Genomic DNA, 58,766 nt, shown 5'->3' with positions numbered 1-58,766 from the left:
ATAATACTGTATGTTAATTATACTTGAACTAAAAATTTTTTTAATTAAAAATACACAATTTCCATAAAAAAATAATAAAATAAAATCTCATTTTTTTGACCAAGCTCCCCTCCTGCATGACTGCAGGAGACCCAGTTCCCTCCCAAGGTTTTCCAGAGACATGGACCTGGACCCGCCCCCCCCAGGCTGCTTGCTTCTGACGGACTCCCTCCAGTGGTCCCTGAGCCTCTTGTCTCTGCAGCAGTCTCTCTCTTGGGTACTACAGTCTTGTGCTCTGGCTCCTTCATCCCCCGTCTCAAGACAAGGCTCGAGAATAACAAAAGGTGATTGTGAGCATTAGGCAGACACTGGGGAGCAGTTTATCTCTACTCCTGGTGTCTCAGGGGACTCCCTTCTGTGCCGGTCTCCCCTCAGCCTCTGGCCTGCTGCCATAGAGGAGGGCTTCATTGTTTCACTCAATTGGCATCCCTGACTGACATGTTTTCCACTCCTTATCTCCCACTCCCAGCCAGCAAAACCAGATCCCTTTACCATCACAATACTCTCTGCAGAGCTAATCCAGTGTTTCCTGAAGTTGGCCTTTCAATCAGTAAGCAAAACACCCGGATTGTGCACAGCCCCTGCTGGCTCTGTGTCAGGACTACTGGGCCCCTACCCTGAAGGAACCCGGCACGGTCAAGTTCTCTGACTTTCCCTGTGACATGCCCAGTGAACCAACACCACCACTGACCCCACTCGCCCAACCCCCCAAAGGGAAAAGGAACAAAAACACTAAAAAAAGCACACAAACAAGAAATCCACGTGTAACATCTCAGAAACATTTGCATTCACATGACTTTCCCTTAGGGTTTCCTGGAACAGCAGGTATGTGCCTTATAGTTACAAGATTGAAAAGGTTCACCCGAATGGTTCCACCCAAAGCAGAGATTTCAGTTTTGACCCTAGAAGGCAGAAACTGCTCCAGGTTTGTAAACAGTGCTTTAAGAAACCCTCCTCCCCTCACACCACCCCACCCCTGCAAAGTGTAGGGTGTGCGTTCCAGAGCTCGCGGCTTTATGGGCAGCTGGGAGGTAAGAGAAGACCGCTGTCCAGCAGGTGGTCTCCACCCCATGCTCCACTGTGACTTGCGTCCTTCTAACCAACTCAACTTCTCACTGCTGTCCCTGAGCACTGCTCGTGGGTTCAGGCCAAGGTGGGGAGAGCTAAGGTGTGGCACGTGGTAGATGCTCAAAAATGTTTGTTGGATGAATGAATGAACATAAACCCTGATTACGTGCCTGAGGCCCTCGGCCCCACTGGGTGCAAACCCAAAGAAGCCACAGAAGTGTCTTTCTGTCCCAAACCTAAGCAAGAGATGGATGAGCCTTTAGTTTAGAAGTTACTAAACACTCTCTGGCGTGGGGGAGTTGTCTGTAAATCAAACAACATCCGGTTTACTGGATTAATGATTACTATGGTCTGGGAGGTCAGTCATTCTTCAGAATCAAAAGGTTCACTAATACCTGAGCGACTTAATTCAAAACTAAAAGGAATATACTTTATAAAAGATACATTCCTGGTGGTTGGGTTCTACTTCAAAGGAAGTCTCAACCTAGACAATAATGAAGAAGGAGCAGAAGGGAGCGGTATCGGGAGCTCAGCAGATTCTGGGGGGTGGGGGGAGGTGATTGGAGGGACTCAGGGTAATAACGGCTTTACCCTCATCATGATTCGCAGAAATGAGGGCATACGCTCTACCTACCAACACCCAGATCTGCCAAGCAAAGCAGAGAGAGAGGCCGTTGGGAAGGGCAGATGGAAGACAGAGACATACACCCAGACGCCAGCGTCTAGGGAACAGGAGAATGTAGTCAAGTTTGGATTGCTAAGAAAAGAATGGAAGGGAGGGGGTTAGGGAATGGAAGAGTTTCACTGAGGGTCTACTTTGTTCAAACAGGAGAAAGGCTCCTGGGCGATCCTAACAGATCTCATGTGAAATGCTCTGGGGGCTCCATCTTGCTCTCGTCCACATCGATCACAGTTCCTAGCCATTCCGAGAGTCCCTCTCTAGCCTTCCCGGATGGCTTCAGCTCTCAGTGGGCACCAACAGTCCCTGGTCATAATTCTGGATCTGCTGTCATGCCAACAGCGGTCAACACACAAAAAATCGCTCCTTCCTCTCCCTCATGCACACAGAAGTCCACCGAGGAAATTATTTTAAATATTCATCTGAAATCAGTGAAAATAACAGTTTCAGATTTCCTGGTAATTCTAAAGTAGAAAAGCAAAGCAAATGTTGATTATACTTTAAAGCAAGGGGGTGTTAAACAACAAAGAATAAGGCTGGTGTATGATTTTGGATTAAGCACAGATGGCCCCGAATAGCAAGCCACTGAGCTTCCTTCCACTCCACGCCCCCCCCCCCACCCCGCTCAACCCCACACAGCGCTGCAGGTCAGGAAGAGCAGGATTCTCGTGAATGCAAAAAGCTGGAGACTTTCTAGTTCAAGAACAAGGACTTCTGAAAAAGAGCTCCCGGGTCCTGGGAATGTTCAAGCAGGGGTTTCCTGGCTGGTGTAGGTGGTATCCAAACATCGCAGACCCGAGTCAGCTTGAGAAACAAGCAAGGCCCTTCCCGCAGGGAGGGAGATGAGACAAGCCTATGAAACGCCCAGCACGTTGCCCGGAGCCTAATGGATGCATAATAATAAATATTAGGTTCGTCTCACCCCGCGAGTCCACAGATCTAGGATCACATATATTGGATGTATTTCTGGAGGGGTAATTGGATACATTCTAGATTCTTCCAGAAGAACACAGTTTTCTCGAGCGGGGTTATGGAGAGAGAAGGCAAGGGGGGCAAGGAGGCACGTGTCCTTGCGGATGGCAGGAGTACTTCCTCTGCTTGGAGTCCCGAGCGCCTTCAGGCAGTTACGGGCTTGGGCCTTATGCTCTCCACCATGGCTGAGATGACCGCTCCCGCAGCCTTTGCCCCTTCCATCAGGGCGTGCTCTACCTGCAAAGCAGACCAGTTCACAGGACACTCAGGGGCCATCCCAGGCTTGTGCCCTGCCCTGCCCCTACTGCCCCACTCCCTTTCAGCACCCGGCCTGCCTGGAGGAGGAAGCCACCTGCGCTAGCCTCTATTTCCAAAGATCCTAGGGTTGCAAGAGACCTAGAGAATTCAGGATGGCTCGAGATGACAGTCAGAGGCAGACGCACTCCCTGTCCCCACTGGGGGCATCCACGGTTCCTGGCCTTCTTCCCTCAGAGCCATTCAGCCCAGGGTCTGCCTCTAGGGTAGGGCTCAGAGGCAAGGGATCTCGGAGTGGCTCAGCCACCGAGGCCCTCATCCTGCAATCAGGGAACCTGAGAACCAGGGACGGGAACTCACTTGGACAAAGTCACGGTGGGAATTAGTGTCTGAGTGTGGCTCTCACTCCATAGAAGGCCCCTTATCATCCATTTGGTCCCTGGGGTCTTCTTGTCATGCACAAATGCTCTTGGGATAGGAGATTCCTTACACTGGAGCCCCCAAGCCCCCCCCCCCACCACCCCCTGCACTGGAGAGAGGCCTCCAGAGAATGGAGTACAGGCTGGGGGAGGACAGAATACAAAGGAGGAAGGTGCAGAAAGTGGAGGGGGACAGGGTGTGGGTGACCTGCTCACGCTCACTCCGCAATAGTAGAGAGACCAGCACTGGGATTTGAGCCCAGTACCCTGAGGGAACATAAGAACCACAGAAAAAAAGGCAGAAAAATGATGTTCCTCCTTTAATTCCTCATTTCTCAGTCTATTAAAAAGGGGATAATAAATACATCCTCTGCTCCTCTCATGGGGTTTTAGTAAGGATCAAATAGGAATGAGGGCTGCTCAATTTGTCCAGATATTTCGAGCTATTTTTCAAAGCTCTTGAACACACGGACTGTGCCTCACTGGCTTTATCCCTGCCCTGTGTGGTGGCGGGGGCGGGGGGTGGTCACAAACCCAAAGGCAACGTGCACGGGCCAGGCCCGTAAGGTGGGCAAAGCTGGTAGGTGGCATGTCGACCCCCACAAGTCCCATCTAGAGAGGCAGTCACTACTCGGCCCTACAGGGTGTCAGCAAGCAGGAACACGGGCCTGAAGGCCTGATCAATTAGTTGTTCTAGAAAGGTTGTGATTTCAGATCTTTTTATATAAAACTTCGATGTTTTTAAATGTTGGCCAATAGTACAAATTAAAAAAAGAAAAAACAAACCACTACTCATCCAAGCAAAACATGTCTGTGGGCCAGATGTAGCTGAAAACCTCACTTCATCCCCGTTTTGTAGAAGAACAAACAGTCTCAGAAATAAAATGGTCTGGCCAAGGAGACCCCCCAGTGTCCTAGCTCTACAGCCCAGAGCCTTTGCGCTCCTCCACGGGTTAACAGAGGGGAAACCACCTCCTGAACCGTAAAGTCCTGTAGAAGTAGAGCCCACCAGTACAACAAAGAGCACGAAACCACTGACCACCGTTCTGATCACTGATGAGACGACAAGCCCCAGCAAGAAGCCACCGTCCGAGCAAAAGACGTCATACCTGCTGGCTCCGGGGCACACCGTATCTGAGGTCATTGACAAAGTGCTCACAGTTCCTTTCGATCAGGCTGTACTGCACTATCTTGTTGATCATCTTTTTTGTACGCCGGATGATCTGGTCCACGGGCAGGGGCAGGTACGTCCCATCCAGCTTGTTGTTGATCTTCCAGGAGCAGCCATGCAGCACGTCCTCCAGGCGGCTATACTTCACGACGGCGCGGTTGCTGAAGACGGAAGTGATGCTGCCCACCTCAAATTCCTCACCTAGAGACCAAGATGAACAGAAGCTGGAAAGCTGCGAGGGACAGCAAGGGACGGAGCACTGGCTCATTCTAAGCTGTGGGTCAAGGTGCTTCCCTCCGAGGCCTCGGCTTTGGCATCTGTCAAATCCAAGGCCAAGGACCAGGAGTTGGATGAAATGAGCTGCCCCCCAGTGAGACACCTGTCGCCTGAATATCAGCCTGCCTATCAACCTTTTTTCTTTCCTTTTTTTTTTTTTAAATGACAGATGATGTTGAGCATCTTTTCATGTGCTTATTGGCCACGGAGAAAAGTCTATTCAAATCCTTTGCCCATTTTAAAAATTGGGTTATTTGTCTCTGTATTATTGAATTGTAAGAATTCTTTACATATTCTGGGTAATAGAACCGTGTCAGATATATGTTTGCAAATACTTTGTGCATTATGCAACTTGTCTTTTCACTTTATTTTTTTTTTCTTTTTAAGATTTTCTTTTTTTATTTGAGAGAGAGAACACAAGCAGGGAGGAGGGGCAGCAAGAGAGGGCGCAGACTGCCTGCTGAGCACAGGGAACCCGATGCGGGGCTTGATCCCAGGACCCTGAGATCATTCATGACCCAAGCTGAAGGCAGATGCTTTAACTATCCGAGCCACCCAAGTGAGTGTGGCTGCTTGGGACCCACTTTCCCAGGAAGATTTCTGCCCTGCACCGCACTCCCCACTGTCAGCAGTCTCTTCCTCATAAAACTCTAGAACTGCCTTACAGCGCAGCCCCAGACTCCATTCTGTACTGTAGTGACCTGACCAAGTACTAGGATTTGAGTCTTGCTTTCCTAACCAGACTTCAATAATCTTCACAAACGTGTGCTAAGCACCCTTAGGTGTGAGCGTCCGCTCCTGGCTGTGGGGCTGGCATGGGGTTCTGTGACCTGCCTCCCTCTGCAGTCTCAGCTGGGCACAGGGGAGGCCAAGCAGACTGGGCTCTGGGTGCCTCCCACCCAGCTTCCGCCCAGAGACACGCTGCCTTTCTCTCTACTCAAATATTTGAGATTTGAAAACAGGGTTCCATAGATCTGAAAGAAGAACCATTTGAAAGGTGCCATATTATCATATTCAGTCCCTAGAGGAGACAGCTGCTCAGAGACGGTCAAGAACCGCCCAACGCCAGGGCGGCCCGGTGGTAATTTAAAACCAAGGCCATTTTCCTGCTCCGACCATAAGGATAGGCAAATGTGTGTGCTCTCCCCCTCCGAAAGTTGACCGAGAACAAGAAGTGTCCCTTGTCCTCTTCATACGTATTTGAGGAATATCTCCTAATGTTACAAAAGCTGGGAGCAGGCCATTCAGCTTTCAGGAACAGAATTCGTTTTTAGAGGAAGATCTGATGGGGAAGGTGGGGACATATCAGTTAGCGACCGCTTTGGTTGTATGAGAGGGAGGCTCCTGGACTTAGTCTGGAAAGGGGATGTGGAGGTGATGTGGAGTGCCTTTTACTTTCTCCGTGTGTAAATGGGGCAGGGAGAGGGGCTCTGCTGCAGGTGAGAGGCGGGGCCCAAGGATGAGATGGAGGGGGCGGGGGTGAGGGCCGTGAACACGGTGTGGTCACAGGCCTTTGGTCCCAGCACCTTTCTGCAGTTTCATCCTGAGTGGGCAGAACTCACACTGGATACAAAATTCAAAAGGCATCAGGGCATGTGCAATGGTGTCCCCCAGTCTCCCCTTCTCCCAGCACCTCCGGGTCCCTTTGCCCAAGAGGACCACTGTGACTGAGTGTGTCTCCCATTCTATCTTCTACCATCACCACGTCCTGTCATCAAATCTCCACTAATTTTAGTGGAGACTAAATTTTAATTAGTCACCAGGGCGCCTGGGTGGCTCAGTCATTAAGCATCTGCCTTCGGCTCAGGTCATGATCCCAGGGGCCTGGGATCAAGCCCCACATCGGGCTCCCTGCTCAGCGGGAAGCTTGCTTCTCCCTCTCCCACTACCCCTGCTTGTGTTCCCTCTCTCGCTGTGTCTCTCTCTGTCAAATAAATAAATAAATAAAACTTAAAAAAAATTTTAATTAGTCACCAGTTGAATCTCCGCCTTGTGTTAGGCAACCTTGAGACACTTGAGAAAGGAAGGCTGCGTGTCCACGCTGAGGCGGGAGCAGCCTGGGACAGGCAGAAAGAGCAGGGAGACGAGCCAGGGTGGACGTGCCCAAGCCATCAGGAAGCCAGAAGCAGCATTTGGGGGCCATCAGAACATGCAGGCATCTGCATCCCTCCTGGGGAAGCCTCAGAAATATGAGAAAGGATACCGAGGCTCAGCGAACACGGGGGACCCCTTGTGCATTGCATCTCCCTTAGGGCTGGACACTCGGTGGTGTTTGGTAGACAGAGATCAAGCTCCATCACCTAGTCCACTAAGGGCCAGGAATGCGTCGAGTGTTTTATTGCTAAGGAAGGGCAGCAGCCGAGGAACACAATAACTAAATGCACTTCTTCTTACTCTGCTAACTTCAGTATCAATATCGACATGTCAAAGAGTATCCACCCTTACTCGGGGCAGCCAGATGCACCACGCAATCATCTTCCACATAGATGGCCCAGTGCTCATAGCCAATTCGAAAAATCTCAATCAGGTCTCCGGGTCTGGGTCTTGGTTTGCCCTGTAATGGGAGAAATAAGATAAAATAAAGAAACGGCACATGCCCAAGGAACTCCGGAGGCACGGTGGGGGGGATTAGCTACAGCTCGGCCTAAAGACACTGGGTTTCATCACTTTGTAGAAATCCAGGCTACCAGAAGCTCCCTTCCCATACAAGACCAAAGGACCCGCCCCCCACTCCTGCTGTCAATCGTTATTAAAGCCACAGAGGCTAACTGAGCTAACTATCAACGTGTTGCCACTGGGCTCCAAATGCTTATCACAGATAAGCTCTGTGATAGGTGCGGGAACTCTTTTAAGCTTTTCTCCTTGAAAATGAGCATATTGTTAAGCATTGCAAGAGGAAAGTGTTCTCCCGCAGTTTCTGGCTTGGGACAGGGGTGGGGCGGGTCTAGTGTGGGTGTGAGGAATTCTGGTGGAGCTCTGCCTGAGCCAGAACCCTCCAACAATAACCTTTCTGAGCCCTTTGTCAGAGAAATCAGTGCCCAAACATCGCCCGTACCTGCTGATGTCTCGATTCCCTCTGCGCGTCTCCCACATGGACCACCTGTGGTCTAGAGGGTGCCCCCCTCCTTTGCATGCTCAAACCACCTGCTGACAGCCAGCCCCCCACCCCCTACGCTCCAAAAGGTTGTACTTGCCAGGAGTTACAATGCCACCCCAGCCTGGCCAAACCAAATTTCTCTGCTCTCCTCTCTAACGAGGTCTGAACCCCTTCCAAGTCTGTCTTTCCCTGAGTAATCTCCCTCAGCCCTGGGAGGCCAAATTGAGGTTTTTCATTTCTTATAGTTACTCTTACATAGTTTAACAATTCTTTATAGTAAACTTCCCCCTGTTTAATCTACTGGGTAGTTTCTATCTTTGGATTAGACCCAGGATGCTGATACTCTATCTCTTCAAAGAGGCCTGGGGAAGAGACTGTGTGGGTGTATGTATGCCCGTATGTGCACAATAACTTAAAAATTTATTAAGAGGGTAGATCTCATATTAAGTGCTCTTACCACAATAAAAAACAAGAGAAAGTAAGAAAAGAAAACCTAGAGCTGGGCAATCAGAGCCTGGGGAGACCGAGGGAGCCATGGAGTCGATCACACCGCCCCACTCACCCATCAGCTTTACAACGGCTTTGTCACTTATGCAACAATTTGCCAGTTTTAGTCTAATTTCCTCAAGGCTGCATCTCATCTCTCAGTTCCCAGCTCTATTTCCCTAGCGGAGGACAGCAATTTGCCTGGCAAAAATTCATAGGAGAACCATGAGAGACTATGGACTCTGAGAAACAAACTGAGGGTTCTAGAGGGGAGGAGGGTGGGGGGATGGGTTAGCCTGGTGATGGGTATTAAAGAGGGCACGTTCTGCATGGAGCACTAGGTGTTATACACAAACAATGAATCATGGAACACTACATCAAAAACTAATAATGTAATGTATGGCGATTAACATAACAAAATAAAATAAAATAAATTTCACAGAAGTAAAAGGGGGCTTTTAACCTGTTTCTTTTCTGAGATACAATTTACAAAATTTGTTTAACCATCACCACCATCCATTGGACTTCATCAAAATTTAAAAATTTTGTTCTTCAAAAGATGTTAAGAGAATGAAAACAAAAGCCACAGACTGAGAGATAATACTGCAAAGCATATATCTGATGAAGGGCTTGCACACAGAATTTCTGAAGAAACCAAGGGAAAAAATGCGCAAAAAGATTTGGACACTTCACCAAAGAAGATATATATGGAAGATGTTCAGCATTGTTAGTCATTAGGGAAATGCAAATTAAAACCACAATGAGATCCCTACAGACCTATGAGGATATCTACAATTTAAGAGACTAACCATACCAAATGCTGATGAGGATGTGGAGAAACTGGAACTTTCACACACCGCTGTTGGGAATGTAAAATGGCACAACCAGTTTGGAAAACATTATCTTTATGTCTTACGTAACTCTTTAAACTATGTAAGAGTTTTATGAAATGCAAATTAACGTATAGTGACAAGAAGCAGATCAGGTGCTGCCTGGGGATGGAGGTGAGGAGAGGCGGGTTTAAAAATACAACTACCATATGGGGGCGCCTGGGTGGCTCAGTCAGTTAAGTATCTGCCTTTGGTTCAGGTCATGATCTCAGGGTCCTGAGACTGAGCTCTGTGCTCTGAACTCTGTGCTCAGCAGGGGAGACTGCTTGAGATCCATTCTCTCCCTCAGCCCCTTCCCCCCTCAAATAAATAAATAAAATCTTAAAAAAAAATACATCTACCATATGATCCAGCCATTTCATTCCTAGGTATTCACCCAAAAGAAAAGACAACATATGTCCACACAAACACTTGCACACAAATGTTCACAGCAGTTTTATTTGTAATAGCCAAAAACTGGGAACAGCCCAAATGCCCATCAGCAGGTGAATGGATAAACAATGGTGTATCCATACAATGGAATACTACCTAGTAACAAAAAGGAATGAACTATTAATCACATGCAACAATATTGATATAACTTTAAATAATTACATGAAATTATGTGAAAGGAGACAGACAAAAAGAGCACATACAATATGATTCCATTTACATAAATCTCTAGAAAATGCAAATTAACATATAGTGACAAGAATCAGATCAGATGCTTCCTGGGGATGTGGGTGAGGAGAGGCGAGATTTACAAAGGGAAACAACGTTTTGGGAGTTACGGAGATGTTCATTATCTTGATTGTGGTGATGGTCTTGTGGGTGCACACATAGCATACCAAATATATCCAACTGTATATTCTAAATATGCGCACTTTATCGTATGTCAGTTAAAGCTATGTAGTTATACCTCAGTAAAGCTCAGGAGAGTTCAACAAAGCTGTTCTAAAAATTTTTTTAAGGCACAACATCCCAAATCAGGATGCACTTCAACCTGCCACACAGTCTAAATTAAGTAAAACACAGTCTGTAGAAAAGTCGCAGGCGCCATAAAGATATGCGCTAAGAACTCTTGTGATACCCACCTCAGTGGCTTGCTTTGTTAATTTCCCTGAGCTCTCAGGCTTTGGGGTTGAATTCGACTCTGCTCTTTTCTGGTTGGGTGTGGTCTCCAAGTTAACTATGGGCTTCTCCCTAAAAGAATTTTGTGAACACAGAGTTAACAAATAACACTATTCCACAATTATTGGAAATTCTGTATTACTTCAGATTTGTGATTTTCAGACCTCTTTCAATTTTGAGACCCTAGGAAACATCCTCCCCAAAGCTTGTTTCTGTGATCATGCTGTTAGCTGCCATGCAAAATAATTGCCGTTAAAATGACTGTTAAACTGCTAATGATAGCAATGAGTAGCTTTCAGGATTTTTTTTTTTTATTGCTGATCAGCTTTCTTACATGTTTATCAAAATGACACTTGCATATAACTTTAAAAAAATGGTAACGGTACATAATGGCTTCTAATGAAATGCAACAGGCCTCTACTCCCTCCCTTCTCTCTGCCCACCCTCCTGGGAGAAGCAAGCCCCTTGAACTCTTGAGCTGTTTCTTCCAACAACTAGCTCCATATTTCTGGGAAATCTCATTAAGCCTCAATACTGTAACTGCAAGTATCATGAAAGAAATCAGTATATTTTGTCCCTTGAACCAAAACGTTGTTAAGAGAGGGCTGAAACCAAAGGCAGGAATATGCCTTGGGATAGTATAGTGAAATATATTGGGGTCAAAAAGGCCTGGGTTTGGGGCGCCTGGCTGGCTTAGTCAGCAGAGTGGTGGAGTGTGAGACTCTTGATCTCGGGGTTATGAGTTCAAGCCTCACGTTGGATGTGGAGATTACTTTCAAAAAAATAAAATCTTAAAAAAAAAAAAGACCTGGGTTTGAGTCCTGGCTCTGATCCTTCCTGTCCAAACTTGAGCTAGTAAATGAATGTGTCTGAACATCAGTTTGATTATCTATAAAATAGAGATGAGAGTATTTGTCTCGCAGAGTTGTCAGGAGGGTTAAAGGAGAAAGCATACATACACACCTGGTACATTACCAACCAAAAAAAAAGGCATTTTCTTTGCCTTTCCTCCATGTTTTACCTCTTCTCCAAAGTATAGTGTATGGGGCTGGAGTATAGCTCTTTGGGGAACGTTCAGACCCTCAAAATTTTAAAAAGAAGCAAACTGGGGGCGCCTGGGTGCCTCAGTCATTAAGTGTCTGCCTTAGGCTCAGGTCATGATCCCAGGGTCCTAGGATCGAGCCCCGCGTCGGGCTCCCTGCTCCGCGGGAAGCCTGCTTCGCCCTCTCCCTCCCCCTTCTTGTGTTCCCTCTCTCGCTGTGTCTCTCTGTCAAATAAATAAATAAAATCTTTAAAATAAAAAAAAAGAAGCAAACTGTGTTTTTAATGAAAGTGAATTGAGGAAATTTGCAAGATCACATCATTCATTAGTGAGACCAAGTAGTCATGTGGTAAGCGCCAGTTCTCAGGGTTCTGGAGGTCCTTGTGGCTAGAAATTGATGCCGGGCAGGCCCGGTCAGCGGCCCAAGGCCTGGTGGTAATCTATTATCGGCAGCACACCAGCCTTCCCTTCACTGGTTGGGGCGGGGTAGGCTGGTTCCTATGGAAACCACCTCTGGATTTGCTTTACAGAACTGCCATCAAAGTCGGTTCTTCAAAGGCTTCCCCACCCTAAGACCCAGTCCTTCCATACAAAGACTCTTACCCCTCCTGGACTCTTCTGCTCAGCTCTGAAGTTCCCTGCTGCCGCTCCTTGGCAGAGAGCTGGACCAACGCTTGAGATGATTTTTCTAGTGGGGGGTGGGGAGGAGGATGCTATTTAAACCACAACTGCCTCCTACAGGGAATGAAATCTGTGAAGGGAGAGTTGGAGCAAACACCTTGACATCTATGTGAAGGTGGGCTCAGAGCTCCAGTTGAGAACCGTGCCTGGCCTGGTCGGCCCTCAATCAGTTTTTGGGTAAATGAAGGGGATTGTGGGACTAGATGCTGGAGAGGCCCCAGTTCCCCTGGGAAGGAGAGACTCAGGAATTCCCAGGGATAAAATCGAGAGGATGAAGTGAGATCCCAGAAATCCAGAAATCCGGGGGCTAAACCTGACAACAGAAGCTTCTGAGGACCTAGAGTCCTAGAGCCATTGTCAACTCTGTTGGGGAGCTGCCACCTCCGCTTCCATTTCCACCCGAAATAGGGTCGGAGGGTAGATACCCGAGAGAGGCACTGGACGCCTGGCTCGCTTTGATTGAATTACCAACAAAAGATCATTCCCAAGTATGCGCTCACTCCGGTTAACGGGCATTTTGCTCGATCAACACAGAGCTACGAGGAGCCTTGAAGGTATCTCTGGTGCCTTCTCTGGGGGTCCGACGGCCCGCTGGGACCTGAGAACTCCCCTAGTAGGGCCTCCGGGCTCGGTGCAGAGGAGCCCGGTTCCTGCGGCCGGGCGGACGCGGCACAGCTGACCTGCCGGGGGCTGCTCACCGGTCCCCAAGCCGCGTACCTGTGGCTCGCGGGGCGGGTTTGGGGCGCGGCCCGGGGAAGCGAGAGAGGTGGCGCCTGCTCTCTTCGTGGGCGGCGGGGCTCAGGCCCATCCCGTTTCTGCGGCTGGGGGAGCCCGGGGCGGGGGTGGAGGGCGCTGGCGCAGCGCGGTGAGGCCCTGCAGAGGGCGGAGGGCCGCCAAGCGGGGGAACCCGGGGCGCGGAGCAAACGGCGGGGGCGCGCGGGCGCTGTGCGCACGGCGGAGGGAACCGAGAAGGCGCTCAGGGCGGCGCTTAGAGGCCCAGGAAAGGCGGCGGCCGAGGTCATCCCGGGAGTGGAAGGCAACGCTGAACAGTAGGCACGGAGGCCGGAGGCGCGGTCCGACGTGGCTGCAGAAGCCAGACGGAGCCGATCGAGGAGCGACAAACACATTGATGCCAGATTAGGAGGGCCTGGGGAGCCACGCTCAGGAGTTAAGATCTTGAGGGATTCAAAGTTTTTATTTGAATTATTTATGACCTAAATTATATATTTTGTAACTAATTATATATGACACGTAATATATGCAAAAGAACACATGGAGGGGCGCCTGGGTGGCTCAGTCGGTTAGGCGTGGGACTCTTGATAACAGCTCAGGTCTTGATATCAGGGTCGTGAGTTCTAGCCCAGGGATGGCTCCACGCTGGGTACTGAGGCTCCTTAAAAAAACAAAAACACATAGAATACATGTATTGCGAAACATAGTAAAATTACTGCCCATGAATACACCAGTCTACTTAAGAACGGGAACATACCTAGCACAGATGCTCCTACCTGTGTTTTCCTACCTTATCCCATCCTCCTGCTGCCCTCTGCCAGAGGTAACCTTTCCCACTCTTGTGTCTATTATGCCCTCGCTGCTTTTTTTTTTTTTTTAAGATTTTTATTTATTTGAGAGAGAGAGAGAGAGAGCATAAGCGGAGGCAGGGGCAAAGGGAGAGGGAGAAGCAGACTCCGTGCTGAGTGGAGAGCCCTTCCCCGGGCTTATCCTAGGATCCTGGGATCATGACCTGAGCTGAAGGCAGATGCTTAAACTGACTGAGCCACCCAGGTGCTCCCATGCCCTTGCTTTTTAAGATAGCTTTTTAAAGTCCCTTCTTGGTACTCCTCATACATCGTTTTTGCAGATTTGAAGCTTTATAAAAACGGGATGCTGTATGTTATCTTCTGCAACTTGCTTCTTTCAAAGCTGTTTCCATCATACATACATATTACTGTATAAATCTGTAATTCATTTCCCCTGCTGGAAAATATTCCATTCTGTGAATATACTACAATTTATCAACCTGGTGATAAAGCCACATGGTTTTTTCCTAATTTGGAATTAGAAGCTATTGAAGAGAACCCAAATTGTGCCCTGATGGATGTACACAAAAGATTCTACAGAATTTAGTACCTGGGAAGGTGTGCAAATATTCAACCTTACAACAGAATACTAAAACATTTTCCCAAGTGATGGTGCCCATTTCACTTCTACCAGCAATGTGTAAGAATTCTTGTGGATTTATGTCTTCACCAACACTTAGTACTGTCATACTTGTTTTTTCCAGGTAAATGGATATAAAATAGTATTTTACTAAGAAGTCTTACTGGAAGTTTTAATTTATATTTCACTGATTACTAAGATTGAAATCTTTACATATATGTATCAGCCATTTAGATTTCCTCTTGTAAAAAGTGCCTATTCGTGTCTTTTGCCCAATTTTCTTTGGAGTTGTCTTCTTATTAACATGTGGAAGCCGTGTATGTATTCTTGATGCTCATCTTTGTCGGTTCTATTTGTTTACACATATTTTCTTCCAGTTAATGGCTTGTCTTTTCACTTTTTGAGGTCTCCAGATAAAGAGAAGTTATTAACTTTAATGAAGTAGAGTTTATCAGTCCTCTCTTTTGTGATTAGCACTCTGTGTCTTGCCATGAAGTTCTTTCTTGCTCCGAAGTCAGAAAAATATTCTCGTATATTTTCTTGTAAAAGTTTTAAAATTTTGTCTTTTTCATTTAATCTACTTGGAATTGATTTTTCCCCATATGAATAATCCCCATATGATTTCTCTCAGTCTCGTTTATTCACTGTTTCTTCTTCCCCCAGGAATAAGCAAGACCATCTGTGTTATGTGTCAGACTCTAGTGCATGAGCAAGAATATCGTTGGCTGTCTTCTACTCCACTGGTAAATATGTCTGTCTTTGTGTTACTATCATGTGATCTTAATTACTATATCTTGATGGTAAATCTTGATATATGGAATTCTTGAGACTTCCCCCCTTTATTCTTCCACAGGAGTTTCTTGGCTATTCTTGGGCTTTTGCCCTGCCATAAATATTAGCTTGCTAAATTGCTCAAAATACTCTGTAGACATCTTGTTTGAAATTACATTGAGTCAAGATATCAATTTGGCAATTTTGACATCTTTACAAAATGGAGTCTTCCCATTGATTACATATTATCTCTGTTTATGAGGTCTTCTTTAACAACTTTCAGTGAAGTTTTATATTATTCTTCATAAAGATCTGATCTTTGGTATATTACATTTCTCCCTCTACTCATTTGGAAGTTTATACTCTATTCTCTTATTTATTGCCCTTGAAATTTTAACATGCATGCTCAAAGTCTAAAAGTAATATCTTAAACACCCCTCTGCAGCAATGCGAGGACATAAGAACACTCACCCCTGTCTTCCTCTCCCATATTATTTTAGTGTTGCCCTTTTTCAAAGCCTGAATTCACATTATTACCATTCATATATTACACAGACATATGTTTTATTTTGCCTGCTGGCCACTACCTTTGCTCATCACTCCTTGCATTGCAGACCTTCCCTCTGAGGTCATCTTTCTTCTTCCTAAAACATAGCCCTTTGGAGCTCCTATCTCGAAGATCTTTGGTGATTCACTCCTGGCTCTCGTGGTCCGCAGATGAGGACCCTAGACACCCTTGTGGCATCATGTGAAGGAGCTAAGGTGGAGGAACAAGAGCTGGGGGGCTGTTCGGACAACCAGGCTGGGCTGGAGACTGGGAGAGGAAGGACTCCTACCTGTGGAAGGGCCCAAAGGGAGACCCGGGGGCCTCTCTGAAGGGATCCTCAGAGAGTGACAGAGAGTACTTGAGTAAAAGAACTTTGCCTGCACACCCTCTCTACTGAGACCACATGAGCAGAGGCCCCAGCACTAGGACTAGAATGGCATAGAGCTGGAGAGAGTCCATTAACTGCCCATGGCTTACCCAGGGTCTGTCAACTCTGGTCTTCCTCCTTGCCCCCAGCTGCAGTAGTGCCGAGTGTGCTCCTCCACGCTCCCAGGCCCTTAGGCCATGCATCTCATCCCAGGTAAATTAGAGATTAAGATCAAAGCTGAGCACTGAGTTGTGGTTTTGATTTGGTTGATTTTCTTGGTGGGTATTTATTTATTTATTTATTTGGGGGGGTTGTTTGGTTTTGTTTTTATTATGGAAATATTCACACACAAATAAAAGTAGAGGAAAGATAATAATGGATCCCCATTTACCTTTCACCCAATCTCTCCAGGCTTCAATACATGGCCAATCTTGCTTCATCTAGAATCCCACCCACTTCCTCTACACTTGGAATATTTTGGAGCACATGCCAGATGGCGGATTATTTCATCAGTAAATATTTCAGTAAATATCTCTAAAAGATAAGGCGACTTTTCAAAATGAAGATGACCATGATACCTTTAGCACATTTAAAAACATTTTAGCAGTTCCATAATGTCATCAAATAGCCAATCAATGTCTACATCTCCCTGATTTTGCTTATATGTCTCCTAAGTGGTTTTTGCTTGGACCGAAATCCAAACGAAGTCCACAAGTTACAACCAGTTGATGTGCCTCTTAATTTACTTGAAAGATCCATTAAAGTAGGAGTCAGCACCTACCCACTAACTACCACCCATTGCCTGTTTGTGTGTGGCCTGAGAGCTAAGACTGGTTTTATACATTGAACACAATGGTTTCAAAAATAAGATTATTTGTGTCATGTGAAAATTATATGATATTCAGCTTTCAGCATTCATGTTTGATTTATTTTTATTTATTTTTTTAGGGTTTTATTTATTTATTTGACAGAGAGATAGAGAGAGCCAGAGAGTATAAGCAGAGGGAGTGGCAGAGGGAGAAGCAGGCTCCCAGCTGAGCAGGGAGCCAAACATAGGGCTTGATCCCAGGACCCTGGGATCCTGGAAGCATGACCTGAGCCGAAAGCAGTAGCTTAACCAAAACTGAGCCACCCAGGTGCTCCCCATGTTTGATTTAAACATAACCATACCCAGGGCACCTGGCTGGCTCAGTTAGTTGAGTGTCCGACTCTTGATTTCGGCTCAGGTCATGATCTCAGGGTTGTGAGATGGAGCCCCACACCCAGTTCAGAGTCTCCTTAAGATTCTCTCTCTCCCTCTCCCTCTGCCCCTCCCCTGCTCTCTCTCTCAAAGAATAAAAATAAATAAATAACCATATGTTTTATTTTCAGATTATGTATGGCAACTTCCCCCTACAAGGGCAGGGTTGCGTAGTCGCTGTGGCATCTGAAACTTTATAGCCATCCAAGCTTAACATATTTACCCACTGGCTCTTTACAGAAAATGTTTGCCAACCTCTAATCCTATAGGTTTCTCCTCCACCTCTTTTCTTCCTCATAACTTTTTAATTGAAGAAACAGGGGCACTGGCTCGGGCAGCACACATACCAAAGTTGGAATGATACAGAAACAATTAGCATGGCCTCTGCACAAGAATGACATGCAAATTTGTGAAGCGGTCCATATTTAAAGGAAAAAAAAAAAAGAACCAGGGCTATTGGTCTTGTAAAGTCTCCCGACGGTCTGAATTTTGCTGCTGTTGTTCAATATGATCATTCATGCCCTATAGTCCTACACACGGGTACCCAAGTACAGAGACTCAATCAAATCAGATTGGGCGGCTTTTTCTTCAGGAGGATTTCATTAGTGGTGATGTGTTCTTCTATCAGGAAGTAAATATGTCCATTTCTGTTTCTTTCTGCGGTGTCGCCAACATTGATGACCAGGGCTAAACTGTTATTGAGTTTCGGTGACCGAAAATGATTGGAAAGTGCCAGGAACCCAGCAGGAAAGAGAGAGTCAACCTACATGGTCACGAGATGTGGGCGGGGAAAAAAAAATCAAGCTACGTCAAGTTTTTGGCTGAGATTTTTCCATAAACTTCTGTTCCATGGGGGAGGGAAGAAGGTTCCTAGGATAAACATCAAAGGAATGAGAAGTGTTGTGTTAGCCTCCTGAGGTTATGGGTGATGCCTGCTCTTCCCCCATTTTACAATATTTCCGTCCAGATGGTTTGATCTCTGTGGGGCGGGGTGGAAGATAAATAGAAAGCTGCTGGCTTTGTCCTATGGGTTTTCTCCTCCAAATATATGTCTTCTCTCTCCAATGAAACTGGGAGCTCCTTGAGAGCAAGAGTGATTGCCCCTCCCTGTAATGACCACAGCGCACAAAAACTCCCTCACAGGGCAGAAGAGCACCCAAATAAGTTGAAACTGTCTTCTCCAGAGTGTATTAACATGCTTTCAGGCAACAACACCTTCATTCCTTCAACAGATGCTGATTGAAAGACAATTATAAGAGAAGATTATAAACAATTATATGCCAACAAATTGGGCAATCTGGAAGACAGTGATAAATTTCTAGAAACATACAAACTAACAAATGCTGACTGAACATCCCCTGTCCATGCCAATTCCTGCACCCTCCCCCTCCTCCAAAATGGTCCTGACTGGAATTAGCTCCCCTCTCCTCCAGGTTATACCCATGGCTTCTCTGTTTTTCCCTTAGTGCCCCAGACTCTTCCCAATCCTTCGGTTCAAGATGCTGGAGGCTTTTTTTTTTTTCTTTTTTTGGCCCCTTTTCCTCATCTTTCTTATCCAACCAGATGTCCAGTTCTGTCAATCCTTCCTGTCCAAGATTTCTGCTCATTATCCTACCCTCTGTTCCAAGATGGTGCAAAACTGGTTCCAAGAGAAAGAGGATCCATGAGACTCTCCAGTGACCTAGAAGGGAACCAGAGAGAAGAAGGGGGTGAGATGTAGACCCAAGTAGGTGAATCTGGGCATTAGTCTCTCCCTAGGCCCAGAGTTACACCCATTCAGGAGCAGGGGCAGGGAAAGAAGTTTCTGGATCAAAGAATGGGGGAGAGTGGGGCACCCTGACATCCCTGACCACAGTTTATGATTCCCAGCTACTAATTGGTTACTCATTGATAAATAGCTACATTTGCCTCAGTGATGATCTTCGGCCAGTGGGAAGAGCATGGGCTTAGTGTGAGCTTGGGCCAGGACTCCACGCCTGCTGGGGGAGACAGAAGGAGCTGCTGGCCCGATGGGAGCCAGAAACCACAGCTCCTTACAGTCATTCATTCTTTAAATACATTTTGAGCACTTGCTCGGTATCAGGCATTGCTTGGTGCTGAGGGTGTAAGTATAAATTTGCCTGCCTGGAATTTATATTCAGGAAGTAGGGGGAGGGGGAGACAACATTAGACAATTCCTCAATATATAATGACCAATTATGATTAGTGCTCAGAGGGACAAGCCCAGGTCTAGGGAGCTGGGGTGGGGTGGGGGCACCATCCTGGGGCAGGGGGATGCCCCCTTCCTGTCAGTATCAGGGTCATCACCAGCCCTTTCCCCTTTCCCACACGTTCCCCTCCCTCTGGCTCAAGAAGAGGGATTTGCCCTCTCCCACCCCTGGATGGACCCACAGACACTAAGGCCCTCTCTTATTCTGTAGCCTCCCATATTCTACAAGCTCTGGAGGTGCTTTAAGCCCAGCCAGGTCCCTCCCAGCTGTCAAAACCCAGGGAAAGGAGAAATGAAACGCACCACCTTATTCCTTCTGCTGCCTCCACTGTGGGCCCTCGGCAGCCCCCACTCCTGACCCCTGCAACGGTCTTGGGGTTCCAGGGTGAGACCAGTTATAGCGATTCCTCTGAATTGTGCTCTGCCCCCAAAATCAGATGTGGAAATCCTCACCCCCAGTAACTAGACTGAGACTGTATTTGGACATAAGGCCTTTTTTAAAAGGGTAATTTAGGTAAAATGAGTTCCTAAGGGTTGAATTCCTGATGACTGGTCTACTTAGAAGAGATTAGGACACAAACACACAGATCAAGGGGCAAAGCTCTGCAAGCCTCAGGGGAAAAAAAAAATCCTTGCGGACACCTTGATCGTGGGCTTCTAGCTTCCATAACCATGAGAAAATGAACATCTGTGTTTAAGCAGCCCAGTCTGTGCTATTTTGCTATGCCACCCTCCTTCCCCGGTTCAGAGGGGAGACTGAGGCCGGGGGGGGGGGGGGAGTGAGGGAGAGCACATTTGCCTCAGGCCAAAAGATGGGCGCTGTGAGGCTGTGACCAGGACCCAGGCCTGCCTCCCGGGGGCAGGGCCCCCTTCTTGCCCAAAGGAATTCTCCAGCTTGGTTTCTCCTCCACATTGTGTATCTAGATTATTCTGTATGAACACACATCTGATCAAATTTCCCCACACAAAGAACCTGCCACAGCCCAGCTCCTCCTACCCAGGAAGATCTGAGCAAATTTCCTGGCTCCACACCCCAAGCCCTGCCAGTTAAGGCCTAGTCAGTGAGTGCTTCTCAAACATCCACATGCATCAGAATCACCTGGGGAGTATGCAAAAATGCAGATTCCTGGACCCTGCCACCAGAGAGATTCCTCTTCCGTAGGAGGGGGGAGTGGGTGGGGGCGGCAGAAGGACGCATTTCTAACAAGCTGCCAGACCGCACTGATGCCATACTAGAGATGCTCCGGCTCAGCTGCCTTTCCCCAGAGCCACCCCTGCACCTGCCCCACCGTCAGAGCAGCCTTACTCTTCCCTCAGCTCCCCAGGCCCTGGAGCCTTTGCCCAGCCTGGCGTGCTGCCAGGAACTCCCTGCCGCCAAGTCCGACAGGGTGCTTGGATCCTGGGACCTCCCAAATCAGGATAAAGTTGAGGGGTTGTGCTGCCTTTTAAAGGGAAGGCTTTATTGGAATTCGAACCAGGACGGGAGCAACTCTAGTCCAAAGAATCCTGGGGGATCGTGATTAAAAGGCAGATACCTGGGCCCACCCCCAGACACAGACATCCCGTGGAGACACTCTTCTGGAGTCACCCTCTCAATACAGAGATGAGCAAAGGGAGTCACAGAGAGGGCAAGTGACTTGGCCCAGGGCACACAGCACGTTAGTGCAGAAGCTGAGCAAGAACCCAGGCCTCCTTTGGTGTGGAGTGTACTGCCCTGCTCGCTGCACCTCGCTGCTTCTTCTGAGCCTCCAGGGGGCGCTCCTCTCCTCCTGCCCCTTTCTCACCAGCCTCCACCTTCTTTCTGGTGACCGCAGCTGGGCCCTGGCATTTGTAGCTAAAGCTGAAATGGAGCCCCAGGGAACTATAAATCGTGCAAAAGGGAGAAAAGTGGGGGAACGGGCAGGGAAACGAGGGGAAGAGATGAAAACCTCTGGGGGGGGGGAGGGGAGTCCGGCATGAGAAGCCACTCAGTGATGGCCAAGAAGCTGGGGCGGGGCTTTTCCTGGGACCTGCCCACATGTGCCACCACTCCAGCCTCTGACTGGGGAGGGCTCCAATGGGAGCCAGGGAAACCACAAACCCTCTGCCCTCTCTCTGTAACAGCTCGGTGCTTCGGATCCCAGTGCAGGTGGGGTCAGGGCGCTGGTTAGCTAGGTGCTTAGTTCAAGCTTCTTGCTCCTGGACTAGGATTTCTGCTGACAGCCCCAATCCAGCTGGTGGGACTGGATCTGGGGTGTGGACCAGGGTTGGACCGCTGCCCAGACCTGCCCTCTCGGGCCTGCTGCAAGGGGCACCGGGACCCTGCTGGGCGCAGGTGAGGCTAACAGCTGGGAGAGCTGCCCTCGCACCTCAGTTCCTGGCTGGGAAAGGCAAGTCCGGCCAGTGGGGGCAGGGTCAGGGCTCCTGGAATCTGGATCTGCAGGCTGAATTGGAGGCGCTCCACCCCCATGTCACCTGGAGAAAAACTGGACCCACTTCCTGACCCCTTCATCTTGCAGCCGCCAATCTTCCACCCGGTGAGCAGCTACTCTGGTCTGGAATCTCCAGGTCTTGGTCCCTCCCACCCCCCAGACTCCAGCTGGACCCAGGCTCCCAGGTAGTGGGTGGAGAGGCCTTCGGTCTTGGGCCCTGTTCCCCCAGCACCTGCTCATGAGCTCTGGAAGGCCCTCCTGAGCTTAGCAAAGTGGCTGACCAGCTAATTCCCACTTGGGTGAGAATGATGGGGTTCACAGGGTCCTTACATTTTAAAAGTAATAGAAACTGAAGTCAGTGCTGTGCTCCTACTGTGTGATGGGGGGCTAGGCTAGGAGGATCTGGGGCTACTGAGTAGTATTGTTGTGGGGGCACTGAGTACCTAGGGTAGACCCATCCCCAGCCTGGAAGAGTCAGGTTGTACCTCAAACTCGGGACTGGGTGTCCCCCGTCCCCTCCTGCTCATTGCTCACGCAGATTTTCTGAAGTCTGGCCTTGGGCTTTACAGAAGGCTGAATGCCCAGGACACTCTGCCCTCCCATTAATGAATGCTAATTATCACTTTCTCTTGATTTGGCCCCCTCCCCCTGGGAGAGGTGCATCAGCTCAGTAATTATTACAGGCCAGGCTTGGAGCCTGGGAAGTGGGAGGGACTGAGGTGCTGAGTCTGGCTAAGCTGTGGGCCCTCTGACAGCCGGGAGCTCCAGCACCTCCCCGGGGGCCTGAGTAACGGGGTGAAGCTGCTGCCCAGGTTACAACCCCTCCTTGCTTTGCAGGCTGCCGAGCTCCTACCTGGAGGGCAGCACTGTTGGGGCTCAGCTGCTTCTAGATGGTTCGGAGAATATGTGAAAGCCAGTCTTGTGTTATGCTGACGTGTACCTGGGACGTGTTCACATTCGTTCTGCAAACACCTATCCAGAGCCCACGCTGTGCCAGGCCAGGCGCGGAGCACAGAAGGGAAAGACAGGGCTTCAGCTCTGAGTGGCCTGAGCCTCCAGCAGAAGTAGCCAGCCCCGTGGTCTCCCTGTAAGCCCACCAACGGCCAAGCTAGCCATATGAGGGAAGTGTTCTGGGAACACAAGGAAGGGAAGGAAAAACTCAGTCACCGTAGTGGACAGTGCTTGGAGAAGGTGTCAGAGAACCTTGAAAGTCAAGTTGGATCTCACAGGGCCAAGGGAGAGCAGAGGAAGCAGCCCTGAAAAGGCAGGGAGTTGTAAACGTGTGTGTTGTGTGTTAGGAATTCCACACAGCTTCTAAGTGGGGAAAGGTGAGCCTGGGCAGGTAGGCTGGGCCATTGTTGGGTATCTCTCTGGGCATCCATATAGGGTCCCAACTTGTCCAGCCTTTCTGCCCGCCCCCCAGTTCCTGGGCTTGAGCCAGTAAACAGTCCTCAGGACCTCGATACCTGGCTTCTGGAGGCCAGGGCAAAGTCTCACTGAGGACACTCTTGTGCTCAAGGAGCTGGGGAGAGGGGCAGGGCTGGTGCTGCAAGGGGGCGATGGAGCTGAACTTGGCTTCCCCAGGGCAACGTGGCTTTGACATGTGAGGGTCCAGGAAAGGGGAGAAGGTGGAAGAGAACACTAATTTTTCCCCCATAAGGACGTTTTCTGTTTGGAGCGGGAGAGTGGAATTTTCTTCTTCTTCTCTCCCCACCCACCCACCTGACACGGGGCTCCCTCGTAAGACCCATTCTCCAGCTCCATGTGGCTAGCTTTCTCCCCTTGTTCAGGTGATTCCTTATGTCACGACAATTTTCGGGGGCCTGCGTGCAGGCAAGATGGTCATGCTACAGGGAGTGGTCCCTCTAGAGGCACGCAGGTAAGGGGGTGCTCCACAGGGCTGCTGGGGCTCAACCCCAGAGGCATCGAGCTGGAGGCTCCTCTCTGCCCTCGGGGTCTCGGGGTTTCCGACCAGGGGTGCCCCTTCGAGAGCACCTCTCACCAGGTTCCAGGTGGACTTTCAGTGCGGCTGCAGCCTGCATCCCCGGCCAGATATCGCCATCCACTTCAACCCTCGCTTCCACACCACCAAGCCCCACGTCATCTGCAACACCCTGCACTTGGAGCGCTGGCAAACCGAGGCCCGGTGGCCCCACCTGCCCCTGCAGAGAGGAGCCTGCTTCCTCATCCTCTTTCTCTTTGGAAACGAGGAAATGAAGGTGAAGGGAAGGGATGGGCAGCAGTGTCTAGAACCTGCATCCTTCCCCTCTTCCTTCCTTCTGCCGAGTTCCCCACGTCACCGTGAGGAGGGGCATCACTGGGAGGACTTGAGACCCGAGAGGACCGAGCAGCTGCCGAGCCCTGTTCCAAGCTGCCTTGGGCCCACGTGGCCTGGGACCCATGGCAACAAGAAAGCTCCCTTGTGCCTGGCCCTGGGGCGGGTACCACTGCCACATTGCTAGCAAGCTCTTCAAGAGTGCCTGCAGTACGATGGGCTCTTTTCTAGCCCCTAAGTGCCCGTAGATCCTCGTGAGGTGGGTACTCATATCCACCCCATCTCAGGGTGGTGGAGGGCGCAGGGACCCCGAACTCCACTTCAAGGCTTTCTCCACAGATAGGAACTCCTGCCAGAAAGATGCCAGGACTCTGAGCTCTGCGGGGGGAAGGGGAGCCAATGGGAACCAGCAGTGGAGGGAGGGCCCTGTGGTGGAGGAGTCGTCCGGCCTCCTGAAACCCCATTTCCTCACCTGGGGCTGGGGCTGCTGAGGGATGACGAAGGGAAGTGCTATGTCAGGGGCGGAGGGCCAGTGAAGGGGGCCTTGGTTCCTAGGCCAGCTGTGCAACCTTGGGAAGGTCACGGAAGCTCCCCGCGCCGTGGGCACGTCGTCTGTCAAATGTGCCCATCTCTCAGAGTGGGTGTGAAGGTAAACGAGGGACATTCTGGGTAAGAGCGCCCAGTGAGGCCAGGCACGTTAGCGCGGACTCAGTGCGCATCAGGTGCTGCTGAGCTGTCCATCTGTCTGTCTCTCCAGGTGAGTGTGAACGGACAACACTTTCTCCATTACCGCTACCGGCTCCCACTGTCCCGTGTGGACACCCTGGGCATATTTGGTGACATCCTGGTGGAGGCCGTTGGATTCCTGAACGTCAACGTGAGTTCCCTGAGTGACAATGGCCCCTGACTTCCCCTGGTGTCTGGACGGGCCCAGGACCCCCCCCCCGCCCCTGCCCCCACTGCCCCAGGCAGGCCCTGTCACACCTGTCATAACCAAGGTGGAGGGGATCCATCAGGTGTGAGATATGAGTGGGGTTGAGAAGGTGCCCCCAGAAGGGGACCCAAGAGCAATGGCCAGGAGGTGATCCACTTGGACCCTTGGAGCCATGGGGCCCAAGGAGCAGCTAGCTCTGTCCATCGCCCCTGAGGGGCTTATGAAAAATGCAGATTTCTAGGACCTGCCGCCAGACATTCTGACTCAGTAAGTCTGAGGTGGGGCCTAGGAATCAGCATGTTCAAATGCCGGGTTTGAGAACCACCCACAAGGCCTACAGGGAGAATGAGGAGCTACCAAAGCCAACCTCTGCCTACTCCTGGGCCCAGGCAGGGTAGGCAGGAGCCCAGCAAATGACTCGCAGAGCCTGCAGGGGGCCTGAATCCCCCGTGTTGCCTTTTCTCTTTCCTGACAGCCATTTGCGGAGGGCAGCAGCGAGTATCCGGTTGGATACGTGAGTCTCTGGGGAGCAAGCTTGGCCCTGGTGGTTCCGGCCACCCTAGCTGAGCCACCGGTGCTCCCAGCTCCCTCAGCTTGACCTGCCACTCGCCGGGCTGCTGTCCAAGTTGACAAAAGCCAGCTGCCCTCACTGTGCAGTTGCCATGGATACTGGCACCCCGCCACCACCCCACCCCCCGCCGCCATGGCTAGCAAGCCTGGATTCACCTCTCCCATCCCCAGCGGGGGCCCGCTTGGGAAGATGGACGGGGTGGGCTGGCTGCCCAGGGTGGGCAGAGCCCCAGGACTCCTATCAGAAGATCCCGCTAAGTTGGAGCTTTCTGTCCTCAGCAACCGGGCGAGGCAGCTGGGGTCGGCCTGCTGGACAGAGAGGGAGATGAGGCCCAAGGCCACACAATAAGTGAATGACGGACCCTCTGTCCAGTTCTTCTCCATTCTTCCAGACCTAGTGTCCCTCTGAATCCAAGAGAGCCCCCCCCCCGGGGCTCTAATCATTCACCTGTGTTGTCTTTGAGAGAGACAAACCCCAGATACCCCCAATTCTTCATAATAATACTGAGAAGCTCTTTCGCTGAGTGAACCCCGCATGGTTTCCATGTCTCCTTTCTCTTTCTTTCTCCCCTCGACAGCCTTTCCTGCTGAAGAGCCCCAGCCTGGTGAGTGACCTCCCTCCTGAGTCACCTGGTGGAGGTGTCGTCCCCGGGGGGCAACCCCACCTGGTGGGAAATGCCCTCAGCATCAAGGTTCCCCCTTCCCTTATAGAAACCTCCAGCTTCGTTTTACCTTTCCTCCATTTATTCTGCAAACAATTATTTGATAACTCTTCTGTGGCAGGCCCAGTGCCAGCTCTAGGATAGAGGGACCAGCCAGTCCCGGCCCCCCAGTTGCTCACAGGCTGGTGGGGAGACAGACCAATGAACAGGCCATTACAGTTCAGGATGCAGCAATGGGGGACATATCTGGTGCTCACGGCCCCGGGAAGGGCAGGTGGCCACTGAGCTCAGCCCTGAAAGGCCAAGGAGAACCGAGGCCTGTAGTAGATGTTTAATAAATGAGCAGACCTGAGTGTCCTCCTGGCTGCAGGCCTAGAGGCAGACTTACCTGCCCTCAGGGCTCCCCTTCTTAGTCATTTCCCATCTTCCTACAGGAGGTGCCCTGCTCGCGTGCCCTTCCCCAGGGTCTCTGGCCCGGCCAGGTCATCGTACTGCGGGGGCTGGTCTTGCCCGAGCCAAAGGAGTAAGTGTCCAGATGGAAGGGAGGGAGAAGCATCTCAGAGTCAAGCATGAGTTCTACAAGTACCCCTCTTTCATCTCCAACATCACTGCCCCATCGTAGAGCTTGTGGTTGGGAGGGTGCTCCCGTGCTCAGTCCCAACCACTGAGCACTGCACGGTGCTCAGTGCTCAGGCTCCCCTTGTGGCCCCGACAGCCCCAATTCTGGGAGTACCTTCCCTGCCTGTCCACCTGGTCAGGCCAACTAGCCTCTCATCACAGGTGCCGCTGGGCCCTCCAGAAAGGTCCTTTAAGGGCTCAGGCTGAGATCCAGAGAGAGAATTCGACCTCCCAGGGTGACAGAGGGCAGTGCCTAAACCACTGCCCCAAAGAGGAGGCCCAGTGCTGGGCAGTGGGAGCTTGGAGCCGCACACCAACTACACGGATGCTGCCTAGCCTCTCCCACAGGGGGCTCTCCTGCTCCACTCCCCAAACCTGCGGGCTCCAAGCCACTTTCGCTTTCTTTTTCCTTTTTTCCTCTCTTCCCCCGCCTTCCTTCTTTCCCACCTCCTTTCCTTCCTGCTGGAATTGCATTGGATTTCATGACTTTTCTGGGCCACATCACCTGGGTTTGACTTCTGCTGAGGACACTTACTACCTGTGTGCCCCTTCAAGGCAGTTACTTTTTTCCTTTCTGTGCCTCAGTTTCCTCGTGTGTAAAAAGAGGTAGTAATAGTGTCAGCTTCACGGGTGGTATGCATGCTTTGAATTGGGTCAAGCGCGTAGAGAGCGCTCTACAAATGTGGTGGTCATCAAAATGATCTCCGTGGAGGGGCGGGAGGGAAGGTAAGTGCCCTGTTCTCCCTGTCTGTTTCGGTTTGGTTTTCTGGAGTCCCTGACCTCACTAACCTCTTGCCCTTCATGCTCTTGAGCAGGCCTGTGAATTCTGGAGCAGGTATGCAGCACAGCCCCAGACAGCACAAACCTCAAAGCCAGGCACAACGGGGCTGGAGTCCTGCTTGTGCCTCTTATAAACTCTGTGGTCTTGGGGAAGTCACGATACCTCTCTGAGGCTGGAGTCCTGAGTTTCCCCATCAGAATAAAGGGAGAAAGGTCATCTCAATCCTAGAGGGAAAATGGAAAAGTTCCCAGGGGTAGAAAGAACAACCCCCCCCCCAAAAAAACAAAAAACTTGGAGACACGATACCAGCTTCGTGTCCTAGCTCAGTCAAATGGTTATTATTAGTGATGCAGCAAGTCATTGAACTGCTGTTTCTCAGGGGCCATGAATTCACATGCCCCGAGGCCGGACAAGTGACATAAATAGTGAAGCCCTGGGTTGGGAAGGTAAATTGGAAAAAGTATTTCCATAGAAGCACTCAGGCCAGACCTTCTGATTATTTTTAAAAAAGAAGCTGGAAGCCATCTTTCATATAAATTTTCCCAGTCTGGGCACATGGCATTACTTTAAAGTTGAAGAACACTGTGGGCCAGCCAGGACATTTCTACAGGCCGCTTCCGCCATGGGCCGCCAACATAAATGCTGTTCCTGTTGTTTTCTGGAAGCGACTGTGGCTTGAACTGGACAGAGGGAGTCGGAGTTGGAGGGCATGGAATTGGTCTGCATTAAAAATTTGTTCTTCCCTCTCCATCCCTCTCTGTAAGCACTGAGGAGGTGCGGATGCGGCTGCAGGTGCTACAGAGCTTCACTAGGCATCTGGAGGGAGTCTGTTACCTGGCCCAGGGCTGTGCAGGACAGGGATTTGGGGGGCAGCACCCAGAACTCCAGGAGTTCTCAGGCCAATGGGAAGGGCATGGGGAAAGGGCTTGGGGTTGGGGCTAGAGGCTCTGTGCGGTGCACTCTCCAGGGCCCCTGCCTTCCAAGCGTCTTCCCAGTGGTGAGCCCTTGCTGGCTCCTTCCCAAAGCTGGAAATATCTGGGGCATCCTAGAGCAGAGCCAGCCATGTGACATCTTGTCCTCGTCACGTATATGGGCTGCTGAACGTCAAGGCACAGGATTTCTGTGAGGACTCCGTAAAACACCTACTGGGTGCCAGGCACTCGCTAGATTTCACATACATCATCTTCTTTGTTCCTATCAATAGGAGGTATTGTATTATGGAGTGATATTTGTCAAACAGTAGGTGTGATTTGAGTGCTAATTACATGCCCAGTGCTGTTCTAGCACTTTACACATGACAACTCGTGAGGCAGGTACAGTACTCTTCTCCCCACACTACAGATCAGGAAACTGAGGCACAGAGACGTGAAGTGACCTCCCCAAACTCACAGGACTAGAAAGCAGCAGAGCAGGGTTGAAGCCAGGTAGCCTGTCTCTAACCCGCACGTGATTTGCAAAACACTGAAGACAATACCTAGCATATAGCCCCCAATAAATGTTAGCTACTACTAATGTAATTCTCCTCTTCTCAAGTCTCTGGCAAGGTCATTTGCTCCCCCAGGGTCCTCCAGCCTGCGGGTGGCAACGTGGGGATTAGTCTCAGGTGTGCCTGAGACTCGCTCAGCTGTTCCCACCCCTCTGAGCTGCCGAATCTTCCAGCTGCTCTCCCACATCCATCCCTGTGTGCAGGGTCCAGCAGCCATGGCTCAGAGGAGTCAGGGAGCCCCTTCTCCCGCCCCTTCTCGCAGCTTCACACTGAGCCTGCGGGATGAGGCCGCCCACGTGCTTGTGACGCTCAGGGCTTCCTTTGCAGACAGAACTCTGTCCTGGATCTCGCCCTGGGGGCGCAAGAAGCTGATCTCCGCCCCCTTCCTCTTCTACCCTCAACGATTCTTCGAGGTCAGTCAGAGCCATGTGGCCTGGTCCCTCCGGGGCGGGGCACAGAGCTGCACTCCCATGGGGAGACATGTGCGTCCTGGGGGTGGGGAGGCAGAGGATGTGGGGCTGGGAAGCCAGGGCCTACCAGCAGGAGCAGACATCCACACCACGGCTCTCAACCCTCCGTGTGGCTGCCAGCGAGCCCATTCCCAAAACACAGATTTAATTAATCAGAGCAGACCCTGGTTATTTAAAAAACAAACAAACAAACAAACAAACACCCCTCTCCCCTCCCCGTGACTCCAAAGTGCAGCCAGGGTTGAGAACCAGTGCTTGGGGGAATGCAATGGCACAGATGGTGAAACTGAGGCCCAGGGCTGGGATGACCCTTATGGAAAGTCACAGCGGTCTGGTGACAAGCTGGGCACCCAGTCCTGTTCTTTCCCACCACTGGGTGCCCCATGGTTCCGGTCTTTGTGACCTCTGAGTGGAGGGCTCGCTGGGTGGGGACGTCAGGCGGGCGGTGGAGGATCTGTCTGTCCGGAAGCCTGCAGGCCCGGCCCGTCCTTTCCCAGGTGCTGCTCCTGTGCCAGGAGGGCGGGCTGAAGCTGGCGCTCAACGGCCTGGGCCTGGGAGCCACCAGCCTGCACCAGCAGGCCCTGGAGCGGCTGCGGGAGCTCCGGATCAGTGGCAGCGTCCAGCTCTACTGTGTCCACTACTGAGGAGTGAGCCGGGGACCCCGCAGGGGAAGGGAAGGGCCCGCCCATGGCCGGTGGCCCTCGGTGTGGCTCCACTCTCCTCCCTGCCTTGAACCGCGTGCCTGTCACCATCACCTGAGTCTGCAGGGACTTTGGGCCCCACAGCAGAGGGAAGGCACCAGAGCGAGAAGGCTCCCCAAACTCCGTGGCTCCCTCCACCAGGAGCCTGGGACTTTGCTCCATCCTCCGGCAGGACCCAGACAGGGGGCAGGTAGAGCAGCCTAACAAGGACACTCAAAGGTCCAGTGGCTGAGGGGCGCCTGGGGGGCTCTGTTGGTTAAGCATGCGACTCCTGATTTCAGCTCAGGTCAGAATCTCAAGGTCATGAAATGGAGCCCCGTGTCAGGCTCTGTGCTCAGCAGGGAGTCTGCTTGAGATTCTCTCTTCCTCTCCCTCTGCCCCCCCCATGCTCTCTCTTAAATAAATAAAAACAAATCTTAAAAAAAAAAAGAATACAGTGGCTTAAAGAATTGAGACACGCAAAAAAAAAGGGGGGGGCACCTGGGTGGCTTAGTCATTGGGCGTCTGCCTTCGGCTCGGGTCACGATCCCAGGGTCCTGGGATCCAGCCCTGCATCGAGCTCTCTGCTCTGCGGGGAGTCTCCTTCTCCCTCTCTCACTCCCCATGCTTGTGTTCCCTCTTTCGCTGTGTCTTTCTCTGTCAAATAAATAAATAAAATCTTAAAAAAAAAAAAAAAAGAATTGAGACATGCATTTCCTTCTCATCTAACAGTTCTGGAGAAAATGGTCCCCGGTCAGTGGTGCAGCTCTGCTCCCCGTGGACCTTCAGAAGGGTCCCAGCCACAGCGCCCACATTCCCAGGGCATCGGCATCATCTGGGTGGCTGAGTCTTGGCGCTACCATCCCTAGGTTTCGGTCACTGAGGAAGTAACTAGAGAATGTGGTTAAGGCCCACCTGCTTTCAGAAGCCCCAGCCTGGGCTTGGCATACCCTGTGTACATGCCCATCTCCTCCACAAGCAGTGGGTCACGGGGCCACGCTGGGTGCAGGGAAGGCTGGAATTGTGCTCCAGCAGGATGGCCACATGCCTGGCCATGGTTCATCCGCTGTGATTCCTAGTACGTGTGGATCTATTTATACCATCTTACTTTGTGTTTTCCACTTCCAGGGCTAGTTTTTCCCCCTATATTTTCAGCTTTCTTGCTTGCTACTGATTGATGAAATCTTTATTACCCTCCCCACCTTTTTTTTCCTGTTATAGTGGTTTGGAAGTTTTAAACTGCATTTTATACTTCTAGTGAGTTTATTATTAATAATAACATTATTATTAATAATAATATTAATAAAATTGACTTTTAGGAAGGAGTAAAATTCTGAGTTTTAATATATATGTGGATTTGTGTAACCACTACCACCACCATCAGGACATATAACAGCCCCATCACTCCAAAAAACTCTTGTGTCACTGCTCTGTAATATACCTCTTCCACCCCGTCCCTAACACCAGCAACCAGAGGATCTGTTTTCCATTTCTACATTTTGTCTTTTAGAAAATGTCATATAAATGGAACATATAGTATCTGACCTATTTAATCTGGATTCTTTCATTCTGCATTATCCTTTAAAAAAATTTAGGGGCGTTTGGGTGGCTCAGTTGGTTAAACATCTGCCTTCGACTCAGGTCATGATCCCGGGGTCCTGAGATCAAGTCCCGAGTTGGGCTCCCTGCTCGGTGGGGAGCCTGTTTCTCCCTTTGCCCCTCCCCCCCATTCATGCTCTCTCTCTCTCTCTCTCTCTCAAATAAATAAATAAAATCTTAGAAAAAAAGAGAGAAAGAAAAAGGAAGGAAGGAAGAAAGAAACTGCAATTAAATTGGGTATTAAGCCCCAGTTTGGGAACTCTAAGTGACACCACTGTGGTCCTTTTTTAGCAACCTCAATAAACCCAACTTATAAAAAAAGACTAGTCCGGAGGGGCGCCTAGCTGGCTCACTCAGAAGAGCATACAACTCTTGATCTTGGGGTCTTGAGTTTGAGCCCCACATTGGGTGTAGAGATTACTTAAATAAATAAAAACTTTAAAAAAAAGATTAGTCTGTGGAAAGTAAGAACATGATAGCCATTCAGAACTAGTTCAATTAATTAGTGTATGAAATGATTAGAGAAAGAACCTTGTTTTCATTACTTATATATTAAAGACACTCTATTAAAAGTGAAGTTGAAGTTGAAATACATTCGAAAGCAATCTCCTGGACACAAACACTTTCAAAGTAAGATCACCTACTTCCACCTGCAACCACTCTCTGACTGCACATTCCAGATTTCTGGGGAGTTCTTAAAACATGCTCATTCCTGGTCCCCACCCCAGAGCCATGAAATCAGAATGTCTGGGTGTGGGGCCTGTGCATAGAATATTTTAAGAGCTCCCAGGAGATTCTGACATGCAGCCAGGATTGAGAATAACTATTTCAGGCCTTGAAGACTCTGGAAATTTCCATACCCTTTGACATACGAAATTGCTCCAGGAAAGAAGACGCCTCAGGCAGGGCCAGCACAGCCCTTGATAGGGACTAGTGACCAGACCGCTGAGAGCCAGGCTTAAGGGATGGGACCCAGGCTATGGGAGGGTGGGGTAGAGGGGAGAATAAAGTAGCAATGCCAGAGAAGGTGGGGACACCCCAAATTAGGGAGGCAAGACCCTAGTACAAACCAAGAGCAGGAGGAAGAGGGGAGAAAGTGCCAGACTCGAGGTGATAGGACCTATGCTCATGAGCCTCAGGTAGACCCCGGGACCTCTCTGAGCTTCAGCTCTCTCCGGTGTAGAAGAAGGATGGTAAGTCATTGCTCTGATCACCCCACAGGGCTGTGAGGCTCATATGTGAGAAGCCCTGTCCATTTTCCATCACTTTCCCACACACTTCATTCCTGTAAAAACCCTGTGATGTAGACAGGATAGGGAGAAAGCCAGGCAGACTGGCCCAGGAACTTATCAGAGGTCGCAGAGCTGAGCTGGGGTTGCCAAAGTCAGAACCAGCTCTCCCTGTCTCCTGGTCAGTGCAGGCTCTCGGGGCTCTCCGCTGACTATCCCCCTGAACATGGCTCCTGAAGCATACAGCCTGAGGTCAAATCCCACTGCTCCATGAGCTTAGACGTCACGGCTTTGGGCCAATTCAGCATGTTCTCATGGAAAGTTATGGGCAGTTACATCAACCCAGCGGGATGGTGGTGAGTTTATGAGTCAAAATTACTTAAAATGCCTCGTACTGAGTTGGAACTCAATGAATGGTGGCTCTTGCTGGAAATGTGAGAGATACTATGCTGCACCCCCATGTTGCCAGCGCCCCCTCCCCCAGCACGAGCAAGGAGTTGCGGTCTCACACCCAAAGCATCTCACCTGTGGGGACCGTATCTCAGATGGGTGATGAAGTACTCACCATCGCTTTCCAGATGGGTGGACACCCTCCGTTCAACGATCTTCTCCTTCACAGAACTGATAACCCCATCCACACACCGGGCCTGTGTGGTAGTGGGGAGGGGTGGGGCGTTGTCGACCCGGTTGCTTTAGGATGTGAAGAACTTACTGGGAATCACAGATAGACACACTCTCGACTCCGGGGGGAATCTCTGTGGTGCCAGGAGTCAGAAGCAGGACTCACAAATTCTGAAGGGCCCACTCTCTCTGTGGAGCCAGGCTGACACTGTGCGGACCGTTTTGCAAACAAGTTCTGTTTGGGACCCATGCGAGGGCTGCCAAAAAAAAAAAAAAAATGCAGTTCAATTGATGTACAACAAATGCCTGCCATCCTATAAAGAATAAAGGTCCAGAGTCTTTTATTTCCAAAGAATCCAAGGTGCTCAATAGGCAAGAACACTGCATTATGAGTCAGTAGGCCCACGCTCATATGTCTAAACCCAAGGGCCGATGTTTAAACAGAAGATATTTCCCCGCTTGCAGGGCCCACGTTCCCATCTCCCATGTGGATGGCCCCGTGCTCATAGTCACTCTGAAAAGTCTCAAGGAGGTCTCCGGGTCTGGCATTTGGCCTGCTCCATCGGTGCATGGGGAGAGCAGTGAGGTGTTAGCGCTTGTCGCGTGAGGGATGCCCGGCCCCTCTGTCCCTCTCAGAGGGCTCCCTTTGTGCAGATGTCAGACACTGGAGTCTGGGAAAAACAACGCGCTCTCCCACCCCCGAGTCGTGGAAAAGGAGGGGGTGTCCCGGAAGTACACGTTCATTCAGATGTGTGGTCACACTCATGTTCCTGTGTGGTCATGTTTCTGCACGCATGTTGTCATGACACCATATGTCCCAGCATCTTTCCAACATGTCCCAGCACCATGGCTGGCCAAGACAATATTGGGAAGTCCATGCTGAGCCCCTTCCCTCCTTGCAGACTGACCACAAGCCAGCACCCCCTGCTCATGGTGTCCATGACCATGTTGAGGCCCCTCCTTAGATCCTCTCCTGGCCTCAGGATGCCTTTCTGTCTTGGCTGATGTCCTGGCAGCCAGCTTGGCCAGGGAGCAAGATCTCAAGGAAGAAGCATTATCCTGCCTTATTCAGAGGCAGGAATCTGGGCTCCGGGACGGTGGTGATTTGCTCAACGTCACTTGTGTGAAAAAGCTGAGCTGGGTCTTTCCTCTGCCCACATCTCCCACTAGTAGCCCCATGGCCCTGCCTTCCACACCCCGTTCCTGGTTGTCTGTTCGACCGAAAACAGCCCAGCTGCAAGGATCAATGCCTTTTCTGTTCCTCTTCCGTGTTCCTGATCTGGAGAATGACATCCCGCACTCCAACCCCTCATTCCAGGCTACCCAATCCCAAAAGAGGGCCATCCTAAATCCACCATCTCCCTCACACGCCCCTTCCCTCGAACCCACCTCCACCTCCACCCCTGCCATCTGTGTTCAGCCACAAAGTCCAGTCAATGCTAACTCTTGAAGTTTCCCCTGAATTTTCCTCCTCATCCATTTCCCACCCTCCGACTTGGTTCAGGGCAGCCCCCGTCCCTGCCTCCATGACCCCCACAGCCTCTTGACCAGCCTCCCTGGCCTCCTGTCCCCACTACCCCACACCCAGTGTGGTATCAGCCCTCATGGGGGCAAAATGGCTGCAGCAGCTCCATATGTCACATTCTCACATGACCATGTCCAAAGGCAGAACAGAAGGTTATTTATCATGGGTCTTTCTTCTTATCAGGGAGTAAAATCTTTCCCAGAAAACTTTCAGGCAGCTGGCTATTGATAGTCATCATCACCATCTGAGGGAAGGGACCATTTTGGTTGCCCAGACCAAATCTGGATTCTAGCAGTAAGAAAACTAGGAAGTACAAGTAGGTGACTATTTGAGAAAACAATGGTGTCGGCCAGGGCTCTGGACAAAAAAAGTGTTCAGTGGAAAAGTACCTACAGTCAGGAGCTACATTAGAACCAATCAGATGGACTCCTTCTGGAATTGAGGCCAAGCAAGTCTGAATATGGCCCAGCCCTGTGAGCTATGGGAACTGCTCAGTTGGCTCCTCCCAAGGGGCTCTTCTTCCCTTGTATCTGTTCTTTGCTGGTTCTCGTGAAGTCTTGCTTTGCACAGGTACAGCTCGTTATTCAGCCAAAGACCCCAGAGGACCCCAATGTGGATTTTTCAAGCTCTCTTTTGGTTCCCCCGCCCCAAAGTGAGGTCTGGAAAGTGTCATTTCATAGCTGTTTATAGCAGAGGAGCTACTCGAACCTGGTACTCCCCGAAATTCCCAACTTAGAATCTAAAAACTGACATTCCTCCCTGGGTGCAAGCAGGGATTTAGATTCTGTTAGCACATGTATCCACGGGGGGGCTTGCTGTGTAGTGAATCATACTGGGGAAACAGCCAGGCACCTAGCATTTGTTTCCCGGGTGTAATATTGCTTTTGGCTTCCTTTCTTATTCAGGAAATTCCATTTGCTTTCCTTTGGCTCTTTCTGCATAAGAAAGGATCAAAGGATCAGAGACAACATAAGGGGTTCTGCCAAGTGTTGGGTACATTCCTCCCAACTACGTCTTGATGAATAAGTGAAAAAAACATAAGATACACAGGATGGGTTTGCAGCCCCCACCAAGTGCATTCTACGATGGAAAATTCCACTTATAAACCTGGTAGTCTGCTAGATCTAATAATCCAGGCATTTCGTTAGCTTTAAGCCAATATTGTTTTGAATCTCTGAAAATTCTAGACATTTTCCTCTCCAGTCACAGTTTCCTGATACCTGCCACAGATCCCCTGGGGGTAAAATTGGGAGGAAGATTTACAGGACATACTTGTGATGTTTTCATAGGGCTTTTCTTCAAAGTAAGTTGGTGTCTGCTTTACTCAAGGAGATCTGGGCTGTGATCTGACTCAGGTCTGGCTATTGAGTAAGAAGCTGTAAGTCCTCATCAGGCTTCTGAACATCAACATAAAGAATTCTCAGCTATGTAACTCCAGTAAGAATGAGTTGGCTCCTCATCTGTTTTCTGTTCTAGGGACTGACTGACCACCTTCCTGCCACCAAAGATGCCTATGGGCAAACAATTTTTATTTACAGTCCAGCCTTTTTGTGCCTCAGGGAACCTCAACTACCTTACCTCCAGTGTTTAAATGCTACTGGTTTCCATTTGCCACTGTGGGATCACATCACCCATATTGAAAGCAGGGGTCTGTTTCCAGGGACACACCTCCTACCTATATTGCTTGCTTGCAAAGAAGAGCCACTCCCGTGTTTTTTAAGTGACACATATCTTGGGCCAGAGTCCCAGAGTCCCGCCCCAGATGGGGAGCCACAAGATGAACAGCTGAGGGGGTCAGATCTTGGCTGCAGAATCCACCTAACCACTTTGCACCTGAAGACAGGCCTCAGAAACAGAAGTCCGATGGCAGAGGGGACTCCAGCTGGGCCAGCCATGACCAGAGTCACCATCCTTCTGAGGCTCCAGGTCCACAGACTCACGCCTCTAGCCTGACCACAGTGAAGTCCTCAGTCTTAAAGAGGAGGTAACTGAGACTAGCCAAGGGAGGCAGTTGCCCAAAGTGACACTTCCTGAAAGAGAGAAGACCTTGCTTGCCACTTATCTTTTTTTTTCTTTTTCCGATTTGAATATGACCTCAATGCAGGGAGGTGAATGGTCATGACTTGTCAGGAAGGAAGAATGTCCTCTACCCTTCCAAGGTCCTTCTAGCTGGACTAAGAATTAAATTGAGGGACACGTGGGGGGTTCAGTGGGTTAAGTGTCCGACTCTTCATTTCAGCTCAGGTCGTGATCTCGAGCCCTGTGGGGCTCCCTGCTCATCTTGGAATCTGCTTAAGACTCTCTCTCCTACTCCCTCTGTCTCACCCCTTGCCCCCCCCCCCAAATAAGTAAATACACCTTTAAAAAAAAAGAATTAAGTTTGCTGCGCCGCCACCGCCGGAACCATGGTCCGCGCTCCACTCGGGCTCTCTTAGCAGCAGCAGCCACCGCCCTGTGATCGCTGGCTTCACTTCCTCCTTTTCTTCTTGCTGAGCCACTTTCCTCCTAGAGCTATGACCGTCGTCTCCGTCCCGCAGCGGGAGCCACTTGTCCTGGGTGGCCGCCTTGCGCCCCTGGGCTTTTCCGCCCGCCGTTACTTCGGGGCCCTCCCGATGGTGACCACGGCCCCGCCGCCTTTACCCCGAATCCCGGATCCCCAGGCACTGCCCGCCCCCCACCCTTTTCCTCCCTCACTTCCTAGGGGGAGACGGTCCCTGTCTGACCCCACAGCCTCGCGCCTCTGCACCTCTGTCCAACCGTAGTCTAGCTACGGCGGGAGGCACCCCTCGGGCAGCGCCAAAGAAGCGGCGAAAGAAGAGGGTGCGGGCCAGCCCGGCAGGGCAGCTCCCCAGCCGCTTCCATCAGTACCAGCAGCACCGGCCGAGCCTCGAGGGCGGGCGGAGCCCCGCGACGGGCCCGAGGGGAGCGCAGGAAGTCCCGGACCAGGCGGCCAATTTGGCCCCGGGTCCTGCGGCCGCAACCCAAACTGAGGAAGCGAGCCCTTTCTCTGGCTAGCGGCCGCCAGCGGCCCCGGGCCAACCCTAGTTCAGAAGAGAGGTTTTAAAATCAAAGATGGGGGGCGCCTGGGTGGCTCAGTCGTTAAGCGTCTGCCTTCGGCCCAGGTCCTGATCGCAAGCTCCTGGGATCGAGTCCCGCATCGGGCTCCCTGCTCAGCGGGAAGCCTGCCTCTCCCTCTCCCGCTCCCCCTGCTTGTGTTCCCTCTCTCGCTGTCTCTCTCTCTCTCTGTTGAAAAATAAATAAAATCTTAAAAAAAAAAATCAAAGATGGGAAAATCGGAGAAAATTGCCATTCCCCACGGCCAGCTTGTTCATGGTATACACTTGTGTGAACAACCAAAGATAAACAGAAAAGCAAATATAACTTACCACTAACCAAGATCACCTCTGCAAAAAGAAATGAAAATAACTTTTGGCAGGATTCTGTTTCATCTGATTTAATCCAGAAGCAGGAAAAAAAGCCTTTTAAAAATACTGAGAACACTAAAAATATGCATTTGAAGAAATCAGCATTTCTAACTGAAATGAACCAAAAGGAAAATTACGCTGGGGCATAGTTTAGTGATCCACCTTCTCCTAGTGTTCTTCCAAAGCCTCCTAGTCACTGGATGGGAAGCACTATTGAAAATTCCAACCAAAATAGGGAGCTGATGGCAGTACACTTAAAAACGCTCCTAAAAGTTCAAACTTAGATCTCAGATTGCAGTATGTCTGTAAGTTTTTCCAAAATCCCTGGAATCTTGAAAAAAAAAATTGGTACAGAAATGGAAATTTGCCTTGTAACATACAAGTGCAAAAGTGAGTTTAAAAAATTATAAACAACTTGTATTATATTTTTTATTTTGTAAATACTGTATACCATGTATTATGTGTATATTGTTCATACTTGAGAGGTACATTATAGTTTTGTTATGAAAGTTATGTATTTTGCCCTACCAAATGGTAGGTGTTTTGTATATATACAATGGAGAAATTTTAAGTGTGCTAAGGCACATGGAAGACCGATTTATTTGCACAAGGTACTGGGATTTTTTTAAACAGCTATCTAATCTCAAGGTGAAGATCTAAATGTGAACAGTTTACTAATGCACTACTGAAGTTTAAATCTGTGGCACAATCATTGTAAACATGGGGTTTGTCTGTGTTTCTCTAAATTGATTTCTGCCTTCTAATCTGTAATTACTGGAAAACTCCTACTCCCATTTTTACCAAACTTAATTTCTGGTTTTTGGTTTATCCATTCAAATTTATAATACCTCTAATTTTAATGCCAACAAAATTGGTTTTAATCAAATTTTAAAATAATAATATAATTTGGCCCCCCTTTTATACTAAAAAAAAGAATTAAATTGAGATGAGACAGATTAACAGGAGAAAATCAAATTTAATTTTGTACATATGGGGAATCCACACAGACATGGAAATTCCAAAGACAGGCAAAATGAAGTATATATGTCAGTCTGAACTAAGGGGGAGGGGTCTGGGACTGAAAGAAGACATGCACTTCATCGGAAGATGAAAAAGTAAATGTTTGGTAAACAAATTATTTACTAGACCACGCAGAGACGATGGGACATAGAGGACATTGATCAAACAGGCCTTGCTAGGTTCCTCCCTGTTTTCCATACCTATTTCATAGTATAATGTACTTATCTATGGTGATAGCTCTCTTCCTGGAGCAGAACTCCTAATAAATTCTTTTAGGCATTTGTGGGAGAGGTAAAGAGCTCTTCTTGAATCTACTGCTGAATCTGATTGCCTTTAACTGAAAAATAATCTTCATGCTAAGGTGGCCCATCTTGGGACATCCTTTGTCCCCTCCAGACTCTTAGGCTCCTTTTAGTAATAAAACTCACTTGGAAGCAGGTGGGTAGTGCTGGCCTGGGGCCAAGGTCAAAGGAGCCAATAGACCTTGGACTGTGCTCTGGTCCAAAGAAGTTGGAGCCAGGGGATGATGTTGGTAGAGTTGATGCCCTTCCTGAGCCCCCCAAGCATAGGCTCATTCTGATAGGGGCTCTGCTCACAGAGGCAAGCCTGCTGCATTCTCTGCCAGCCACTGAGTCAATTGCCCCTGCTTTTCCTGCCAGACCCGGTAGGGAACCAGTCTGATTGTCTGAAAACCAACTCCAGCCTCTTTGTAGCCTTATAATAAAGCTGTTGTGACAGTGGATAAGAAGTAGGTAAGTGCATCTTATCTGTTGGTGGCCTAGCCAATGGCCATCTCCCCATCCCCACCCCCACCACACATGGTCGCTGGCCTTCTCCCAGGCTCACAGAGCCCTGCTGTTCAAGGGGTGGCAGGACCCCCTCCACAGATCCAGGTGATGTACTAGGAGTGGTCTGAGCCCGACAGGAAGCCCTTGATTGGTTTAGGAGAAGAAAGGTGACCCAGTTCCGGGCAGTGAAGGGTGGGAGTGAGACAGTCAGGGGATGATAGGAAAGCTTTAATTTCCAGAAACCAAGAGACAAGTAATAGGTGGTGCAATTGGTTGGGCCTCCGACTCTTGGTTTCGGCTCAGGTCCTGATCTCAGGGTCATGATATCGAGCCCCAAGACAGGCTCCAAGCTCAGCACAGAGTCGCCTTGGGACTCTGTCTTCCTCTTCTTCTGCCCCTCCCCCCGATGCTCACTCACAGGCATGCACTCTCTCTCAATCAAATAATAAATAAATCTTTAAAAAAAAAAAAGAGTGAGAGACACAAGTGATGAGAAGCATCATCCTTCACTGCTTTTGGACATTGCCAGGTGAAAATGCGGCCCTCGAGCTGGTTGCAGCCACAGCAGACCAAGGGGGATGGCCTCCAGGGGCTTTGAAACTGTAGCAGGACTAACTCCATCTTAAATTCATTTTTTTAAATTAACATATAATGTATTATTTGTTTTAGGGGTACAGGTCCGTGATTCATCAGTCTTACACTTCACAACGTTCACCATAGCACATACCCTCCCCAATATCCATCACCCAGCCACCCCATCCTTCCCACCCCCCCACCACTCCAGCAACCCTTAGTTTGTTTCCTGAGATTAAGAGTCTCTTATGGTTTGTCTCCCTCTCTGGTTTCGTCTTGTTTCATTTTTCCCTCCCTTCCCCGATGATCCTTTTGTCTTGTTTCTCAAATTCATCATATCAGTGAGATCATATGATCTCTTCTCTGTCTTCTCTGATTGACTTATTTCGCTTAGCATAATACCCTCCAGTTCCATCCATGTTGTTGCAAATGTCAAGATTTCACTTTTTGATGGCTGCATAATATTCCATTATATATACCACATCTTCTTTATCCATTGATGGACACCTTAGCTCTTTCCATAGTTTGGCTACTATGGACATTGCTGCTATAAACATCGGGGTGCACGTGCCCCTTCGGATCCCTACATTTGTATCTTTGGAGTAAATACCCAGTAGTGCAATTGCTGAGTCATAGGGTAGCTCTATTTTCAACTTTTTGAGGAAACTCCATACAGTTTTCCAGAGTGGCTGCACCAGCTTGCATTCCCACCAACAGTGTAGGAGGGTTCCACTTTCTCCACATCCCCGCCAACATCTGTCATTTCCTGAGTTGTTAATTTTAGCCATTCTGACTGGTGTGAGGTGATATCTCATTTTGGTTTTGATTTGTATTTCCCTGATGCAGACTGGTGTTGAGCACTTTTTCATGTGTCTGTTGGCCATTTGGATGTCTTTGCAGAAATGTCTGTTCATGTCTTCTGCCCATTTCTTGATTGGATTATTTGTTCTTTGGGTGTTGAGTTTGATAAGTTCTTTATAGATTTTGGATACTAGCCCTTATCTACATGTCATTTGCAAATATCTTCTCCCATTCTGTCGGTTGTCTTTTGGTTTTGTCGACTGTTTCCTTTGCTGTGCAAAAGTTTTTTATCTTGATGAAGTTCATTTTTGCCCTTGCTTCTTTTGCCTTTGGCGATGTTTCTAGGAAGAAGTTGCTGTGGCTGAGGTTGAAAAGGTTGCTGCCTGTGTTCTCCTCAAGGATTTTGATGGATTCATGTCTCACGTTGAGGTCTTTCATCCATTTTGAGTCTATTTTTGTGTGTGGTGTCAGGAAATGGTCCAGTTTCATTCTTCTGCATGTGGCTGTCCAATTTTCCCAACACCATTTGTTGAAGAGACTGTGTTTTTTCCATTGGCTATTCTTTCCTGCTTTGTCGAAGATTAGTTGACCATAGAGTTGAAGGTCCATTTCTGGGCTCTCTATTCTGTTCCATTGATCTATGGTGTCTGTTTTTGTGCCAGTGCCATACTGTCTTGATGATGACAGCTTTGTAATGAGCATGAAGTCTGGAATTGTGATGCCGCCAGCTTTGCTTTTCTTTTTCAACATTCCTCTGGCTATTCGGGATCTTTTCTGGTTCCATACAAATTTTAGGATTATTTGTTCCAGTTCTGTGAAAAAAGTTGATGGTATTTTGATAGGGATTGCATTAAATGTGTCGATTGCTCTAGGTAGCATAGACATTTTCACAATATTTGTTCTTCCAATCCATGAACATGGAACGTATTTCCATTTCTTTGTGTCTTCCTCAATTTGTTTCATGAGTATTTTATAGTTTTCTGAGTACAGATTCTTTGCCTCTTTGGTTAGATTTATTCCTAGGTGTTTTATGGTTTTCGGTGCAATTGTAAACGGGATAGACTCCTTAATTTCTCTTTCTTCTGTCTTGTTGTTGGTGTATAGAAATGCAACTGATTTCTGTGCATTGATTTTATATCCTGCCACTTGACTGAATTCCTGTATGAGTTTTAGCAGTTTTGGGATGGAGTCTTTTGGGTTTTCCACATAAATATCATATCATCTGCAAAGAGTGAGAGTTTGACTTCTTTGCCAATTTGGATGCCTTTTATTTCTTTTTGTTGTCTGATTGCTGAAGTTAGGACTTCTAGTACTATGTTGAAAAGCAGTGGTGATGTGGACATCCCTGCCATGTTCCTGACCTTAGGGGATCAAGAATGATATTTGCTGTGGGTTTTTCATAGATGGCTTTTATGATATTGAGGTATGTATCCTCTATCCCTACACTGTGAAGAGTTTTAATCAAGAAAGGATGCTGTTCGTTGTCAAATGCTTTTTCTGCAACTATTGAGAGGATCATATGGTTCTTGTCCTTTCTTTTATTAACGTGGTGTATCACATTGATTGATTTGTGGATGTTGAACCATCCTTGCAGCCCAGGAATAAATCCCACTTGGTCGTGGTGAATTATCCTTTTAATGTACTGTTGGATCCTATTGGCTCGGATTTTGGTGAGAATTTTTGCATCCTTGTTCATCAGGGATATTGGTCTGTAATTCTCCTTTTTGATGGGGTCTTTGTCTGGTTTTGGGATCCAGGTAATGCTGGCCTCATAAAATGAGCTTGGACGTTTTCCTTCCATTTCTATTTTTTGGAACAGTTTCAGAAGAATAGGTATTAATTCTTCTTTAAATGTTTGGTAGAATTCCCCTGGGAAGCCATCTGGCCCTGGACTCTTATTTGTTGGGAGATTTTTGATGACTGCTTCAATTTCCTTGCTGGTTTATGGGTCTGTTCAGGTTTTCTATTTCTTCCTGGTTCAGTTCTGATAGTTTATACGTCTCTAGGAATGCATCCATTTCTTCCAGGTTGTCTAATTTGCTCGCATATAATTGTTCATAATATGTTCTTATAATTGTTTGTATTTTTCTGGTGTTGGTTGTGATCTCTCCTCTTTCATTCATGATTTTATTTATTTGTGTCCTTTCTCTCTTTTTTTTTTTGATACGTGTGGCCAGGGGTTTATTGATATTAATTCTTTCAAAGAACCAGCTCTTAGTTTCTTTGATCTGTTTTACTGTTCTTTTGGTTTCTATTTCATTGATTTCTGCTCTGATCTTTATTATTTCTCTTCTCTTGTTGGGTTTTGGCTTTATTTGTTGTTCTTTCTCCAGCTCCTTTAAGTATAGGGTTAGGTTGTGTATTTGAGACCTTTCTTGTTTCTTGAGTAATAGAGCCTCCATTTTTTATTGCACCTCAATAATAGTCTTTTTTATTTCAACTTGGTTAGATTTTATTTCTCCAGAAAGGGATTCTCTAGTATCTTCTATGCTTTGTTCAAGCCCGGCTAGTATCTTTATAATCATCATTGTGAACTCTAGTTCCAATATCTTACTAATTATCTGTATTGATTAGGTCCCTGGCAGTCGGTACTGCCTTTTGTTCTTTTTTTTAAGGTGAGTTTTTCTGTTTTGTTTTCTGTTTCTGTTTGAGAAGAATAGATAAATGAGAAAACAAAATCCACCAGGGTAAAAACAACCACAGAAAAATATACACTAAACAAATCAGGAGAGACCCAAAAACAGGGGAAAAGAAAAAAAAAAGAATATGATCAGGCTGGTGAATAGAACAGAGCCACACGGTAGATTTTGGGTGTATTTTGGTCTGTTAGAAGAAACTGCCTCCCAAAATTTTAAAGATAGAAAAACTTATATATATACAAAAATAAGGGTAAACATGATGAAGGGATAGAATATGACTACAAAAATGAAAATTAAAAATATTTTTAAAAAGGAATTGATAAGATGGTTGAAAAAGGAAAAAGAAGAAAATTTTTTAAAAAAGAAACAGAAAAAGAAAAAATAAAGAAAATTTTAAAAAATTAAATTTGAAAGACTAAAGGATCATGGGGAAAAAGGCATGAATTCTATGTGCTGTATTCCCCTAGTGCTGGAGTTCTGCCATTCTCATTGATCAGTAAACTTGGTCTTGGCTGGCTGTTCTTGCTGATCTTCTGGGGGAGGGGCCTGTCACAGTGGTTCTCAAATGTCTTTGCTGGAGGTGGAATTGCCCCGCCCTGGCTGGGCTGGCCTAAGTCATCTGCTCAGGTTTGCTCTAGGGAACTTTTGTTCCCTGAAAGCTTTCCTTACAGCTTTGGAGGATGAGAGTGAAATGGTGGCCTCCCAATCTCTGCCCCTCAGGATCCAAAAACTCAGGGCCCCATTCCTCAGTGCACCCCCAGAGAAAAGCAGTCAAACACTCCCGTCTCCCTGGTCTCTGGCCGCACTCTGTGCTCACCCGGCCTGTGACTGAGCGTTTCTGTCTCTGGCACATGACCCCATGTGGAGTCTCCAAACCCAGCACATCCCTGCAGTGCGCTCCTGCACCACTCCTCCCAGGGGAGGACATCCCTCTCTGAGCAGCTGCTCTCAGGGCCCCAGCCTGGTTCAGCTGCCACCTCCCCCTGCATGGATCCTGTCCTGCTGGGATTCCCCGTGTCTGTCTGCACCTCCCTGTGGGCTCTGAGCTCCGTGCACACGCAGGAGAACGGCAGACTCCACCATGGCTGAGGTAAGCCCCCGGGAACTTTCTATTTGCAGTTCTCCAGCAGTAGGCCACCCCCCTCTCATAAAAGCCTCAGTGTGGATTCCTGGTGTTGGGCACTCTGAACTGCAGAGTTTGGAAAGGCTGTAGAAGGATGTTATGGAAAAGTCTTGGTTGTTTCAAAGTCCCTTTTCCTGCAGAAGAGTGTGGGCTTTGGGTCCAGTGAGCCTTCCCTCTCCTCTGGCTCAGCGCAGGGCCCAGGGGCTCCCGGGGAAGGACCTGGGTTGGGGTGGGGGCTTTGCCCGCCAGAGCTGGGAAGCATCTGGTGGGTGGCCTGAGGGGACGTCCCAGGACTTGGGAAGTGAGGGGATCCCCAATGTGCCTGTCTCCCTCACTGGGGCAGGAGTTCAGTGCCTGCTCAGCTCTCTCCTCCTCTCTCCTCTTCCCTCTTTGGCATCTGTCCTGCCTTGGTGGGTATGCTTCCATTCCAGCCTTCTGACTCTGATCTCCCTTCCTGTCAGCCCTGATGTGCAGATTCACACGGTCCAGGCAGGGCAGACCGGCTCCGTGGTTGGGGTGCACTGAAGGGGAACGAGTTGAATCATGCAATTCGAGGAAATGAGGCCATTCTCGGAAGGAGCGGCCCACTCTGAACCACTGATCCCCTGGGACGGGCCGAGGGCCTGTTTGCTGCCAAAACAAATCTGCCTGTTGTTGCCTGGGCAGCCTCTCCTTCTCCAGGTGGGGCCCGATATCACAGTTTATTGCCACCAGCTACTGTGCAGGGTGTCTGGGCCTGACCTTAGTTAGACATTGAATCTCAGAGTTAAAAATCCCATTTGTTTTTTTTTTTGTTGTTGTTTATATATATATTTTTTATTAACTAAAATGTATTATTTTGGGGGCGCCTGGGTGGCTCAGTCAGTTAAGCCTCTGCCTTCAGCTCAGTTCATGATCCCAGGGTCCTGGGATCAAGCCCCACATCGGGCTTCCTGCTCAGCAGGAAATCTGCTTCTCTATCTCCCACTCCCCCTGCTTGTGTTCCTGCTCTTGCTGTCTCTTTCTGTCAAATAAATAAATAAAATCTTTAAAAAAAATAATAAAATATATTCTTTGTTTCAGGGGTACAGGTCTGTGATTCATCAGTCTTACACATTTCACAGTGCTCACCATAGCACATACCCTCCCCAATGTCCATCACCCAGCCACCCCATCCCTGCCACCCCCGTCCACTCCAGCAACCCTCAGTTTTTTTGCTGAGATTAAGAGTCTCTTATGGTTTGTCTCCCTTTCTGGTTTCGTCTTGTTTCATTTTTCCCTCTCTTCCTCTATGATCCTCTGTCTTGTTTCTCAAATTCCTCGTATCAGTGAGATCATATGATATTTGTCTTTCTCTGATTGACTTATTTCGCTTAGCATAATACCCTGTAGTTCCATCGACATTGTTGCAAATGGCAAAATTTCATTTTTTGATGGCTGCATAATATTCCATGGTGTATATATACCACTTCTTCTTTGTCCATTCATCTGTTCATGGACATTTAGGCTCTTTCCATAGTTTGGCTCTTGTGGACATTGCTGCTATAAACATTGGTTGCACGTGCCCCTTCAGATCCCTACATTTATCTATGGGGTAAATACCCAGTAGTGTAATTCCTGGGTCGTAGGGTAGCTCTATTTTCAACTTTTTGAGGAACATCCATACTGCTTTCCAGAGTGAAAAATCCCCTTGATTCCAATGTGGAGATCATCCCTGGGCATGCCATGTTCTGGCTGAGGGAGGGGAGTCGCTGGGCCCCGAGTCGTGGCTGCACTGACCCTCCAGCCCCTCTTCCATGTGGATTTCCTCCGTCCCCATTCCAGGCCAGGCCCTTCACCGGATCCTGGGGAGGAAGGAGCCGGGCAGCACACAGGATCCTGCCCCAGTGGAGCTCAGAGCCCACAGGGAGGTGCAGACAGACACGGGGAATCCCAGCAGGACAGGATCCATGCAGGGGGAGGTGGCAGCTGAGCCAGGCTGGGGCCCTGAGAGCAGCTGCTCAGAGAGGGATGTCTGTGTAGGGGAGAAGAAGAAAGGAGGGGTGGGGACGGTGACTGTGACCGAGACAGCCAGATGTGCAGAGGATCAAAGGCAGGGGCCAGCTCTGTGGTGAGGAGAACGGCAAGCCAGTCAGCCTGGGGCCGGAAGGCAGGGACGGTGAGGAGGGCTGAGGAAGGGCTGGCTGGAGAGCCTTTGAGCTGCCCAAGGTGCATGCCCCGTGCCCTGAGGCCAGGGAAGGTCATGGCCAGATGTGCCCTTTGGGAAGGCCGCAGTGGGTCTTGGGGAGACTGGGTGTGGGGTAGCAGGGACAGGAGGCCAGGATGGGAGTGGGGGGTGCAGTCAAGAGGGTTAGGGACCTGGCTGGCTAACTCGGAAGAGCATGCAACTCTGGATCTCAGGGTGGTGAGTCGAGCCCTATGTTGGGTTGGAGATTGCTAGAATAAATAAAATTAAAAAAAAAAAGGCTGTGAAGTCTCAGAATCAGGCCCGGAGACTGCCTTGAAGAATTCAGAGGATGAGAAGGGAATGAATTCAGGACAAACTCCCAGGATCAGTGTTGGATGTTGGATATTGGCATGACAAAGAAGGCTAAGGAAGGCTGACCCTTGGTCTCTGATTAGGTGGCCTGCAAGGAGAGAGAGAGGTTTGTGGTTTGCTGAGAGCAGCCAGAGAAAGGGAGAGAAATTGAAACATTCTCAAATCAGAGGTTGTGGCCCCCTGGGGTAGGGGTGGGGGGCACTGAGGAGCAGGAAAGAGGTATGGAGGGGGAGAGAGGCAGGACCAAATCAGGTAGAGATGAGGCAGCTCAGCGCTGCCCAGCTGACTGTTCTTGGCCAAGCCCCTCTCTCTCTGATCCTCAGTTGCCCACCTGAGCAATGGGGTGATGCTTCCTTCCCCTGCGGCTGTGGGAAAAGTGCCCGCAGAGGCCTGCCATGTGCATGCTGGGAGCAAGCCCCCTCAGGGCCAGAAGTTGCCAGCCCTCCAGAGCCTCAGGTCCCTGCAGGATGCTGTTAGCTCGTGTCTCTCACGTTGGCATCTCCAAGGGCGGGTGTCCTGGGGCTGGAGGGGCCAGCATCTCAGGAGGATCAGGGGCCTTGTGCGGCCACGGACAATGAGGGCCAAGAGGTGTGATAAGGACTGGCGAAGGGTAGAGAAGCTGGTGACTCTCCTCCCTGACTGCTGCGGAGGGTCTGGGGCTCCCAGGCTCAGCGAAGGGGTTTTCATGCAGGTGGTCCTGTCCGCAGGCCTGGGAGCAGGCGTACAAAGCACCTGCATATGCATGCTCACAGCCTCAGTGTGCACATGAGTACACCCAACACACACACACACGCAAACCCAACATATACAACACACAGAGATGTGCATGTACACGGAACACAACACACAGAATACACATGCACCCCATGTACATATACACACCTGTGCTCCCTCACACACATCCCATACAACGTGAGCGTGTGCACATACATACCTAATAATATGCACACACTGAACAAATCTCCGCTCTCCCATTCCACAAGGACCTTTTCTCCAGGCTTCCAGCCCCTGGTTGTGCAGAACCTCTGAAAGTGACAGCAGGATGAGGGCCCCACAGGGGCCAGGAGTTCCCTCCCACTGCAGGCTCTCACCAGGTGATGAACATCACCCAGTGGGGTCCCCAGGCCAAGCTTCAGGGCCCCAGCTGGGCGCTCTACTGTTGCCTAGAAGCCTGGCTACACCATTTTGGGTTTTTGTGTAGCAGTTTTGTGAAGAACCCAAACCTGGAGACCTGATCCGGATTTTCCGATTGGCTATGAACACTGGGCCATCTATGTGGGAGACGGTTATGTGATCCATCTGACTTCTCCAAGTAAGCACTGCTGGAAATATTATTTTCAAAATATTTGTTACCATCATGAGAACAATTAGAAGAAAGTGCTGAGCAAGGGAATCCTGAGTTGGTTACTCCCTGAGCTTGCTTGAGCAGACTATACATCCATATCCTACTGAGTAATCGAGCGGAGTCCCATAGGTCTGGAGGCACGGAAGGCAAGTAGAATGCACATTCCAAGGTCAAGGAGGGGATGAGGAGCCTCTGATTTCTGGCGTCCAGCTCATGGATCACTAGGAGTCACATCCTCTGGATGACCTCCCCCAACAGCAATATTTTGGTTATAAAATAGAGATAATATTTACCTCAAAAGTTAAAAGGTGATGAGGTAATAAATGGAAAGTAAACAGTTTGTGAAACACTGTCTACTTTTAGGGGATACTAAAATAAATTTGATCTCTTTCTGAAATGTACAAGTGCACAAAAATTGCACAAATAGTAAATGACTATCATTGTTTATAATAGCAAAAGTTTTGAACAACCTAAGTGTTCAATAACAGGGCTTGATCAAATAGATGATCTATATCCATGGGATGGAATACAATGACATTGGCATAAGCAATCATGACATTAACTGACTTAAAAAAATATTCACAGCTCATGCAGTAAAAAGAACAAAATCTGTGATTCCTCCAAACAGCAAGACCTCAATAGTGTACTCCCTTGGTTCTCTTTATGTCCTGTCCCTTCTCCCTCCCTGTCTCGCCCTCTCCTGCAGCTCCCGATGACCATGGTGGTGTCTCTGATTCCAGGTGAGTACCTGGGGGCTGGCTCTGGCATCATCTTTTCCATTCTGAGCAACAGGGCAGTGGTGAGACAGGAGCTCCTTCAGGAAGTGGTGGGGAGCTGCCCCCATAGGGTCAACCTCTTGGACTACAAGTGCAGACCACGGCCTGTGAAGCTGATCTCCTGCTCTGCGAGGGAGAAGACTGGTCAGGAGATGAAGTACAGTGTTCTGGGCAGGAGCTCTGAGGACTTTGTTACCAACCTGAGATATGGTGATCCCAACAGCAGGCAGGTAAGGCTCTCTTTGAGACAATCCTTCTTTCTCCTGGAGGTCCCCCTGGGGTGGCAGTGACCAAGCTGTGCAGCCAGAGGGGAGAATTACCATGACCCATTGGCTGGGAGTCAGGATGTATGAGCTCAAATCTTCAATCAGCTTCTGATCCACTGGGGGTCTGTGGACAGGCCACTCCCTCCCTGGGCCTCAGTTTCCCCATGTGTAGGAGGAGGAGTTGGATGGAGGACCTCTAGAGGCCTGCCAGTCTGACCTTCTAGGATCCTTCGCCCGTAGGATCCACCCTAAAGGCAGCTCTTGATGCCCCTAAATGATGTCAGGAAGAGTGTGGGCCAAGCCAGCACCATGACAGATCTCCTAAGGTCCCAGAGAGCACTCAGGCAAGGGATGCTCAAGATCCATGGGCCTATGTACGAGCTCAAGGATTCATTTATGGAAGATCTGGGGCACAGCTTCCCCACCCACCCCTTCTGGCTTCCACATGTGTTGTCCCCAAACCACACAGCTAATAAGTGGCAGAGGCAAGATTCCAACCCCAGCTGTCCTTCTCTAGAGTCTCTGCTCCTTACCGCCGTACTGAAGCACCTGCAGGGCTCCAGGCCCAGGAGATTGGGTGGACGGAGGCCCCTGGATAAGATGAGGATGAGGATGAAGATGGGAGCAGCAGGTTTGAGGAGGGAAATGAAGATTTTGGATGTGGTTGGCGATGGGTGGTCATTAGAGCTCCTGGTGGCAATGTTGAGTAACAGTTGGACCTAGGAGTCTGGAGTTGAGGGTTGAGGTGGGGCTGGAGATAGAAATTTCCAGGCAGTGCACAGTGCATAGTGAACCCAGAGTATGCTTCCTGTGGCCATGGTTTCCTGAAGTTTCTCCTCAGCTTCTGCCACAGTCCCTCCCTCCCCAGGGCTGTAGTGTAGCCCACACTGCAGAGCAGTTCCCAGGCTCAGCCCCAGAGCTCTGCCCCACCGCAGAAACAAAGCACAACCCCTCCCCCCTTCCCACCCTGAGTCAGGAACAAATGTGGTCACCCAGTTAGCTCACAAAAAAGGATCCCATCCGCCCATCCTGCTAATTGTCAGGAGAAGCCCCACCACTAAGAGGCCTCCTCAACCTCCTCAACTTACAGGTCTCCTAGGAAGTAGGTCCCCTGTAACCCAGCCAGCATCTTCCTAGGAGAGGACTCTGGGCTGGCAGCTCAGCGGGAGGGAGGATGAATGTAGACCCCAGGCCCTTGGGAGGGAGGGAGAACCTGTCTGCACTTGCTGTGGATGCTGACCATGTGCTACTCACTTTCATGTGGCATATGCCCTGACTGGAGGAGGGGCGACCCTGGCAATGAGCCTTCTAGCTGTTGTTGGATACTTTCTTTTGAAGAGCTAATCCCCAAACCAGTGACAGCCTGAAGGAGCCCCAAATCCTGCAACTACACAGACCAGTGCAGACACCCCAGGGCTCCGCTGTCTGCGAGACCCTCGCCCTCGGGCCACCTAGGTTCTGTCTCTCCCTTTCCCTCTCTCACTGGCTGAAGGATGGGCTAATTGTACCAAGACCAAAGAATCAGTAAGTGTATCTTCAGAAGGACTTCCACCACAAGTAGTTTTCTAGACTTCTGAACCAGAAAGGAAGAAAGGAACATTAATTTGGCACCTGTTGGGTCTTCCCAGCAATTTCTAGCTAAGTGACCTTGGGAAAATCTCTTGACTCTCAGAGCTTGGGTCCCAACCCTCTCTGGGTTGGGGGTAATGATCCACTTTCCACTGATGTTGTCAGGATTAAGTGAGGTCATGTGGAGAAGTCACCCCCGCATGATGTCTGGTGCCTAGCTAGTATTCCGTGGAGTGTCTACATCCTTCCACCAAGACTCACCATTGTTGTCATGACACATCATTCATTTCACTGTTGGGATGCCAAAAAAAATCCAAACCCAACCGCTGAATTCTGTCCCGCTGTAGCCACACCACCTGGTGCTTGAACCCCCTGACTCTGCGAACGCAGTTCCCAACGTCTTCCCAAGCACCTCCTTTGCTCAGCTCTCCTTTTAGCTTTCTTTGTCAACTCCAAGTCCGGTGCTCATCGTCTGTGACTACCAGATGGAAGTATATACACTTTCCCTGCCTAACCTGCCAGGGCTCAAGCTGCCCCTAGGTTGAATGCTGAACATTAGCCACCTTGACTTTTAGGGCACTGAAAGACTGTGCATGCGGCTCTAATGATGTGTCATTACACATTTGTCCAGACCCACAGAATATCCAACATCGAGAGTGGATCCAAAGGTGAACTGTGGACTTTGGGGCATTATGATGTGTCCGTGTGGGGTCATCAATTGTAACAACAGTGGACCCTCTGCTGAGGGATGTTGATAGTGGGGGAGGCTGTGCGTGGGGCAAGCAAGGCGTGTCCAGGAACTCTCTGTACCTTCCTCCTAATCGTGCTGTGAAGCTAAAATGGCTCTAAGAGATAAAGTCTTTTGAAAAAATTAGCCACCTCTGAATATCCCTCTGTTCCTTCACAGCAAGCCCTCCATGTGGTCTCAGAAGTGCCAAGTCCCCGTGATCTCAGGCTTGCTCAGCCAGCCTCTGCCACCGGTGACCCTACTAAATGGCTGCTCCATTTGGCCATCCTTCGTGGTGGCCACTACAGCCACTCCCTGTCAGGCTTGAGGCTTAGGGATGTCACCCTCCCTGGGCTGTACCTTCCCAAGCATGTGAAAGCTGGTGGGTCCCTTAATCCCCCAGCACAAGAGAGGCCAGGCTGGAACTAACTAGTCACAAGACTCCCCTGAAAACTCAGGGCTACCTGGGGTGACTGAGACATAGGAGGACAAGTGAACTCTCGGGGCCGCCAGCTGGCTGCATGTACCACAGAGCCATCCTCCAAGGGAATGACCCTGTGCTGCCCAAGGTGAGGGGACAGGTGCTCAGGGGAGCCACGTGCCCAGGTGACAGCAGTGCTCAGAGAACCAGGCTGCCCTCAGCAGTCCCTCTGCTGTGGGAAAAGGCCACTGTCCCACCTCTTTATGGTGAGTCACCTAGAGAGCTGCCCAGGACACCACCAGGCAGTCCCCTCATCTCTCTATAGGTTTTGCGGGAGGTCCCCTTAATCCCCATCTGTTTCTATCCTCCTATCCTGGTACCTGGAATTTGCCATAGTGAATTCAGTTTTTAGCCTTTGCCTTTCATACAACATTTGCTTTCAATCTCCTTTCAGTGCATTGGTATCTTAGTAAAAAGTAGCCCATGGTGGCTTTCAGTACTCTGGTAGGACCTGGAAGAAATGGGACTTAGGATGGGCCAAGTCTTGGTGTGAGCGTTGTGTAACCTGGAACAACCCTGGTTGTGGGGGAGGGAGGGTGTTCTTTGAAACAAATGGTCAGGATGGGGAGGCAGTAGAGAGTTAGGAAGGAGGAATGCTAAAGAGGGAGGTGGGGAACTTGAAGACAAGCTCCCCTGTTTCCCTGAGAACGCCTCACATGCTGCACGGCAGGAGGGTCGGTCCTACTCTGGGGCCTTTGGGAAGGCAAGCGACTAGAAGGCTCTTTGCCCACCCTTGGGGATGCTGGTCGGGAAAGGAGGCAGGAGGCCTGGGTTGTGAGGATCCCCTCAGCCCTTCCTCTCAGCCAGACCCTCAGGGCAAATGTTGGCACCATCAGCCTGCTCTCTCTACACCCTCTCTGTTTACTTTGCTCTCTGGGCTACTCTAGTGGACCCCCCTTCCTTGAGACTTTTCCAGAAAAGGGTCATGCTCAGTCCCTATGCCCACTCTCTTGGTGCCTGAAAAACAAAAGAGAGAGAGGCTAGTTTTTTCCCAAGAACTCCCCAGGAGTGGCCAACTTTCTAATCAGGAAACCACAAACCAGGGGCAGTAGGCTGACATTCTGCCTGAAAGATGAGGCTACGTAAACTATCTTCACCGTTTTCTAACTAGCACACTGAATATTGAAAATTTTTCCTTGGAAAAATTAAGGATGTGATCATCAGCCTAACAGGGGCTAGAAATGATTTCTTATTGGTGAAACCAGGCTATTCATAAGACAGAAACTGGCTAAAATACTTTTGACCCACCCCACAGTTACAGGAGCAGTGTGAGAGAGCAGCCCAGGGCCTGTTTCTTTAGGGATGGCACCTGAAGCTTGATCCCTAAACTTGCTCATGCCCAGTCTCTGGGTGGATTTTTGGTTGCCTGATGCGGACTATGGGGGCACCTAGACCCTGCCCTGAGTAAGCCTTTCACACAAGCTGAGGTCCACAGTACCTAATATGACCGAGGATGGTGTCTTCATTCTGCTTTCAGAGAAGGCTGGATGAGGGGCTCTGTGCCTCGTTGGTGAACACATGCTTCATAAATGCCTTGGTGTGAGATGGAATTCGGTCTGAGGTTTATTGATTATCAGCTGAGGGTGAGGCCTGGGGAGGAGACTCACACGAAGGCATTCAGACATTTCCGTGGTTACCATTAGGTGCCAATTGAAACCCAAGAAGTGCGCAGGAAGGTGACAGCTCAGCTGATTTGCCACAGTGGGGGCCAGGCTCTGGCTCACAGAGATGGTCCTGGGGCCACAGCAGGCCCCTTGCAGGTGCCGGCCCCCTTCCTCTCCCCTACAGGGTGGGCCCTCAGCACAGACAGGGGGTCTGGCCAGGTAAGGGGTGGGGGTGGAGGGACAGAGCCCTCTTGCTTCCCCCTCACTGCTCCTGATGCCTTCGAATGAAATGGACATTCCAGACACGAAAAAAATAAATACAAGAGTTGGAATCCAATTTTTTCTTTTCCAAATAGCAGCGATAGCTAAGGGAATCAGATCTCACGAGAGATGGGAGCTCCAGCTTGGAATTCCAGTCAAGGAATATTTCCTGAGTCAAGACCCAGGCTCCCAGCAGCTCTCGAGGGGCCAAGATGCGTGCTGGTCCACCCCTCCACCGGCGGCCCGGTCACCAGGGGGTGCCGACCCTGCCTCGCTCACCCGCAGTTGCCTCCTGGTGAAACTTACTCTGGGGCCGGGTTTGAGCCAGGTGACCCCGCCCTCTGGGGCAGAGCTGATTGGCCCAATGAGAGCACCTGACCCACGGCAGCCAATCGGAAGGCTCAGCCGGGTGCAGTGCTGAGCCAACCAGACTCTTGGGACCTGGACGCGGGGGACTGAGAGTGGCCCCCAGCGCGGAGAGGTGGGGCTGAGCTGATCCGAGAAGCGGGGCCGCAGGAGGGGTGCGGGATCAGAGACTTGGGGGTCCGGGCAATCCCAAGGGCGGAGGAAGCAGGAGCCGTGGGCAACGAAGCGAGCAGACAGAGGGCAAGGACGTGGAGAACAGGGAGAGAGAGAAACTATTCCTGGAAGGGAGAGGCGCGGGGGTAACGGGACGATGGCGCTGCTTCCCTCACTGGTGGCGGCCTCACGTTCATGGCCCAGAGTCTCCCACACAGTTTCAGCCGCTGACACCCCAGGCCCTGGCAGGCCCACGGTTCCTGTTCTAATGCATCCCAGGTGTGTCTCCCCTCCCCTCGTGTATCCTCACACCGCGAAGAAGAATGCAGGCCTCCAGGGGCACCTGGGTGGTGGCCCAGGGGGTTAGGCTCCTGCTCTTGGTTTTGGCTCAGGTCATGATCTCAGAGTCGTGAGATCGAGGCGGCCGAGGCCCGATTTGGTCTCTGGGCTGGGTGTGGAGCCTGCTTAGGATTCTTTCTCCTTCATCCGCTCCCCGCCTCTCCATGTGTGGGTTTGCTCTCTCTATCTATCTCTCAAAAAACAAAAATAGGGCGCCTGGGTGGCTCAGATGGGTAAGCGTCTGCCTTCGGCTCAGGTCATGATCCCAGAGTCCTGGGGTCGAGTCCCGCATTGGGCTCCCTGCTCAGCCGGGAACCTGCTTCTCCCTCTGCTTCTCTCTCTGTCTCTCATGAAAAAATAAATAAAATCTTTAAAAAAAACCCCAAATAAACATACAATTGGCTGAATTCCTGTATCAGTTCTAGCAATTTTTTGTTGGCGTCTTTGGGTTTTCTACATAGAGTATCATGTCCTCTGAAAAGTGTGAAAGTTTGACTTCTCCTTTACCGATATGGACGCTTCTATTTCTCTTTGTTGTCTGATTGCTGAGGCTAGAACTTCCAATACTGTGTTGAATGGCTATGGTGAGAGAGGACATCCCCGTCGTGTTCCTGACCCTAGGGGGAAAGCTCTTAGTTTTTCCCCATTGAGGGTGATATTCACTGTGGGTTTTTTAATATAGCTTTTATGTTGTGGTAAACTCCCTCTATCCCTCCACTGCAGAGGGTCTTTGTCAAGAAACGATGCTGTATTTTGTCAAATGCTTTTTCTGCATCTATTGAGAGGATCATATGGTTCTTGTCCTTTCCTTTATTGACATGGTGTATCACACGGATTGATTTGTAGAAGTTGAACTACCCTTGCAGCCCAGGGATAAATCGCACTTGGTCATGGTGAATAAGGCTTTTAATGTACTGTTGGATCAAATTGGCTAGGATTTTGGTGAGAATTTTTGCGTCCTTGTTCATCAGGGATATTGGTCTGTAATTCTCCTTTTTGGTGGGGTCTTTGCCTGGTTTGGGGATCAAGGTAATGCTGGCCTCCTAGAAAGAGTTTGGAAGTTTTCCTTCCATTTCCATTTTTTGAAAGAGCTTCAAAAGAATAGGTATTAATCTTCTTTAAATGTTTGGTCAAATTCCCTTGGGAAGCCATTTGCCCTGGGCTCTTGTTTGTTGGGAGATTTTGATGACTGCTTCAATTTCCTTGCTGGTTATGGGTCTGTTCAGGTTTTCTATTTCTTCCTGGTTCAGTTTTGGTAGTTGATAGTCTCTAGGAATGCATCCATTTCTTCCAGATTGCCTAATTTGTAGGCATATAGCTGCTCATAATATTCTCTTATAATTGTTTGTATTTCTATGGTGTGGGTTGTGGTCTCTCCTCTTTCATTCATGATTTTATTTATTTCGGTCCTTTCTCTTCTTTTTGAGAAGTCTGGCTAGGGCTTATTAGTCTTATTAATTCTTTCAAAGAACCAGCTCCTAGTTTTGTTGATCTGTTCTACTATTCTTTTGGTTTCTATTTCACTGATTTCTGCTCTGATCTTTATTATTTGTCTTCTCTTGCTGGGTTTAGGCTTTATTTGCTGTTCTTTCTCCAGCTTCTTTAGCTGTAAGCTTAGGACGTGTATTTGAGACCTTTCTTCTTTCTTGAGAAAGGCTTGTATTGTTAAATACTTCCCTCTTAGGACCACCTTTGCTGCATCCCAAAGATTTTGAACAGCTGTGTTTTCATCTCCATTTTCATTTCTTTCCACGACTTTTTAAAATTCTTCTTTAATTTCCTGGTTGACCCATTCATTCTTCAGTAGGATGCCCTTTAGCCTTCATGCATTTGAGTTCTCTCCAAATTTCCTCTTGTGCTTGAGTTCCAGTTTCAAAGCACTATCGTCCGAAAATAGGCAGGGAATGATCCCAGTCTTTTGGTACTGGTTGAGACCTGATTTGTGTCCCAGTATCTGGTCTATTCTGGAGAATGTTTTATGTGCACACGAGAAGTACGTGTATTCTGCTGCTTTGGGATGGACTGTTCTGAATGTACTGTGAAGTCCACCTGGTCCAGTGTGTCAGTGAAAGCCCTGGTTTCCTTGTTCATCTTCTGCTTAGATGACCTGTCCATTGCTCTGAGTGGGGTGTTAGAGTTCCCTCCTATTATTGTGTTATTATCGATCTGGTTCTTTGGTTCTGTTACTAGTTGGCTTATATAATTGGCTGCTCCCAAGTAAGAGGCATAGATATTTACAATTGTTAGATCTTCTTGCTGGATAGACCTTTTAATTATGATAATAGTGTCCTTCTTCATTCCTTATTACAGTCTTTGGTTTGACATCTAGTTTGTCTGGTATAAGCTTTGCCATCACAGCTTTCTTTTGATCTATTAACATGATAAATGGTTTTTCACTCCCTCACGTTCCATCTGGAGTTGTCTTTGGGTATAAAAGAAGTCTCTTGCAGACAGCATATCTATGGGTTTGCTTTTTTATCCAATCTGTTACGTTGTGTCTTTTGCTTGGGGCATTTAGCCCATTTACATTCAGAGTAACTATTGAAAGATATGAATTTGGTGTCATTGTATTAACTGTAAAGTTCTGGTTCCTATAGATTGTCTCAACTCCTTTCTGGTGTTTGTTACTTTTGGGCTCTCTCTTTGCTCAAG

General features: G+C 49.3%; 2 protein-coding genes, 1 non-coding gene and 1 pseudogene across 4 annotated transcripts; 3 read left to right on the top strand and 1 right to left on the bottom strand.

Annotated features, from left to right (window-relative positions):
* Positions 1-2,902: 2,902 nt before the first annotated feature.
* Positions 2,903-12,993, bottom strand: PLAAT5 (phospholipase A and acyltransferase 5). The gene is made up of 6 exons (XM_088017830.1): positions 12,903-12,993; positions 12,108-12,192; positions 10,426-10,534; positions 7,319-7,433; positions 4,542-4,804; positions 2,903-2,995 (listed from the first exon to the last, which is right to left on the bottom strand). The coding sequence occupies exons 1-6, from the start codon at positions 12,991-12,993 to the stop codon at positions 2,903-2,905; spliced, it is 756 nt and encodes a 251-aa protein (XP_087873956.1).
* Positions 12,994-17,592: 4,599 nt separating this feature from the next.
* LOC114220553 (U6 spliceosomal RNA) lies at positions 17,593-17,699 on the top strand. The gene has a single exon (XR_003611579.1). It is a non-coding gene; the product is annotated as a U6 spliceosomal RNA (small nuclear RNA).
* A 4,227-nt stretch (positions 17,700-21,926) lies between these two features.
* Positions 21,927-30,330, top strand: LGALS12 (galectin 12). 2 transcript variants are annotated; one of them, XM_028118412.1, is made up of 9 exons: positions 21,927-21,995; positions 23,681-23,769; positions 23,896-24,109; positions 24,923-25,042; positions 25,575-25,613; positions 26,248-26,274; positions 26,766-26,854; positions 29,479-29,629; positions 30,184-30,330. In XM_028118412.1, the coding sequence occupies exons 1-9, from the start codon at positions 21,927-21,929 to the stop codon at positions 30,328-30,330; spliced, it is 945 nt and encodes a 314-aa protein (XP_027974213.1). The 2 variants fall into 2 exon arrangements, with proteins under 2 accessions (XP_027974213.1, XP_027974214.1); XM_028118413.1 differs by lacking the exon at positions 26,248-26,274.
* Positions 30,331-37,816: 7,486 nt separating this feature from the next.
* Positions 37,817-39,118, top strand: LOC114220342 (proline-rich nuclear receptor coactivator 1-like; annotated as a pseudogene).
* Positions 39,119-58,766: the final 19,648 nt, after the last annotated feature.

This window comes from Eumetopias jubatus, unplaced genomic scaffold, assembly GCF_037043125.1.
Source record: "Eumetopias jubatus isolate StellerSeaLion01/CBP00866 unplaced genomic scaffold, mEumJub1_p1.0 scaffold_13, whole genome shotgun sequence".
Lineage (NCBI taxonomy): Eukaryota > Metazoa > Chordata > Mammalia > Carnivora > Otariidae > Eumetopias > Eumetopias jubatus.
This window is presented reverse-complemented; position numbering and strand designations above follow the sequence as displayed.

What these genes read in the sequence shown, in the direction of transcription:
- PLAAT5 (XM_088017830.1), bottom strand. Translation starts at nt 12,993, where the DNA reads ATGGGCCTGAGCCCCGCCGCCCACGAAGAGAGCAGGCGCCACCTCTCT. An exon ending in AGCAGAAGAGTCCAGGAGGG is followed by an intron (nt 10,535 to 12,107) that starts GTAAGAGTCTTT and finishes AAATTCTTTTAG; the next exon opens with GGAGAAGCCCATAGTTAACT. An exon ending in TCTGGCTGCCCCGAGTAAGG is followed by an intron (nt 4,805 to 7,318) that starts GTGGATACTCTT and finishes CTTGGTCTCTAG; the next exon opens with GTGAGGAATTTGAGGTGGGC.
- LGALS12 (XM_028118412.1), top strand. Translation starts at nt 21,927, where the DNA reads ATGTCACCTGGAGAAAAACTGGACCCACTTCCTGACCCCTTCATCTTG. An exon ending in TTGGAAACGAGGAAATGAAG is followed by an intron (nt 24,110 to 24,922) that starts GTGAAGGGAAGG and finishes CTGTCTCTCCAG; the next exon opens with GTGAGTGTGAACGGACAACA. An exon ending in TTGGATTCCTGAACGTCAAC is followed by an intron (nt 25,043 to 25,574) that starts GTGAGTTCCCTG and finishes CTTTCCTGACAG; the next exon opens with CCATTTGCGGAGGGCAGCAG.